The sequence below is a fragment of the Chenopodium album genome, chromosome 14 (assembly GCF_948465745.1).
Source record: "Chenopodium album chromosome 14, dcCheAlbu1.1, whole genome shotgun sequence".
Taxonomy (NCBI): Eukaryota; Viridiplantae; Streptophyta; class Magnoliopsida; order Caryophyllales; family Amaranthaceae; genus Chenopodium; species Chenopodium album.
The window spans coordinates 39,262,218-39,315,191 of NC_137847.1; the positions used below are offsets into that span (position 1 = coordinate 39,262,218).

General features: G+C 34.2%; 4 protein-coding genes and 1 pseudogene across 5 annotated transcripts; 1 reads left to right on the forward strand and 4 right to left on the reverse strand.

Moving 5' to 3' along the window:
• Positions 1 to 5,153: 5,153 nt before the first annotated feature.
• LOC145579225 (large ribosomal subunit protein uL29) lies at positions 5,154 to 6,995 on the forward strand. Its single transcript, XM_081636472.1, has 4 exons — positions 5,154 to 5,285; positions 5,404 to 5,539; positions 5,619 to 5,775; positions 6,745 to 6,995. Exons 1-4 carry the CDS (start codon positions 5,282 to 5,284, stop codon positions 6,817 to 6,819), a joined length of 372 nt encoding a protein of 123 aa, XP_081492598.1. The 5' UTR covers positions 5,154 to 5,281; the 3' UTR covers positions 6,820 to 6,995.
• A 7,430-nt stretch (positions 6,996 to 14,425) lies between these two features.
• On the reverse strand, positions 14,426 to 16,297 carry LOC145578036 (putative disease resistance protein RGA1). Its single transcript, XM_081635439.1, has one exon. It carries the CDS (start codon positions 16,295 to 16,297, stop codon positions 14,426 to 14,428), a length of 1,872 nt encoding a protein of 623 aa, XP_081491565.1.
• A 456-nt stretch (positions 16,298 to 16,753) lies between these two features.
• On the reverse strand, positions 16,754 to 17,638 carry LOC145578037 (putative disease resistance protein RGA4). The gene has a single exon (XM_081635440.1). The coding sequence runs from the start codon at positions 17,636 to 17,638 to the stop codon at positions 16,754 to 16,756; it is 885 nt and encodes a 294-aa protein (XP_081491566.1).
• Positions 17,639 to 19,849: 2,211 nt separating this feature from the next.
• On the reverse strand, positions 19,850 to 24,021 carry LOC145579226 (3-hydroxyacyl-[acyl-carrier-protein] dehydratase, mitochondrial-like). The gene is made up of 4 exons (XM_081636474.1): positions 23,874 to 24,021; positions 21,137 to 21,435; positions 20,382 to 20,497; positions 19,850 to 20,282 (listed from the first exon to the last, which is right to left on the reverse strand). Exons 2-4 carry the CDS (start codon positions 21,407 to 21,409, stop codon positions 20,174 to 20,176), a joined length of 498 nt encoding a protein of 165 aa, XP_081492600.1. The 5' UTR covers positions 21,410 to 21,435; positions 23,874 to 24,021; the 3' UTR covers positions 19,850 to 20,173.
• Positions 24,022 to 25,964: 1,943 nt separating this feature from the next.
• Positions 25,965 to 50,290, reverse strand: LOC145579227 (indole-3-acetaldehyde oxidase-like; annotated as a pseudogene). Its single transcript, XR_014099093.1, has 10 exons — positions 50,110 to 50,290; positions 36,635 to 38,267; positions 35,978 to 36,237; positions 35,661 to 35,868; positions 35,329 to 35,547; positions 27,919 to 28,888; positions 27,449 to 27,543; positions 27,145 to 27,243; positions 26,702 to 26,891; positions 25,965 to 26,359 (listed from the first exon to the last, which is right to left on the reverse strand). The product of XR_014099093.1 is annotated as an indole-3-acetaldehyde oxidase-like (transcript).
• Between the last annotated feature and the right edge of the window lie 2,684 nt (positions 50,291 to 52,974).

A 52,974-nucleotide genomic window follows, 5' to 3' on the forward strand; every position in this document is an offset into this window, starting at 1 on the left:
ATAAACATATCATAAACTTATGGAAACTAGCATGATTCGCTCTTCACTCATGCCCATCATGAATATGCTTCATAGCCTGAAAAGCTTCTTTCTACTTGTTTCCACTACTCTCCATTAAAAAATGGGTCATCATAGGGTCAAGGTAAAGACAAGGCCAACAAACACACAAACAACAAAGCTGAGTACATAAGCGTAATTAAACACACTAACATGCTTTCACTTAATCAACACAAAACTTACCTCGTTGCACTTGTTTACAAGCACACGACATACAATATGACTTCTCAATTAAGTAACTAAATGATTCATTTAGCATTGATTACGCATCAAACGGGATTCCCCCCTAACCTGCCCCAATAAAGGGGTACTAACACGGGAGCTAACCATACCAGTATAATATAACCACTCGTAAATAGCGGAATTCCTGAGTATAATAATAAAAGGAAAATACAGCATCTTGTACTCCCAGTATAAGTTATGGTTAAATATAAAACCCCATAACCCCCCCATATATTTATACTCAAGGTATATACGTTCTAAGAGTTTTGGTGCGTAATCTTTTTCACTTTACGTTATTTACATATTATTAAACTTGGTGAGGACACTCAAACCATAACACAATCAAACATTATAATTATCCAAAGAATTAAGCATTCCAATTCAATTGTTGAATAATTAATGACCACATAAAATTTAATGTTGAACCCTTTTTAAATCTACCTCAATATCAAAGACACCTTAAATGCGTAATGCGCCACAATTCCTATCCCTCGATGTTAGAAATACCTTAAGTGCACTAAGGCACCAACATAAAATTTATTCCTCGTGTACATAGACACTTACATAGCTCTTTTCTCATGCTTATAACATCAATAAAAATTATATGAATCATAATAAAATTTCTTTTAATATTCCAAACCAAATTAAACATTTAGTTCAATTAAACATGCTCTTTATCATGCCAAAAATAAAAGTGTGGTTCATATATAACATGCCAAAATAATTTTTTTCATTCAATAATCCATCACAAATAATCCATGCTTTATAATTCAATCACCAACACCGACCAAATAATAAATTCCAACCAAAACTATCACAACACTATTTGGAATCAATTATTCAAAGCTTAGCATGTTCCTATATCACCAAATAAATGTCAAGTACGCGAACGTACCTTGAATACGATTTTAAAATCGCCATGACTAACAGAAATCACTTACTTGGAAGTCTTCTACAATCCAAAATCATAATATGGCATTAAAATCTACTCCACACAAATTTCCAGAAATATATACTCTTATTAAACCACTCATAATTTAATTAAAACAAGTTGAAAATTAATTTAAAACCTCTTACTTTAATCCCAATTAATGGGTAGTCAAAATTCCTTCAAGAAACTTAATTTTTAGCTTACTAATAAAATTTCTAGCAATATTAATTTATGAAAACTTGCTGTAATTATACTTTAAAATCCTCAAATTAAAGGTTTAAACCACCCTAAATAATATTCCTTCAATAATCAATTATTTACAAATCTAGGGTTTTAAATTTGGGGCTTTTTAATTAAAATTAAAATCTGAAAATTAATTTGCACCATATTTAAAATCAATCATCATAAAATCATCACAAAACTCATAATCAATAATTAGATTTAGGATTAAACAAAAGAAATAAAAAAAAAAGAATAATTTTTTTTTCGAATGGTGCGACAGACAGCAGCCACGGCACCAGAGCCGGCTGCTACCGTGATGCTGGTGGCCCCGCCGCTGCTGCTGTTGGTGGTCGGCGGCCTACCGGTGGTGTGGTGGTGATTGGCGGTGGTGTGTGCAAAAAGGGGAAGGGGAAAAGAAAGAAAAAGAAATAAAGGAGAAGGGAGAGAAAATTTACCTTGGGTATTCTCCACTCTGGGCAAAGTTTAATTTGCTCAATTGTTGAATATTTATACCCCTTTCTCTAGAAACTCTTCTTACCTAAAATTTCCTTTTTTTATCTTTACTAATCCCTTTCCTAATAAAATTTAACTAAAATAAAACTTTCCTAAAATAAATCCCAACTTAATAAAATAATTAATTAAATAAAACTTTTCTTTTATAAAATATTTCCAAACTTGTTAAAATAAATAATTAAAATGCCATAAATAATTCATTTCAAATTATTTAAATATCTCACAAAATACTTATTTAAAATAAAATACGTATAAAAATATGGGGTATTACAGATAGGCCATAACTTGAAAGTGACATTAGTATACTTTAGAGAGTCTCGTCATTGGGAAATTAGACTTCACATGAGTTGTTAAATTGAGAAGTAGGTATAAAAAACAACTCATTTTGTATTTCAATATTCAAAATTGAGTAAAGTACCAATTTGATTTCAACCCGTACATGTCACGGCTGACAATATCAGTGACCTTCCTTGGAAATTCCTCAAACCACACCCTTTCACCCTTGTCAAGAAAAGAATAGGCATAAGAGGAGCTAAACAATCTTGAGCATACCCAGAATGGTGTAAAGCATAGAATTTAATGATACTCCCTCCGTTTCATAGTGTTAGTCTCATATGGAATCAATCACGTAAAATAAGAAAAGAAATATTTTAGAATCTAACATTAAAGTACAACATAATTCATAATTAGTTTACCTTATTTAACTTTTTTGATTTTTTATTAGGAAAGCACAAGTCATAATTGCATAATTTAAGATAAAGATTTCCTTACTTAGAGTCATGTCATCAATCCACAACCAATTCAATTCCAGAAAAATCAAGTTATAAATGAAATATATTCAATATGGGTAGATCTATTTGAAATGCCTAAAATAGTATATAGGACTAACATTATGAAATGGAGGAAGTAATATCTTTTCTTGAGCATACCCAGAATGGTGTAAAGCATAGAATTTTATGATAATATATTTTGGTGTAACTAGTTCTTTTATTATTATTATTATTATTATTATTATTATTATTATTATTATTATTATTATTATTAATTTTTTTTTTATTTATTTATTTATTTTTTTTGAGAGGGGGGTTAAGTTTTATGATAATATCTTTTGGTGTAACTAGTTCTTTAACTATTATTATTATTATTATTTATTTATTTATTTATTTATTTATTTATTTTTTGGGAGGGGGGTTAAGGGCGTGAACTGAACTGAACTTATTAGAGCTGAACTGAACTGAACTTATTAGAGTTGAACTGAACTGAACTGAAATGAATATTTTATAAAAGAAGGAAATTAGAAGCTGAAATGAACTGAACTGAATTGAACTGAACTTATTAGAGCTGAACTGAACTGAACTGAACTGAACTTATTAGAGTTGAACTGAACTGAACTTATTAGAGCCAACTGAATTGAACTGAAAATAATCATATGAGAACAGGCCCTAAGTCATTTGTTTTAAGCTGTAGATCGCTGTATTTTTTCCTAGGCCACTAGAATGCCTATTTATCGAAGGAAGTTTGGATATGATGGTTCCTATTTTTAATCTTGCCAATTTGTGATGCTATCTACACTTGTTGAAGTAAATTGTGAATTTCCTTCGTACATGTACGAGTTGGTAAACTTTATGATGAACAGATGACGTATCTTATTGCAGCCAGGAAATAGTCACATGAGTTTTGGTGGCATGATGAAATGTGCTATTGTACTATTGTAGATTACCTAATTTGATTTGAACTATAAAGTTCACTCTATTATATTGAGGATTTGAGGGCAGGGTAAAACATTACTATTACATAGTAGCTATTTACAATAAGTATATCGTATATGCATACCAAACCTTATTATTACGATATTAGTGATTTTCATCATGCAAAAAAGGTGAATGAGGGCTGAAAAATAGATTGAAAGAGGATAACAAAGCCGGGTTAAACCTATTGAATATATATAGGCCCATTTACAAGCCCCAACTTCTAACTTCAGTCCACATATATATTCATCAATTCAAGATTTGAATTCGTTCTACCCTAGAAGAAATTTACCCCATATAAAGAACCTTATTATACCAAGATCTTAATTTACCTGACCCGAACTACCCACAGCTCGATTAAACCCGACTCAAAACTTATTTATTAATTAGTTATTGACTTATTAATTATGTGGAGTCCAAAGAGGAGGGGGGTATTATTTTAATATAAATTATAGTTAATCGGAGTTATATTTAATTGCTATTAGAAGAGAGAAATTGTAAAATACCTGTGTAAGTGGGGTTTGTAGAACTAAACAATAATAAAAATACTTGTGTAGGTTAGAGCGTGGTAATAGGAGAGAGAATGAAAAATATATGGACATGTTGCAATTATTTCAGACAAATATTAAAGAAAAATGTGACGATTATTACGAAATAGAGGAGGTATAACTTTACTGACAATATCAATATTCAAACAAAATTATTTGATCGAACTAAAACGATTCGACCTAAACTTGAGTTAATAATTAAAATAATCCAACTCAAATTTTACATTTCAACTAAGATTAGATCTAACCGAATATGAAATGAACTAATCCAAAGTCGATTTAATCCATTTTGACCCAAATAAACTCGGTTATATCCGAATTTGATTTGACTTGAACTCGATTTGACTCGACCTGAGTTTGACTTGACTCAAATTCGATTTGTACCCGACCATACTCGAACCCAACTTCGACCTGAGTCTAACTAAGCTTGACCTGACTTAATTTGGCCTGTTAAGATAAAATTACTTGCCATTACCCGATCCTAACATCCCGACCTATGGGTCAATCCCAACTTCATACAGGTCGATTTGACACTAACATGTACCAAACCAAACTGAAATTTACTATTCACAATACAATTTGAAATCTGACTTGAACCCGAATTAACAAATTATTATATTTTACCAGAATTTAAAGTGACCTAACAAATCCGTTTAAACCCAAATAAGCACACTAATCTGACATGACCAAACCCATCCACAACCAATTGTCGTTGACTCGATTTGACAATTCTAGACAATTGAAAAGATTTTCCATAGGTATGAGTATACACCAGAAACTTATTTTGGTACTCTTCAATGCAAGAAGAACGTAAAAAAGTACCAAAATCATTTTCCGTATCGGCTACCAACCGAACCACAAAGCCCTCACATTACACTCCAAAATCAAATAAACCTAGGCCCATTTAATTTATAATTTATAAAACAGCCCGAATTTCTAGCTTCACTCCACTTATATATTCATCAAATCACCATAAACCCTAGATTAGCCATTCCTTTTTCCATACACGCCGTCGTTGCAGCAAACACCGGAGCACAGAAATGGGTAAATTCCGACGCTTTCTCTTTCTCTCTCCTCCATTTTTGATGAATTCAAGCTTTTTCAATGTCTTCAAACTGATTTTGTTGATTCAATTTTCTTTGTTGTGTGTGAATTTTTGCAGCAAGGATTAAACCGCATGAGTTGAGGCAAAAGCCTAAGGCTGATTTGCTGAATCAGCTTAAAGATCTCAAGGCTGAGCTCGCTCTTCTCCGTGTTGCTAAGGTTACCGGCGGTGCTCCTAACAAGCTGTCCAAGATGTATGTTTTGATTTCAATTTTCTAGGGTTTTTGTATGATTTGATTGAATTAATTAGGGTTTTTGTTTGGGATTTTGCAGTAAGGTGGTGAGATTAGGGATTGCTCAAGTATTGACAGTGATGTCGCAGAAGCAGAAGTCGGCATTGAGGGAAGCATACAAGAAGAAGAAGTTTTTGCCACTTGATCTTCGTCCCAAGAAGACCCGTGCCATCCGTCGTCGCCTCACTAAGCATCAGGTATTATTTGTTCATTTATAAATTAATTAATTTGTTTATTGTGTTGTTGTGGATAATATTGAGAGGTTTTAAATCTGCATTCATTATTGTGAATTGTATTTGGGTTTGATTGTATTTGTATGTCATTGAATGTTGAGTGAAATGGGTTTACTTCTATGTTATATAGATTATTGAATGAATTAAGGTTTTCATTGGCATTCTGATTTTGAGGTTTGAATGTTGAAGTACTATGTCATTTAATTGACTCTTTCTATATTAGTATTAAGAGTCTTGGTAATGGTTTAGTACGAGTGAAACGGCATTGCACGCCGGAAACTGTAAGGAGGTATTATTAAATTACAACTTTTTTGTTGGTTTTGAGAGAAGAACAGGCTGTGTTTTGAAATGCCGCTCTTTGAATGATTTTCATTTATATTCTCACGCCTTGAATAAGAAGTTGGATTAATTTTGATTTCAGCGTAGATTATTGAAATCAATGTGTTGTTTTGTAGATGGATTGTATATGTCTAGTCATTCCTCCAGCTTTTAAGCTAGATTTTATGCGTGCTCCAAATATAATGGACATGTCATACGGCTGTAATCATTTGAAATTGCATTGTTGGACATGTTATAATGGAGGGAGTTGTAGCAGTTGTGATAATCTTTACGAAATATTTTTTGTCATGAGAAAGTAGTGTCAGAGTTTGTAGGCATGATAGTTCTGATGTTAATTATCTTGCTTGCGCATAGCTGTTGATCTCTTTTGGAAGAAAGTATGTATTTTGCCACCTACCAAACTCCCAAGTGAATGATCCTTTGCATGTCAGTTAAGGGTTTAGAGGAGTGATGTAGTCATTTTCATAATATTTTTCTTCCCTTTTTTGGCTGTGTGGGATATTATGATAGATTTCTTTTCCAGGGTTATCTGGCATATATTTTGAAGGTTATGACTTGTGAGGTCTCTAATTATTATTATTTTTCTTTCTTCAGGCATCGTTGAAGACTGAAAGGGAGAAGAAGAGGGAGAGGTACTATCCCATGAGGAAGTATGCCATCAAGGTTTAGGCTAGGTATCTATAATCTTAGGGCGGTTTTTACATTTCATGGAAATTTTGTTCAAATGTTTGTTAAACTTCTATAAAGCGATGTTTCAGATTATGACATGAGCTAGTTATCTTCTACCTTGTGATTTTATGTTGCCTGCATTTTGTATTCTTGAATAGAATTGTGGTGGTTATGTTGATTTTTGACAGAAAGAGGTGGTATTTGCTTTCAGCGTCAGGATGTATTAGTAATTTAGTCTTGGTGATGCTACGCATGTTATCTTGGCCATGATTTCTATGATGCAGCACAGCATCAGCATGTTTATGGGTCCTGCATCATTTGGTTTGGGCTCATCAATTTTTGACCCGATCGGCAAACCTAACCCGAATTTGTTTTTCAACCATGTTTTTTTAACCCAAAACCAGAATTAATCTTAAACTCTTTAACCAGTAGACCTGCAGTTCAAATTTGACTTGAACCTGTTGTGGCAAACCTGTTTATTTTGGGGTTAATAATATTCGCCACTATCCCTCATTCTTGTCTCTTTAATTCCCACATATAAAGGTCCTGTTTGGTAGTAGCGTTTGAGGTAGCAGTTAGCGTTTTGACAAGTCAAAACACTATTGGGAAAAATTTGAGAGTGTTTGGCAAGGTAGCGATTAGCGATAAAAGTAGCATTTAGGTAGCTTTTCTCAAACGTTAAAAATAGTAGCGTTCAGAAGTAGCGGGCAGCGTTTGACAAATTTTTATTACTTTTTAAATAATATTTATATAAATTTTGATATATTTTAATATTGCAACTGCTACTTTTACCAAATACTTATACTATCAACCGTTACTTTGACATCTAACCTTTACCCACTACTAATTGACCGCTACTCGCTGCCTTAACAGCTACTCGCTACCTTAACAGCTACCCGCTACTTGACTGTTAAAAGATACCTGCTACCGCTACTTTTGCCAAACAGTACCAAAGTGGTGACCTACATCACTATTGTGCCACCGATCGCATAGTTGACGATAATAGTTAGTTACTAGAGTAGACCTAGCAACAGGTGATTTGGGGTTGGTCAATTTTGGGTTGGATCAATTCGGGTTCGGGTATGACTTGGGTTGGGTATCGGGTTGAGTCGAGTTTGGGTAAGACCATTTTCGGATTGGGTATGTTCACGTTAGACTAGGGGTGCTAGTCGGACGAGTTGAGCCTGAACTATGGTCGGCTCGTGTTCGTTTAAATCGCATAGTTGACGATAATAGTTAGTTGCTAGAGTAGACCTAACAACGGGTGATTTGGGGTTGGTCAATTTTGGGTTGGGTCAATTCGGGTTCGGGTATGACTTGGGTTGGGTATCAGGTTGAGTCGAGTTTGGGTAAGACCATTTTCGGGTTGGGTATGTTCACGTTAGACTAGGGGTGCTAGTCGGACGAGTCGAGCCTGAACTATGGTCGGCTCATGTTCGTTTAAATCGCATAGTTGACGATAATAGTTAGCTGCTAGAGTAGACCTAGCAATGGGTGATTTGGGGTTGGTCAATTTTGGGTTGGGTCAATTCTGGTTTGGGTATGACTTGGGTTGGGTATCGGGTTGAGTCGAGTTTGGGTAAGACCATTTTCGGGTTGGGTATGTTCACGTTAGACTAGGGTGCTAGTCGAACGAGTTGAGCCTGAACTATGGTCGGCTCGTGTTCGTTTAAATCGCATAGTTGACGATAATAGTTAGTTGCTAGAGTAGACCTAGCAACGGGTGATTTGGGGTTGGTCAATTTTGGGTTGGGTCAATTCGGGTTCGGGTATGACTTGGGTTGGGTATCGGGTTGAGTCGAGTTTGGGTAAGACCATTTTCGGATTGGGTATGTTCACGTTAGACTAGGGGTGCTAGTCGGACGAGTCGAGCCTTAACTATGGTCGGCTCGTGTTCATTTAAATCGCATAGTTGACGATAATTGTTAGTTGCTAGAGTAGACCTAGCAACAGGTGATTTGGGGTTGGTCAATTTTGGGTTGGGTCAATTCGGGTTCGGGTATGACTTGGGTTGGGTATCAGGTTGAGTCAAGTTTGGGTAAGACCATTTTCGGATTGGGTATGTTCATGTTAGACTAGGGGTGCTAGTCGGACGAGTCGAGCCTGAATTATGGTTGGCTCGTGTTCGTTTAAGTTTGTTCAAATTCGAGCCGAGCTCAAACTTTGAGTCGAGCTTTGATCGGGTGTTAACCAAGTCGAACACGAACTTGTTCATGAACAACCAGACTTATTATCCTAATTTACTTGTCTTCTTTATTGTTCATTATTAATAATTTTATTATTTTACGAGTTTATTTTTTTAATAGTGAAATACTAACTTATTATTGTTTAATATTTATGATAAATGTTTCCTCAAAAAAAATATTTATGATAAATATATTTATGTTTATATACATAATTTTTTATAATGAAAAAAATCTATCGAGCTTGTCTACGAACTTTTCGATCTGAGCTTGGCATAACTTAGCTCGACTCGTTAAAGTCTCGAGCTGAACTCAAACCTGAGCTGAGCCACCACGAATCTAGTTTTGACCGAACTTTGACCAACTCGAGCTCGAACTGTTCACGAATAGGCTCGACTCATCATCACCCCTAGATTAGACCATTTTCGGGTCGAGTGTGTTTAGGTCATATTCGGGTTAGGTCAGGTTAGGTCAAAACCGGGTCGAGTTATGTTAAGATTGTTTCATTTGTAGTTCAAGCTTAAATCGATAATATTATGTTTTGTTATTGTTATAATAAGAACTATCAATTAGATTTATGAGCTTAGGTAGTTTTAGTTCGGGACATTTTGGCTATCGGGTCTCCTCAGGTCAAATACTTTAGGTCAAATTCGGGTCAGGTAATTTGGGGTATTTGGTCCACTTTGAGTCGAGTCAATTCAGGTGTCGGGTCAAGATCACTTCAACTCCATTTTCGGGTCGAGTGTGGATCGGGTAGATTTGGGTTTTGGGTCAATGTTTTTGGGTCGATTTCGGGTCATGAGTCGGATCATCGGATTTGAGACAAGATTGCCAGATCTAATAATTACCGACTAATGTTAGATGGTGTTTAGTTTGAATTTTGTATTACGAAACTAGACTCTATATGACTATAATTGTTCCTATACGTTGAAAGAAATTTTGAAGATTTCCTCACAATTTTAAGTCAGAAGATTCCTTCTTCAAAAAAAATTTAGTCAAAATATTCTAAATGAGAATATCATGGTGAAACAGAGAAAGTGTCAATTTCATTAGAAAAATTTAACAAGAATAATCACACTTAATATCAAATTGCTGCATACAATTTGAAACGGAGGTAGTAGTTAAGAATCGCAAATTCTTGGCTACATTCTAATGTAGCCAAGATAGCTACATCAAGGCAAAACGCAACCTCCACTGAATGAAACACAAGCTCCATCTTCTTCTTCAAATTTCCTTTTTTTTTTATTATTCTCTTTCTTCACTTTCATAGTAATTATTTTGAGCTCAATTTTCTCTCTCCTCTCTCTCATCTTCCATTCGAAATTTTCTCTCTCTTCTTTTTTCTCTTTCATTTGACATTTTCTCTCTCCTCTGTTATTTGCATCACTATGGATTTGGTTGTTAATCCTAATGAGATTATTAATGAAGGTTAGTTTTTGTGTTGTTTATATATTGGTTTTAATTAAGTTAGACTTTGGATGAGTTTATAATTGTTTTTGAATTTATAATTTGATGAATTTCATTTGTCTCTTCTTAAATTGGTTTTCGATTTTATAATGTTAATTCATAGGTATGATTTTGATGTGGGTAGTAATTGAATTGCTTAATTTGTACTCATTTTCTTTCTCCTTTTTTTCTCTCTCTCTGATTTTATATGTTGGTAGTCTTTAGATTCCCAATCATGTTACAAATCAATAATTATTTTCTCTTTAATGAATCAAGATTAATTTGACTATATTTATTTTTTTTAGAGTTTGAATAATTACAATCGAACTCGAGTCTAATTTCTGTAAAAAAAAAAAAAAAAAAAAAAGAACACGTAGTAATTTAAAAATGAACATCTAGTACAAACTGAACAATTAGTACACTGAAAATGAACATTTAGTACATAAAAAATGAACATATATTTCAACAATTTATTATATCTTTATTTTTCGTTAATAATTATATACAACGAATTTGAACCTATATGAAAATCATGTTCATTTTTAATATCCTAAAATGGTGCATAACTTTTTGTTACATGTTCATTTTTTAATACTAAATTTTCATTTATTTTAAATTGTTCATATATTTTTATGAAATGTTCATTTTTATTAGGTTGAAAGTGAAATATAATACGTTGAAAATTAAATTATCTGAAAATTTAGTGTTGAAAATCTGAACCATTTATTATGAATAAATATGTTTCGTTATTTATTACGAACATATCTATTATTGATTATGAACATATATGACATATAGAGTGATAATTATTTATATTTTTAGCTACTGTATTGATGATTATATATTATGAACATTGAACATATGTTTTGATGATTATGAAAATTCTGATTATTTGTTGTTATTTGTTATATTTTAGTGAGTACAGATTAATTGTATTTGTGGAAGACAAAGAATCTGAATTAGTGAAGAAACAAGTAAGAAGTGATGAACTAGTATATGATATGTACAATGAATTTGCTTTTAAGTTGGAGAATTTCCGAAGTATATGATCTCAATTTTATAGTTGTATGATAAAGGTTCATTTCTAATATACTAAATGTTCATTTTGTTTGACATGTTCACTTTTTATTACTGAATGTTCATATTTTTACGTGTTCATTTTTTTATTACTGAATATCCTTTTTTTTTTTTTTTATGTGTTCATTTTTCTAACTAAATGTTCATTTTTAAGGTCGTGGTCTAGCAAATTTTGATGATATGATAATCATATTTATTTTTAATAAATAATCATTTTCTCATAACATGTTCACTTTTTAGTATTAAATGTTCATTTTTTTACGTTGTTCATTTTTTGTTATTAAATGTTCATTTTTTTTCATGTTCATAATTTTTAACTAAATGTTCATTTTATAGAGCGTGGTTTGGGCCGCGCATTTTGGGCCTCCCCTTGTTGTAGCTATCTTAGCTGTATTAGGATGCAGCTAAGACCTATTGGTTAAGAATTGAATTTGTTTTAGTGTCAATTAAACAATAATGGTTAAAATTAATATTGGTGAAACTATTCACTTAAAAAAATTGAAAAATAAATAACAAAGAAAGCTGAAACTTTAGAGATTTCTAAGAGTATTCTTTTAAATGGTTGCCTTACAGGTTTTTGAAATGCACTTACAATGCATACAATTTCATTCATTCGACAATTTGGCTTTGCCAACTCAAAAAGGGTAAGATTGCCGTAGCTTCACCATCAAGCACAATCAGACTGTCCTTTTTGAAGCACCTGGTGGTAAATTTTACACTGGCAAACCAAAATCAAACAAAGAATTGAAGTCATAAACTGAATTTCATACTTTTTTAACTGTGAAGATAATTCCAAAAGTCATGGTAAAGTTACTTACAGGTAGTTCTGTTTGAGCTACTCTAAAAAAAAAAAAGGTAGTTCTGTTTGAAATTTCTTATGTTTAATGCTTGCACCTCACCAACAATCTCATCTTCAACATACACAGGTTGTCTTGAACAAGTCGATCTTGAAATCCGGCAATTTTGAGCACACTCAGTATCAAAATGAAGAGGATTCATGTCTTTACTGACTTTAGAATATTCAACAACATCCTCAATTGTAAATATTCTCCTCTGCTGTAAAGTATTCCTACTTTCAATGTAGGCTCAACCTTAGAACAAAACTTGTTAGAGGAGAGAAAGTTTGATGCAATGCGATTGGACACCATCCTCATCATTATCCATTCATTAATATCATCAAGTTCTGAAAAGACACAATGTAAACCCAGCTAAAGGAATTTTAGGTGTGCAAGTATATATAGTTTCTTCATCTTTTGTCTGTTTAATTGTTTGTACGTACACAGGATACACTGTTGTAACACCCTCTGCTTTCTTCATCTTTCCAATATATTTATCATTAGATCATGGTATTAGAGTACATGTGCTAATTAATCACACGAAAGTAATCAGAATCATTCTTTCCTAGCTTGCAGAGCAATTCTGACTGTGGCTTAACAATTGGAAAATAACAATCTATAAACAGCTCCTACATCTTTTTGTTGATTGAGGCACTCAGATATAGAGCTTCAATCACAATGGTGGTGCTAAATGCCCGAAACATTAGGCAAGAGCGCTTTTAAGAACAATGTGAATCTCAAACTGATTTGGCCTACTAAATGTTTGAGACACTCAGATAAGGAGCTTTCCAAGCACCAATGATAAGGCATTGGAGGAGGTTTACTTGTTCTTGTGGTAATATGCGAACCCATTTGGTTCCGGAAGAAGAAGTCTGGTCACTTGATTTTCAGAGCCCAGAGTGCCTCTCTTGATAGTAGTGCATCAGACCTCAAAAATGGAAGCAAGTTCTTTGGCGTGCCACTTTCTCCTATACTCAACTTATTGTAGAGTGGAAATGGTGGCTTTGTTAATGACTCTCACAGTCTCACCTCTTATATTTTTCTGCGTCATTTTTTGTAAATGTTCTTTTGGTGTAACTATCCACACAACTGTATATAATATTATTTATTTTTTTTTAAAAAAAGAAATGTTGTTAGATACTTAGATATCTTCAAAATATCAACTTTCTAATCTCTTTTAACAATACATGGCTACTGATATTATTGATCAAACATGTGTTTTGAAGACCACTTAAAAGCAAATGATGCAAACAATAAATGATGGAGGGAGTAACTACAATTATTTCCAAGCAATGCATGTAATCAAATGCATTAAATGTTCGTCGCTTGTAATACACCAACAATTTCATCTCCAAGACTCCAATATAAACAAGGCTAAGTCTACAAGCACACAAAAAATCATATCAAGCTAAAATCTTTCCTCCATAAGAAGGGGTATACTCTTGTTTTTTTTAAAAAAAAGCAGGAAGAAGGGGTATACTCCTAAAGGCAGCTTATTATAAACTAAAAATCTCTGTAGAATGAAAAACTTCAAGCATCACCCATGTGCCAGGAAACCTAGTGTAGTTTTATTACCTGAAATAGTAAGGTATTATGTCAGATGTTCGGTCATTTACTCTGTTGCAAGAGAATTGACGAGCAGAAATTCTTAAAGAAAATACTTCGTATGTTTTATAGGTTTACATTTCCTTGCTTTGCTAAAAGATTAATGATTAATGGTAATTTACAAGTAATAAATATGATTAATGATATATAACTCATGCGCTTTTCGGCTGTACAGCAATTCCATCTCATGTCAGTTGTCCCCTTTGAAGCGCACCTATAATTATTTGCAGCCTGCTTGATCTCGGGCTATTCGGCTGTGCAAACATATAGTCGTACTCGTTGTCATACTCATTCTTGGATTTGGACTTGGACTCGGGCTCAGACTCAAACTAATGGGTCAAAAAAGGCGGTGGAGGTGGAGGCGGTGGAGGTGGAGGCAGAAACTCACAATCTTTGATCTCAAGTATTTCAAGGGAAGGAAGTTTTGATAGTGCTGCTTCAGGCAATGATTTAAAACCATTATCGCATTGATATATAAAGATATTTTACAGATGTTAAACGAGACACACACTCTGCCGAGAGTTCAAACATATGACATGCTTCAACACGGAGGGATTGAAGGGCTGCCAAGTGCTGGATTCCTTGAGGAAGATTCACAAGCTTCGGGAGATTTTGTAGTTCCAAGTCACGGAGTCTGGTAAGGAATTTCCAAGGTAGATGACTATGATTGCCATCCTCTAGCTCTTCTAGATCAGGAAGTCCCGACAAATGAAGAGTCTGCAGCGCTGTGAGATGCTCCAATCCTCCTCCACATAGGCTCTTTAAGTAGGGCCATCCCTTAATATGCAGGGAACAAAGGGAGGTGGACAGATGACTCTGAAATAGCTCTTCGACTATAGATAAGCTATTGAGACCTTCATAGTAGCAAAATTTTATTGTTAGCTCACCAGAACCAGTCAAGCAGCACGATCTCATCATAAATGATTCAGAATAGGGGGCATCAAGGGAAAGAATTAAACTTCTGACGCTTGAAGCGAGAGGAATGGGGGTCATGTAAGGGCATTTGCTGATGTTTAGATCAAAGAGACGAGGAAATGTATAATCAACTGGGCTACGACTATAATTTAAGCCCGTCACACCTGACTCTGAAGAGGATTTTTGCCATCTCTTCAATTTCGGCAAACCCACTAAATGGAGCTTTTCCAAGCGCGGAAAGAATGCTGACTGATCCTGTACAGGCACTGATAAGCTACCACCACAATTCTCTATGTCTTCCAGATTATCCAAATTAATGAGGTTAAGAGTTTTCAAATGATGAAGTTGGCTCAATAGAGGAAGATGCTGCAAGTTGGCGCAATCACTAAGGGAGAGTTCAACCAGCAGTGGAAGTGATGGCTTCAAGTCTTCAACTGACTCCCATTTTGGAAATGCCACACCACCATACCCAGATAGACTGAAATGTCTAAGATAACGATTGGGCTTAAGGCATTCTAGCAATAATGTCGAACCTGCATCATCGTTGAGGAGACAGCTTATCTCTATATGCATATCTTTGAGATGTATCATGCCACTGACATATTTAGCTCCTTCGGTGACCTGATACGTTGAAAATCCACGGACTCTTATCTTAAGACTGCCTCCGACATTTTTAAGTGGTTCCAAGTCTTGAAGCTCTCCTCTAATTGCCTGTCCCACTCGACTGTGGCTAGCAACAAACTGTGGTAACTTTTCAAGGCATGTTAAGTTACTCAACCTCGGAGGCATATGATCCAGCCTACAACCTTCAATATCCAAGTACCTCAGTTTCTCTAATTTGCTTAACTTCGTTGGCAACTCTTTTAAATTCAAGCACTCTTTTAGTATTAAGGTCTGCAAGTTATTCAGTTTGCATAGTGTTGCAGGGAGAAACTCTAACTCATAGTTATGAGACAGGTCAAGATATCTCAAATGAATTAGTTTATCTATTGCCCTCGGCAAGGTTTTGATCTCCGAAGTTAAACATAATACCCTCAAGTACGTTACTCTTTTAAGAAATTCTCTAATCTCCCTAGTTCTGGTTACAGAATAAGTACGCTGCAGCTTATATAGTGTGCGTATATTTTCTATCTCGCTGAAAGAGCTTGAACTATTTCGGAGATCCAATCTACTGAAGGATAAGTGTCTAATTTTTTCCTTTAACTCGCTCACATTATCTACCACCAATATGTCCCTGCCTACTACCTCTTGAGCAACATCATGCATCAGATCGTGAAGCTTGCATGCCACAATTTCACCATAGTCGTCCCTAAAAGCATCTTGAAAAAAACACCTTTGCAAAAGAATCATAAAGTATTCCTCTGCAGCATCTTTAACTCTTTGACCCTCTGAAGGTGATAAAAAACCGTGTGCCATCCATAGATTTACCAAGATCTCCTTCTCTATCCAATAATCCTTAGGAAATAAGGCACAATAACTGAAGCAATTCTTCAATTCCAAGGTAAGATGATGATAACTAAGCTTCAAAAATCAAAATTGGCAATATACCATCTTTATCATCCCTTTTCATCTTTATCAAATCTCGATTTTTGAATGACTGCCAAATGCTTTTAGTCTGGCCATAAAGAAGACTTCCAACAACCCTTATGGCAAGGGGAACATTGGCACACTTCTTAAGAACATGTTGTCCAATTTCGATGAGGTCGTCATCCATCCGCTCTATTTCATTTCTAAATGCCATTTTCTCAAACAAACTCCATGAATCTTTTGGAGAGAGGCCCTTTAATTCATAAGTTAGACCGTCTCCTACTATCGTAGCCACCATTTTTGAGCGTGAAGTGACCACAACCCTACTTCCCCTTACACCACCAATCAACAAGTTCTCAAGTTTAAGCCATTCATGTCGATCCTCATTCCACACATCATCCAAAACAAGCATCTTTCCCTATTAATCTTCTGCCTAACTCGGCGTTGGACCTCTTCAACTTCAAAGTGTTGATTTATGGTAGAATTAAGAAGTTTACAGAGAATATCTCTGATATTGAATTCATCAGAAACACAAACCCACATCCTCAATGGAAATTCAGTAACGATTCTATCGTCATTATACATATATTGAGCAAGGGTAGTTTTTCCTAAACCACCAATCCCTACTATTGTGACAAAATGAACAACATCTCTGACACTGGAATCCAGCAACATGTCTATAATTGCCTTCTTATCCGCGTCTCTTCCGATAACATCCTCAGCATACACAAAAGAATGACAGTCCTCCCTCCTCTTTGCCACTATTCTCCCCCCGCTACTAACACATGGCGGCCTAGAGTAATAGTCGCGATGATCCTTGGAAATGTCATCCAGCCTCTCCCTAATCATCTTGACCTCCCGAAATGCATTACGAGCAAAAGCCAACTGGTTAGAACGAGAGAAGAAAAGGAGAACCTCTTTTAGTGTATTACCTATTGACATGAGCCTCTTGCGTTGAGCTATGGAGGCAATCCTGTCAAACAGATCATCTGCTTCATAAACAACATCTCTGAGCTTTACAAGCCAATCGTGTTCCACGTTTCGTCTCAGAACTAGTTGCCTCTCCTGGTCTTCCGCATCAATCAACACAGCCTTGATAGTGGACATGGTGCATTTGAGTTTTTCAACTTCAGATCTGAACCTGCCAACAGACCCAAATTCCTTAACAAAGGAAGAATCTAAAACTTGAAATATGTTTTGTGCCAGAGTAAGAAGTGTTGCAGGATCCATCTCACTCTTTCTCTCTGTCTTTCCCTTTTTCTATGTGTTTTGGCCAAGCAAGTTTGGTGTGGAAAAACTGAAGAAGCACAACCAACCAATCTAAATCTATCCAATCCAAATGTTTTTCCGTAAATTGTTCATAATGTTGACTAATACATAATGAAAGATTAATCATCAAAATAACGAAAAGATAAAAACAATTACGGAGCACTAAGTCACTGCATATTATTGCTATAGACAGTTGACTGTGTATGACCTTACCAATAATTTACATGCTAATAATAGGCATAGCGATGTATAGTACATAGATCATTGTATTCAAATTTGGCGGCCTTCATGTTGAAGGATAAAATTTTTTAGATTTTTGAGATTTAATCAGTATATCTCAATCTTTGTTATACATTTATACGTATCGTTTCCTCACTCATTAAGTCGTTAGTGTTGACAAATGACAACTACATCAATTAAAAAGGTAAATACTCCACTATAAAATACTTGGTATACCACAACTAATATAATCTCTCTATTTTTTTTTTTTTTTTTTTTTATTGAGCCCCCAAGGTTCGTTTGGTATCATCGTGGTTTTCTATTTTTTAGTTTTTTGTTTTTCAAAATCATAAAGTATGATACATCAATCAATCAAAGCCTTAATCCCATAAGTGGGGTCGGCTAACATGAAATTTGATTATTCCGTGCAATCATCGACATAAATCTTCCTCCTCCATCCCTTTTGATCCAATGCTTCATGCTCATGCAAATCCATATATTTCATATCCTTGCTAACTCTTTCCAACCAAGTCATTTTCGGTCTCCCTCTCCCTCGTTTTACCCCCTCCATAGTCCGACTCTTCCACTCTTCGAACCAGTGCATCCTCGGGTCATATAATAAATTGGTAAAACTTATTAAAATCATGATAATTTTGAAAAGTGACATCAGAAAAGTGAAAATACATTTTTCCAGTTACTGAAAACAAAAAACGATGTCAGACAAGCTCAAATGAATTTTTTACATTGATTTTGTACACTATTCACATAAAACAAAATGATACAAGACTACGAGGTACTTCTTGTGGATCTAAATAAATACATTACTTTGATTGACATAATGTCATTACACAATTTTAACTATTAGATTCTTTACATAATAACATTTGGTTTTACGGAAGAGAAGATTTTGTGTGAGTCCGTTTCACGTGAGTTTGGTTTATAATGTATACTCCCATCTCCTACCCACCGTCACTGCCCAGCCCTTGTCGGCGGCCGCCGACTTTCTCCCTCCCAACCCCCGGTGCTGGTGACCCTCCCCCACCACCGACCCAAAAGAGCCCCAACAAACATGTTTAGGTGGACTGTTGCTAAAGGAAAATATAGCAACAATGGTTCTTGAGAGGTGGGAACCCCTGTGTCATGTTTTACTTCACTATTGCAAATCAGTCAATTTTTATGTTGGGTAAATTGAAATCTATATTCGTTGGCCTTTAAAGTTTCTAACTCCATAATCTTGACAACTTGCAGCCCTTTCTATGGACAGAGGCGTCCCATGCTTCAATATGGCTCAAAACTTCGTTGTGTAAGTGATGATGGGTTGTTGAGGAGAAAGAGAGAGAGAGAGGAAGGAGGGGTTTTAATAAATTTAATATCTGACCATTATAATCTAATTTCTGACTATTATTATCTAATTTTTGACCATTAAAAAAAAAAAAAAATTCCTAAAATTTTTTTGTTCTGTTTGTATGACCGGACTCACGTGAGTCCGTTCTACACAAAACTTTTACTTTACGGAATATATATTAGTAAATATAAAAAAATTTAAGTTACTATGTGAATAATTCAAAAGTCAAACTCATACACTCATTATTTAGATAATGGTCTAAACTATACATTCACCAAAAAAGAAATGTCTAGTCAAAGTGGATTAACTAAAACATGTTAATAAAAACAAAACATAAAAAAGTAGAACTAAAAAATCACATTGGTCTCTAGAATTGGATATAATAACAATAATAAATAGATAAATAATTAATCCAATTTTTTTTCCTTGGAAAATTAGTTCTAAATAATAATAGTACAAACTTGGCCTGATAAGCACAAAGTAAACCGAGTTATATGCTATAAAATATATTAATAAAGTTACCAAAAATAATGATATAGGACTTTCGTCACAAATTACATATTAATTCATTCAAATTGCCATCATATATCCTGTCACAAAAAAAAAAAAAAAAAAAAAAAAATTGCATCATATATTACTATCTACCAAAATGAGTCCTAAGAGTATGCTCAAGTTACATAACTTGAGGTCATTTATATTAAATTTACTACATATGCAATTTCGCTTGCCTACGAAAACATCACAACAAATGTCCCCATACAAGGCAATAGATTAAATAATCTCTATTCTATAAGCCAACTTTTGAGAAGTTTAGCATCCACCTAAACTTGAAATATGTATTCTTTTAAATGGTTGCCATACATGCTTTTGAAATTTTCCAAAGCATCAAATGCTAGTTTCAGGAAATGCACTTACAATGCATAAAATTTCATTCATTCGACAATTTGGCTTTGCCAACTCAAATAAGGTAAGATTGCCGTAGCTTCGCCATCAAGCACAATGAGACTGTCCTTTTTGAAGCACCTGGTGATAAACTTTACACTGGCAAACAAAATCAAACAGAGATTGAAGCCAAAAACTGAATTTCATACTTATTTAACCGGAAGATGATTCCGCAAAAGTCATGGTAAAGTTACTTACAGGTAGTTCTTCTTGAAATTTCTTATGCTTAATGCTTGCACCTCACCAACAATCTCATCTTCAACATACACAGGTTGTCTAAATTGCAAATTTTGCGAAACATAAACAGCACCAGGCTAGCATACAAAAAATATAGAGATTAGGCCCCACCATCCAGCCACATGCATGTTGTAATGCAAAAATTCCAAATGTTACATCATGCAATTGTGCAAAGCATGGCAGAACCTAGGACTAGTGTGATGTGCATATATAAATGTGGTTTTCTATGCAGCTGATCTTATGCAGGCCTACTGTGAATCAGTGACTTGCCTGTTTCTTTTGGTCTGCAAGCTAACATGGAGAAAGTCATAATTGAACAGATATTGCCATATTGGAGTATCTTAAGTTTGCTGAAGGGTTGTTTCCCTTCATATATCTTACAGTTCCCCATTAATCCAGAGCTTAATGGCAATAGAATGCAAGCCTTGCGTTGGAAAAGTAGTGGGTGACTGGCTGGGGTAGATAGGTTCAAGAACCCTAAAGTGCCCCTGTATAGGTGGTGTTGCATTTTCAAGCATTATAAACACATTACATAAGACCAAAATGTAAATAAAACCCCTCCAAATAAAAAAATATGTTTAAGTATTCAAATTAATTAAATACCCTAATACAGTAATACTAAAAGTAGAACACCAAAAACCCCATTTAGTAAGAGCCCCATTTAGTAAGAGCACAAACATTTAGATAGAAGGAAAGAATGAATATGACTGACTTACAAAATGAGAGGAGATAATGCGAGGAAATAAGGAAGCAACTAGCATCCCATGAACAAGTCGATCTTGAAATCCGGCAATTTGAGCACACTCAGTGTCCAAATGAAGAGGATTCATGTCTTTACTGACTTTAGAATATTCAACTACATCCTCAATTGTAAATTTTCTCCTCTGCTGTAAAATATCTCCTAATTTCAATGTAGGCTCTACCTTAGAACAAAACTTCTTGGAGGAGAGAAAGTTTGACGCAATGCAATTGGACACCATCCTCATCATTATCCTTTCATCAATATCATCAAGTTCTGAAAAGACACAATGCAAATCCTGCTAAAGTTAGGCATCTATTTCATATAAAGGAATTTTAGGCGTGCAAGTACATATAGTTTCTTCATCTTTTGTCTGTTTAATTTTTTGTTTAATTTTTTGTATATACACTGCTGTAACATTCCTTATTTCCTCGCATTATCTCCTCTCATTTTGTAAGTCAGTCATATTCATTCTTTCCTTCTATCTAAATGTTTGTGCTCTTACTAAATGGGGCTCTTACTAAATGGGGTTTTTGGTGTTCTACTTTTGTATTACTATATTAGGGTATTTAATTAATTTGAATACTTAAACATATTTTTTTATTTGGAGGGGTTTTTATTTCCTTCGGAGTGACTTAAATGGATAGCGTCCACGGGAGTATTATGTAACCGAAGCATTCCCTTACAGTTTAAGGGAAAATTCTACAGGACTGCCATAAGAACAGTGTTGCTTTATGGTACAAAATGTTGGGCTTCTAAGAAGGATCACATTAAAAAGATGGAGGTTACGGAAATGTGCATGTTAAGGTGGATGTGTGGGAACATTCTAAGATATAGAATTGAGGTTATTTGCAAGAAAGTAGGTGTGGCAGGCATTGCAGCCAAATTAAGGGAAAAACGCTTGCGTTGGTTTGGGCATGTAATACGGAGACCCGAGGGTGCACTTATTCGAAGAGTAGAAGAGAAGTAGAAGAGTGGGACCATGGAGGGGTTAAACGAGGTAGAGGGAGACTGAAAATAACTTGGTTGAAAGGAGCTAGGAAGGATATAAATATATGGATTTGCATGAGGATGAAGCATTGCATCGTAAGGGATGGAGGAGGAAGTTTTATATCGCTGACTACACGGAGTAATCAAATTTGGTTCATGTTAGCCGACCCCACTTATGGGATTAAGGCTTTGGTTGATTGATTGATACACTGCTGTAACAACCTCTACTTTCTTCATCTTTCCTATATATTTATCATTAGATCATGGTATAAGAGTACATGTGCTAATTAATCACATCAAAGTAATCAAAATCATTCTTCCCTAGCTTGACTGTGGCTTAACAGCAGTTTGGAGCTGGCAGAATGAAGTGTGATTATCACACATGGGAAATAACAATTTATAAACAGCTCCTACTTCTTTTTGTTGATTGAGGCACTCAAGTATAGAGCTTCAATCACAATGGTGGTGCTATATTCCCAAATCTTTGGGCAAGAGCGCTTAAGAACAATGTGAATCTCGATTGGTTTGGCCTACTTATTATTTGAGATAAGGAGCTTTCCAATCACACAAAATCTTTGGTAAAGAACTCTAAAGAAAAATCTAAAATCCAAATCCAAGTTGGGTTTCATTGAAGGCACCTTAAAGAGACCTCCAGCTGCCAATAATCTGAATATGCTAGTTGTAGTGCACTAGCATAGCATTTTAATTCACTGAAATCCAAATTTATCCTATAGTAGCCTATCAGGACAATGTAATAGAAGATATGTGGAAAAAGCTAAAGGATATGATCATAGAAGTGGACCAAAGGCCTTACAAGCTTGAAGTACAATTGATCGATCTAAGACAATAAGGTAGTCTATTACATAGCACAATTCTAATTTCCAAATTAAAAGAAAGTTGGGCTCCTAAGGTGCAATGAAAAGATCATGAATATATCAAATCAAGCTTGAAAAAGCACATAAAATCCTTCCCACTTAAGAAATATCAGTTAAGTGCACATAACAAAATTCTAGCAGCAAAGTTGCGCTTCATAAACATTGATCAATTCATTAATTATAGCTAGGAGTTCAGTTTAGAATTACCCTAATTCACTAATTGACTATACTGACAAATAATTAACGGTAGTGTGAAATTAAACCCTAGATTATGAAGTTGAAATTCGACGACTTAGCTAGGCTTTGTTTTCACTGAAAACAATTTCAATGAAAATTGGTTTTCCAAGGAAAACATATTCCGGAGAAATCTCAAATGTGGCTTAATTTTGCTTTGTTTCTATGGAAAGTCATTATAATGATCATCCGGAATACGAAAACAAAATGGCAGCATTTTGGTATTAATATTTGCAAATTATATTTCTCATGACATTATGATCGACACAAAAGATATAATTGCAAATACAATATCATTATAATCAAATAAAAGGAAATAAAATAAGATTAAGCCAAAATAGTCAATAAAACTCTATTAGGCATTTCAACAGACAGGTTGTATGCATTGCAATGTAGAAAAATATGCAACTAAATCTGTATAACCTCATCAGCACAAACTAATTTAATTGCAAAATTAACCCCAACTCACAACCAATCACACACAAAATCACATTATTTTTGGGATAAAAGACATCCATTTAATCAAATTACACGCAAAATCGTAAGTTAAATTCTAGTTAAACACAAACCAAACCATGAAATATTAGTTATCAAAAGAAAAGGAAAACCTCTTACCTCAGAAGCTGCTTCAATGGAGAACTCAAATTACACTTTAATGGAGAAGAGAGGGAAAGATGCAGCGTAAAAGGGAGAGCATTCAACTCAGATTGGAAGGGAGAAGAGAAAATGGAGTGCTGAGAGTTCAACTGTAATCGGAGACTCGGAGTAGTATTTGATCCGATGATTTGCTATCGGGTACGGTTATAAATTTACAACCATCCAAAAAACATTTTTTTTTTCGGTTGGACCATCCAATAAATATTTTATTCAACTTAAATTATTTTTATTGAAATTAAAATAAATTATTCTCATTACAAAAACTATTTTTGTAAGACTTATTTTTATTTATTCTCTAATATATTTATTATTTACATAAACTCATACTCATAATTTGTGAAAATTTGAAAAGTCCCACACGAAAAATAACAAGAAAATCCACTAGACTCAAGAAAGTATCAGATCATCGTAATCTTCTTGCGATGAAAAACAAGTTTTCATCCGATGACAAGTTGGTGGTGGTTATGGCGGAAGAGAGAGAAAGCTTGAGATTCTTGGATTTTTTGAAAAATGCCCAAAAATCGAATTGGAACTTTCTTATGTGATGTATAATTGTTAAAATTGATTGTCCCATATGATTATATGTTGAATTATGAGCATTTTGATAACATATGCATGAATTTTGGTTGAGAATGAGCAATTTATGTTATACCCATGACATTTAGTACGAGCACTTCAATGGAGGTTCCACCATTGTTATATATATATATTATCAAACAAAATATACATATCCTCAAACAAGTTATATCCTCCATTGGTTGGATGATATTCTATATTGGCGATATCATATCATGGTTGGATGATATCCTCTATTAGCTTAGCTATATGATATCATTTATGATTGTCTATAATATCCTTTATTGGCCGGATGATATCTTCTATTGGCTATATGATATCATGGTTGGATGATATCATAAGATATTATCATCCAGTCAATAGAAGATATTATCCAGTCAATAGAGGATATCATCTAGCTAGTAGAAATATCATCCAACCAATAAAAGAGATCATATAGCCAATAAAAGAGATCATATAGCCAATAAAGGATAGCATCCAGCCAATAGAGCATATTATTCACCCAATAGAGGATATCATATAGTCAATAAAAGATATCATCCAGTTAGTAAAGGATATCACCAAGCCAATAGAGGATATCATCCAATTAGTAGAGGATATCCTCAATTGGATATCAAAAATTTACATTTTGTCAGTCCGGACTAATACAATACCTTCTCTTTAAAAAAACACCCAAAACACAGGTCAAAATTTGGAGTACTAACGGCGAATGTAAAGTGTAATTCAATTAGTCTAGAACTAAAGGAAAGCAGCACCAAAAAAATGAGCAATAATTACCATCAATTTTTTGTATTTACCTCAAGATTTATGGTAAATTTGAAAATGTTAATATATGGTGAAATAAGTGAGAACTCATGGACATTTAGTGGAAGACCGTATAAATTACCAAGGAGACTCACTAGCGCCGCATTACAAGGCATGTGAGTTGAGCCACAATTGGGCTTTATTATGACATATTGCCATAAATAGTACTTTGTATACAACTTGAATTTTTCTTGGTGCATCCCATAGACAACACATGGGCTTACACAACTTGACTTGTACTCAATTCTAATTGCATGAAAATACACAATTTTACACCGGAATGTATATACAGAAGAAGCGCAATTTAGAATTAAGGAAACAAACTTAACTTGGCATTAAACACATTGTCCATCAAAGTCGAATTGCGATGTAGGGAGAGAAATAATAACACTTCACACTTCATTCGTTTTTTTAGTTGACACATTTTGACTTTTATATTATTCACATACTACACTTTGACTAGCTTTTGTGATTTACAGCTACGATAAAACATACTCTGTAGTCACGTGAGATCATGAGAAGTGTAACATAAATAACCTCAAACTACACAATTTTGTACATTACAATGGCAAGCTTTATTAGTAGTGTGCTGATCAATCAACCTCAGCAACACCTTCTCTTATCCTTCAATTTTTGATGTATTCCACCTTCTCGGCCTCTCATGAAACGCCATAGACGCCCCCCTTAATTTGCCTCTTAATTTATAATCAAATTGATAGTGTGCATTTTTCAGTAGAATCTGATGTGTAACATAATGGCTGTAGTTTTATACATGGTTTCATCTTTTAGTTACAGATGTATCACAACTGAAGGCTTAGGGTGCAAACCTGTACAAAGGCTATTGCTTATCAGTCACTTTGTTAGCAGGTGAACTACTCAGGTACCTCTCAACAATTTCAAGGCCCGCTCCTAGACCACAGGCATGGTGGCAGGGACAGGTAATTGGAAAAAAGAGGCATCAACATGGCCACCCCATGAAGCAAGCTGCCTCCTCGCTTCTTTGATGGCTGCTCTTGTTGCACAATGAACTGATGCTGCTAGCAGCAATGGCGGCTCTCCAGATGCTGCAAGAAAACCAAACAGAAGTAAAATGACAAGTTTTAGCGCGATCAAAGTAGAAAGATCACACCTTAATTAATTTATGTTCCCTTTTTAGTTCAAAAGAGCTTTATTTCTATCCTTTCCTAGAGAAATTACAAAGTACAATTTTGAGGCCTCTTATGCCCATTCTCTTAAATCTATCCTTTCCTAGAGCTTTTATTCTATTCCTAGAGAAGTTTTTTGTTTTTACAATAACCAATGGATTGTGCAAATTGGCATAAGGTGTGGTTTTAACCAATATCTCTCGCTCTTATGGGGAAAAGGAGGTGGGGATTTCAGAAAGGCACACTGTTGTATAATTATACCTTTAGATGATAGAACACGCTTCTGATGATGTCCGCTGTTCAAAATTTCAACATTTAATTGTTTTGGTACGGTATCAATTGTTGGAATCTTATACGTCCATGTGCTATCAGAAACCACCAAACCATCAGGATCAGTTAGGTACTCTTCTAGCATGAAAAAGCCGATACCTTGAACAAAAGCCCCTTCTATCTGTAAAAAAAAGCCACAAAGTGGATGTTTTAACTATCAACTAGAGGAAGGCGAGTCAAGTAAGATCACGACCAGTAAAGATGTAAGTCACCCCCAGGCCCCAATAGGAAAAAAAAACATTGTATCAGTGCACAAGTTTTAGGATAGATTAGTTTATACATGAATCTTGCACAAGAATTAAAAATGTATCAAAAGTCTTTATATCTTGAGCATATCGATAAGTAATACTGCAAGGAAGATAATTAAAATAAACCTGTCCCAGATCAACAGCAGGATTTAAACTTTGTCCACAGTCATATATGATGTCTGACCGCAAAATAGTAGTTTCTCCCGTGAGGAGATTCACTTCTACCTGTAGAAGGAAAGTATTATCATAAGAAAAAAATAGTCCTCGGAAAAAAGGATCAGGCAATCCTTGATTTTATTTCCTATTACTTCTTTCCAGGCAGAATGAAGCTTGCTCGAGGAAGGGCAATTGTATAATAAGTTAATCAATATGTAAAACTACTTTTGAATAAAGGGGATACTTATACAAGGCTGTTTTTAACAAATTTTACCTCACTAACAGCAGCTCCATAGTTCAGATATTGCATGAAGTCAAATCGGGTTTGTAAAGGGTGCCAGCCGACAAATTCAGTGATTGTAAGCCTGCCTGCAATTAACAAACTGTGAGGTTTGTATTCAACATCATATAAAAACTGACTTCACTTTTTATGCCTGGTTGATGATTCCATGTTGCTCAATATCTGATTATTGCAAAAAAATTATTTATTACTGATTAAGAAATTAGAAGTGTTTAATTATTGTTCATCAAACAAACTTCAATTTTATTTTGGCTGACAGTATACAGCAAAGAAACAAGCAGAAAGACTAACACGTTTGTGATGGAAAAAGTAACAATACAAAAGTTGTAGTGATTGATCATTTGGCCTTTTAAGTAAGATTTGCCTACTTGTAGTCAGCCAAAATTATAAAGAATATTTTGTGCGTCTGAGGATATCATTGGGGATCTTGAACAAGTACTTACCTGAAAAATAAGTGTCTCCCAGTTAATCGACCCCATTTTTTCCTGTAGACTTTCCTTGAGAGGGGTTAATCTTTCAACCAAAGTTTTGCAGCAGATTCTTACGGCTTCACAACTAGACTCGGAGGTAGTACTTCCTGAAGTAAACCCTCCTTGTACCACGCTTAATGTATCTGCTTGTATTACTCGTACCTTATCCAAAAGATCATCACTTCCAGCACAATTGATCAAACTCAGAGAAAATGCAGCCATTTGTTTTACTTTAGTCCATAGACCTTGACCAAGCTCAATCCCTCCTACTTCCACAGCAATTGACCCATCCCGGAGTATGCTGACTCTACCAGGGGTTGATCTTTGTGAAACACCATGCACAATGGGTAACCTGGAAATTCCCTTTTTACGCCAAATATTAGTGCTGTTAAATTGTTTTACCATCTCATTTCTATGGTTAAAGCTTGACGATGAAGCTATCTTATCCCAGATTATGGGTAAAGTATATTCACCCGGCTCTCCAGCAGCCTCCTGACGGAACAAAGTCAAGCTATCAAAGGTGTGGAAGTTTTGGTCTCTAACAACATCAACATCTATCGAAAGGGTAGAAGCTACATGTTCAATCACTGCTTCAGCAATAAATGCTCCTTGTAACTCACCAGGAGCTCGCATTGACGATTTACTTGTATGATTTGTCTTGCATAATTTAATATCGAGTGATAAAGCACCCCAATCATACTTCTTAAGTCCATTCACTATGTTTGCGGGCATTTCTGGGGTCATATCTTTTGATATACCAGCATTGACCAAAATCTCAAGATGTAAAGCTGTGATCTTCCCATTCAATTTGAATCCCACACTATAAGTGATTTTCATAGGATGTCTTCCTCCAGCCATTATCATATCAGTCAGTTTGGCGATTGAGATACATCCTCACAGGACGACGAAGCTTGTATGCTGCTAATGCACAAGCTGATGCAATCTATAAGATATTACCATATCGTGTTATAAATAAAAAAAAATGTGGAGGTGGAAAACTAGAAGTAAAATGCAGAGATATTTTCTTTAGTGAAAGGACAGGCTTTTTTCTGAGATGGATTAATAAAATCTGAGCCTTTCAGCATTTAATATCTTTCCAGCTACTGATAATCCAAGACATCATAATTGGGTATTTTATGAATTTTCCTATTTTTCAATTAGTATTATTTACGTGCAGTCGAGTCTAGGTTAGTATTTTTTGACCGCCTAATTGGCCATTAAATATTTATCAAAAGGACATTTTGACTTTTACCACCAAAAAATTTCATGAAATTGTTTTTTACCACCTACTATTTTCATTATTTTATTTTACCACCAAATAAAAAAATTAAAGTTGTTTTTTACCACCAATAGAGATCTCCGGTGACTGAAAACGGTGTGGGGCCCACTCTATTTCATTTCCCTCCAAATTAATTTCCACCCACCCCGATTTATTGCTTTTGTTTAAGAAACCCAACCAACCTCATTCAATTTCTCAGAATTTCTCACCTTCCTCTCATTTACCTCTCTGATTTTCACTCTCTTTCTCACTCATCTCTCCTCAAATAATTTTTTTTTTCATTTCAAAATTATTTTTGCTGTTTGAGTAGCGAAGAGGTGGCACCATAGAAACCTCACAACTCAGCTTCAGTTCGTCACTTTCAGCAAAGGGGGACCTAAAGCTTGCGACTTTTCCTGACAGAGATTCGAGAATCTGACAAAGCAAGGTACTTTAAGCATCTTTTCTGTAGTTAGCGTATGTGATTGGGGTTTAATTGTTGATTTTTTATGCTAATTTTGGGGATTTGTGGAATTTGTTTTGTTTAACCCTAAAATTGCGAATCTTTGACATGTTTGGATGCATTATGGTCTGATTACTCTTTAATTAAAAATTAGGGTTTTAAATTGTTGGTATGTGGAATTTGCATTGAGATAGTGGTCAAGCTTTGACCTGATTGTGCCTTTAACTTTAAAAAAACTTGTTACATTGAACACTGTGTAAAGTAAATCCATTACATTGGGACTAATTTGAGCTATGGTTTTTTTATGTACTGTGTGTGTAACAGAATGAACAAAGTGCAACTTAAACTGACATTGGGTGGTGGGTTTATACCTTCCTTAATTGGGAAAAAAAAGAAGAGGCTATTAAGCTGGGATGGGGGATGGGTATTCTGGAGGAAAAATGTGAAAGTGTCAAAGATTGATGTGCACTTTATAAGAGAGTCTGTTGTGCATGGATTTGTGTCTGCTAATGTGCATGTCCCTAGTCAGTTCAACTGCTGGTATAGACAAAAGGGGAGGACATTTACAACTGGTAAAAGAGAGTTGGTTAACAGTGATAAGATTAAAGGATTGTTGGAAACAGTGAATAAGGAAGGTGTTATTGAAGTGTTTGTCACAACTTGGGAACGTATCCAGGCCACTTCCCTTACCCCTTTTCATTTAGTGGATGGGAATAATTTGAGTGCAGAAGAAAGAAAAAAATACAAAAAAGAGCCACATGAACTCAAATTGAAGCCCAACCCACTTACCTCCAGCCCAACACTTAAGAACCCCATTGACCAACCAATGAGGAGAAGCCCTAGGTTATCTACCAAAGGTAAGGATAAGGTTGATGTTAGTGCTTCAAATCCTAAAAGATTTAGTCAAACAGATAAGGGCAAGGGGAAACTGGTTGAAGAGGATGAAGTGAGGGAGAAGAATACTGTGAGTAGAGAGTTGTTTAAGGATGGTGAAGAGGACTACAACCTTTCAGATCTGTCTGATAGTGAGCACAGTGATCCTGATGTAGATTGGAGTGAAGGGGAGGAAGAGTTCTATGATGATCTTGATGATGATGAGTGGGTAAGACAGAACACAGAGTTGGTGAACAGGGAAGTGATTGGGTGTTTTACTGAAGAGAAGGAGGATTTGCAACAGCACCAAGTTGCAGCAAGAGATGAAGTGCATAGGCATCTGAGGGAGCTTGATGTCAATTATCAGCAGGAAGAGGAACATGATTCTGATGATCTTAGGAGTGTTCATAGTGATTCTGATGTTGAGGAGTTGTCAAGTCAATGGTTTAATGGGGAGACTGATTTCAGCAAGCCTATTGAGCTTGTCCAAGGGCTTAGGTTCAGTAATGTGTATGTTCTCAGGAAAGCTTTGAGAGTGCATGCAATAGAAAATAGGTATGATTACTATTTTCTTCACAATGATAGCAAGAGGATCACTATTCATTGCAAGAGGAGGTGCAACTGTGTATACAACAAGAAAAGCTGCAGATTGCCTAAGTGTGAGTGCAGGAAGAGTGTGATTTGTCCATTCAAGGTGTATGCTGCTAGATTGGTGAAGTCAAAAACTTGGCAAATCAAGTCACTGAGATTGAAGCATCTTTGTATGAGAACAAAGATGAATAACAAAGTTACAGCTGAGTTCTTAGCAGATAGATATCTAGAAGAGTTTAGGAGCAATCCAAATTGCAGGATTAAACAAATACAAGAAAGAGCTCTAACTGACTTGGGAATCAAAGTGGGCTACTTCAAGGCTTGGTTGGCTAGGTGTAGGGCAAAGCTAATTATATTTGGTTCTGCTGCTGAGCAGTATGCAAAGGTCTGGGACTATGCAAAGGCATTAGTTGTGCACAACCCTGGGACAGGAGTTGTGGTTGTGGTTGAGGGGGTAAACAGGCCTGAACCCCCTCTATTTTTGAGGATGTTTGTCTGTCTTGCACCATTGAGAGATGGATTTGTAAGTGGATGCAGACCAATAATTGGAGTAGATGGCTGCCATCTCAAGGGTGCTTACCCTGGTCAAGTGTTAGTTGCTGTAGCCAAGGATGGTAACAACAACATATTTCCACTGGCATGGGCAACTGTGGAAATTGAGAACAAGGACTCATGGTCTTGGTTCCTTGAGACACTGGTGGAGAGCATTGGAGGTCAAGATGAAGGTGAAGGCTTGACATTTATGTCAGACAGGCAGAAAGTAAGCATACTAACAATGTTTGTTTGAATGTTTTGATTTCTTTGTTTGAGACTGCATACTAACAAAGTTTGTTTGAATGTAGGGCCTGCTAGAAGCTTTTGAGACTGTGGTGCCTAAGGCTGAGACAAGGTATTGTGTTAGACATATCTGGTCTAACTTCAAACAACAATTTCAAGGATCTCTATTTAAAGAGCTTTTTTGGAATGCAGCTAGGGCTTACACTCAGGTACTTTTTTACCACATTATGCAACATAATTAAAAGTGTTAAAAGTGTTCTCTATTTAGTTGTACATAAAATTGTTCTGTTTCTGGTTTTTCAATGTTTATGTTTCTGGTTTGAATGTTGGTGTTAATTGCATATGTACATACATGTGGTCAGACTGATTTTGAAGTGGCAATGGAATCTATAAACTTCTTGTCTGAAGAAGCATATGATTACCTTGCAAAAATCCCCCCCCAACATTGGTCCAGACATGCTATGTCCCCAACATGCAAATCAAACATGTTATTGAATAATTTGTGTGAGACTTTTAACGCTGTAATCAAGGATGCTAGGGATAAGCCAATCTTAACACAGATGGAATGGCTTAGAAGATACATGATGAAGAGGACCAATGACAAATGGATGGCTGCCTCTGAATGGGAAGGCTTGTGTGTTCCTTATGTGAAAAAGGTCTTTGGTGGTTTGGAAAAGTATGCAAGGACATGCATTGTTCAGTCAGGAAGGGATGAGCTGTATGAAGTGGAGTATAAGGAGGACACATGTGTGGTTAACCTTGAAGCAAGGTCATGTACTTGTTACAGATGGGATTTGACAGGATTGCCTTGTGTTCATGCTTTTGCTGCTATGCTGGACAAGAGGGTAGATCCAGAGCTTTATGTCCACCCATACTACTACAGAGTGACCTACTTGGCTGCCTATGAGACTCCCATTCAACCCATGCCTGGAGCCAAGCATTGGGATAAGGTGTCTATGAGAGAGCCTATGCCTCCAGCTTTCAAGGTCCAACCTGGAAGACCAAAAGCTAAAAAGAGGAAGTTAGAACAAGGGGAAGGGAGTTCTGCAGCAAATTCAGAGCCCAATAAAGTGAAGAGAAGGAATCAATGTAAGAATTGTGGGGGTTTTGGCCATTATGCCAAAACTTGTGCTCTAGAACCTGCACCTGCACCAGTTCAAGTTCAGAACTCAACACCATTAGGTGGAAGGCCATCACTGCACAACCCTTGGATGAAGGAACAGAGGAAGAAGAGTGAACTGAGAGCTATGAAAAAGGTAACATCTTTTAGACTACTATTGGCACTTATATGTTTATGTCTAATGTATGGTACCTTATTTGGTGATTATGAATGTATGGTGACAGAGTGAAGCACTAGGAGCTACTGCAGGACCCAATAGCATTGGAAACAAGAAGTTTCCTCAGGAAGTGGCAAAAGCTAAGGCAGCTCAGGCATCTAGTGCAGCTCAGCCAACTTCCCAAGTCCAACATTCTGCAGCAGAGGCTTCAGCAAGTCAGCCCATGATTAGGAGCAGGACAAAGCTGAGTGAAACTCCTAACACCTCAGCCTCTCAGCCTCTTCCCAGACAGCACAAAGAAAGGCAGAAGATACCAGCATCTAGGGGTTTACATCAGCACCAGTTCATGCACCATGATATGTAATTTAGGGCTTTATATTATGTATGCTGCAGACAAGTGTGTGTTTTTGAACAACTTAAGGTGGCAGGTCCATCATTTTGTAAACTTAACTGTTTGGAACATTATTAGGTAGGGCAGGAACCTTTATTTTGTGTAGTTAACTATAAGCTTAACTGTTTGGAACATATTTAAGTATGTTGATTTACTTGAAGATATGGGCAGGCCCTGTTTATAACATTTGCAGTAGTTGTCTAATTAACTTGTTTTCATTTCATTGCTTAAAAAAAGTTTGATTACATTGCATAACCACTACAACATTGAGAGAATTACATTACTGATGTCTTGCTAACCTTACTTCTTACTAAACATACCTAAGACTAAACCAACACAACAAATAACAACAACCACTAAAAACAGATTCATAGATGATGCCTTCCTCCCTTCAACCTCTTTTGTCATCTTTTTCCTGTCAGAGCTAAGGGCCTTGCATTTCATCTTCAAGCTGTCTATCTCATTCAGCAAGCATCTTCTTTGTCCACAAACATCATCAACTTCTCTCTTTAAGTCAGCAATCTCACCCTTCATCAACTTCTTATCCAACAGCAAGTTGTTAATGACCTCAGTTTGCCAAGATGTTCCATCTGGTTGATCAATCCACTCAAATGATTTACAGCCCCTTGTTTCAGTCACTGGATCATAGAATTTGCAAGCTCTGAACTTCCTCCCAGGATTTTCCCTAGTCCAAGAAGTTAACCTTCCAAACGGCACTCCGCATTGACAACTTCTCTCTTTTGATGGAGAAAAACTTAGGGACGACATTCCTTCTGCAAAATCACACTAGCAGTTCAAAATCCCCTAAATTACCCTTTCATACAGCTAATTTGTAAAAATCACATCAATAATTCAGGAAACCCCCAAATTCAAAATTCGTATGAACCCTAATTTTTAAATTACCGAATTTGGGGTTTAATTTATAACTTGTTTCAAGAAATAGTGGATTAAAGCCTCTATATGACAATAAACCCAAAAAAATCAATTCAATTAAAAGACCTAACACAAAATTTGACCATTACATACCTTAACTGCTTCAATTACCACTGCTCAGGGGAATTTGTAAACTTAACTTTGGGTTACTGATGAACTACAGCTGATTGCTTGATGTTTTCAGCATAAAATGAGAGATTTAGATGAATTAGGGAGAGAGAATTGGATGAAATCCAATTTTTTTAAACAACAAATGAAGAAGCAGGGGTTTAATAGAACGGAAAATCGTGTTCGTATAGGCTACTGTTCAGGGGAATTTGTAAACTTAACTTTGGGTTACTGATGAACTACAGCTGATTGCTTGATGTTTTCAGCATAAAATGAGAGATTTAGATGAATTAGGGAGAGAGAATTGGATGAAATCCAATTTTTTTTAAACAACAAATGAAGAAGTAGGGGTTTAATAGAACGGAAAATCGTGTTCATATAGGCTAAAAGTCAAAAAATAGCCGTTGGAGTGGGCCCCACACCGTTTTCAGTCATCGGAGATCTCTATTGGTGGTAAAAAACAACTTTAATTTTTTTATTTGGTGGTAAAATAAAATAATGAAAATAGTAGGTGGTAAAAAACAATTTCATGAAATTTTTTGGTGGTAAAAGTCAAAATTTCCTTATCAAAATACACCCCTACATCCAGGTTTGTCAAAGAAGCAAGATATTATCTACTCGAAACATATATTCAGATTTTCAGAGCACAAATGCTTTAATGAAACGGAAAGGAAATTTAATATAATCATGATTTTAAGACCAAAATACTCACAGGCATAGCTTTCACTGCCTTTCCGCCAAAACCGCCTCCAACCCGCCTTGTGAGGACACGAATATTGTTTTCAGGAACTCCAAGACAACTTGCAATCACAGAATGTGTAACTTCTGGAACTTGAACAGAACTATAAACTACCATGCAGTTATCTTCATCTGGAACAGCCAAGGCAGTTTGCGTCTCCATATAGAAATAGTACTGTGATGGGAGTATAATCTACACATATCACCAAAGTCAAGTCATGAAAATTAGATCTGCTGAAGTCAGTATACCATTGTTCTCATTCAGACAACATATTCACTTAAACAAATAAAATGCACAAGCAGTACCTCAGCTGAAAGAATTTTCTGATCGGCTTCAGCCATTCCCTTTGCAAAGTCACCGACTGATTTAGGACATAAAAGTTGGGATGTCAAAAAAGCTACTCCTCTCAACTGCTTCTTCAACTGTCCGAATTGGTGGCTCTAAATTTTCCAAGTCATAGTCAACAACTGCTTTAGTAGCTGCAATGTCTGCATGCCTCTGAGTATCTGCAACCTATAATGCTCTCAGAACTGAGTATGCCTCGAAATTTCAACTCAAAGATAAAGCAAGACCGTGAGCAAAAAGACACCTAAAAAAGGCTTTAAGAGGAAAATCGACTTACAACTAGTGCAATTCGTTCACCAGCATATCTTGTGAGATCATCAGCAAATAATAAATCATTCCCATATTTTGTTTGGGCTCCTACATTCTTCCCACCATGTGGGATATCTTTATAAGAAACAACGGTGACAACTCAATCTGGAAATGATTCAGACTCATATCTCACACAATTGACCCTTGCCAATGACTTTGTGCTATACACAAATGCTCCATAAAGACAGTCTTTTGGAGAAGGAATATCATCAACATATGTTGCCTCGCCTGCAAAAAGTAACTCAAAACGTTAAAGAGTATAGCAAAATGCTGTTGGAATATTTATATATTATTCAATTAAAAGAAAGGGCAACACTTGATGGCTTTACTAACACAGCATTGTGATTATCATTCAAAAAAGTGATAGAGAGAACACGCTTATTGAAGCTGAGCAACATGGTTAATTCAAGACTATCCTTATTTTACTGCATGTACTTCATTTTTAATTGACTCATAAATTTAATCAATGAAATCAATACATCCACAGAACTCTCTATACGAATCCTGCAAACTAGATAAAGCATCAAGAACCAAGAGAAAAATAACATAATGTGGATCTCTTTGTACATGAAAGCAAATCGTAAACTAAACTTTAAAGCAGCTAGTACACTAATGGAAAACAAACCAGATGCCTGAAGAGCAGCTCCGACTTTGCCAATGGGCTTCCCGACAGGGTGATACTCCATGCTAGGTACAATTACCTGCTTTCCAGGTAATAGCAGAGGTTGCTTACTGTACTGGTTCACACCACAGTTTGTTGTAGACTGAGAACCAATGTTTTGATCAAAGCCTAAACTTGAAAATCCAATTTTAGCTTCAACCAAACTATAAATGCCTCGGCTAAGCTTATCCTGTAGGAAGGATGTGAAATGCCATCTTCAGGCACTACAGTAGCCCGAATTAAATTCATTGTTTTGCGGAAAGCTTCATGGTTAATATCTCTGCCAGCTAAAAACTCTTCAGCTTTTCTAACCCGCACTGCATGGCTAGTCCCATAAGCACCAAAAGCCAAGTGAATCTTGTTCACCATGAAGCCATCAGAAGATTTGTTGGAGAAACTTCAGCAAGGAAAGCAGCATTGAGATATGCTAATGCACTTCCCAGAGGGCGAGGTGCTGCTCTATAGGTATCAAACATAACTTTACAATTTGATTTTGAGGAAGATTCCCAAATCGGAATCTTGACACTCACGATTATACTTTTTGAATCTAAAGGTGGCCTTACCAAGAATTCCTCCAAAGTTATGGTCTCCCTTTTTGAGCTTCTTATTATCTATACACTACAATCTACAGCTAGGAGAACAGTAGCAATGTCAGAAGGAAATCCAAACCTCTGCGCCAAAACTAAATTTCCACCTATACTTGCTGAGTTTCTGATTGTCCCAGAAGCAATTTTCTCAAAATGGGCAGCAATTTTCTTAAGCATAGCTATACTGCCCCCACTCAATCTATCTTTACCACCTTCTTCCAGTGTAACAATAGCCTTAGAGATCGACACAGCTGCCCCAATTTGGATGCTTTCAAAATCTCTTGTAATCATAGAGAGCTCAGAAATGTACCTTAAGTCTATGTATGTGTCATAGCCTTCGAGTTCTTTATAATAGCCTGTACCTGTATTACTAACAACTAATTTGACACGATTTAAGTAGTTCGTCTCACTCAATTCCAGCTTATTTTGGGGTATACACCAAGAATATTTTCCCGAATCCAATTGCATTCTAAGGTTTATTTCACTCTTCAAAAAATCAGGAAATGTTGATATCTGACAACTGCTATCATAAACAGGTAACTTACTAAACTTAAGTTCCTTGTCCTCCTCCTTTTGCCAAAAAGTGTTGAATCCTAGATCTTCAATATCCAAATCTGCAGCAAAGCTTTTGCAAGCATCAGCAATAGGTCGATAACCAGTACACCTACAGTGGTTTCCAGAAATGGCTTTCTCTGCCTCAGTAACCTTAAGCTTTGAAAACCCAGGTGAGGATTCTTCCCTGTCACTCTTCTCAGCATTGACAAGAGCCGAGAAAAGAGAAACACACATTCCAGGCGTACAGAAGCCACACTGAGAGGCATGGAATCCAGCAAATCTTTGGTGTATTGAATGAAATCCTTCCTTTTGACTTCCAAGGCCTTCAGTTGTGGTAATGGAACAACCATGTATACTGCAAAGCAGTGTAAGGCATGAATTAACTGTATAATCCTCCACCTTATCATGTACAGGATCATATTTGGATAGCAGAACAACACAAGCCCCACAACCACCTGCAGTTATTGACATTTAACAATCATGTCACTAACAAATTTTAACCCCAATATATCATTGTAACCTAAGCTAAATGACAACACAACTTTTCACAAAGATTCAAAAGATGCACTAAAAACAATTACACAACCAAATTCTAGAATTGGTAAAAACGAGCACCACTTGTATACATTTATAACCTGTTTAAAAATCCATTTGACAATTGCTTCAAATCAGCTACCAACAATCCATTACTTTTAAACATATGCAAATCATTGCTTTCCCCTCCATCCCACTAGATTGCTCGGATTGACCCGAGAAAATGGTCAAATGGGGAAATTTTAGTAAGACGGAGGTTGTATCTTTTCGATCGAAATTATGTTCCTTTAGAACAACAAATGAAGTCATATATAACGAAATTGATACAAAAATTATTTCTCAATTACACAAAGCAAAATTTCTATATAACGAAAATGATACAAAATAAATTCTCTATTACACTTACACGAAAATGATACAAAAAAATTTCAATCGTTGTACGGAGTGAACATAATTAAATTTTCAACTATGCCTTGAGCTGGTAGACCTTTTCGAAATTCAGGCATATGAACTCTATTATCAAAATCTTCGATCGGACTCAAATTTTTAACGGTGTTGGATATTCCCATTATCTCAAGGTTAAATATATGCATTTATGGTCATTTTCAATATAGTTGTCCATCCATTGTTGTTGGTCATGTTTATTTGTTTGTGCATGTCGTTTTATTTGTAATTTATGTAGAAGAATTTAAGATTATTATATACATGCATTTGTTTGACCATTATATAATAATAATAACAAAAACAATAATAATATGTTATTGTTAAAAAAAAATTAAAAAAAAGTAAGTTTTGTTATGAAAATATTGTGTGGATATCCATTATCCTTATATCATTTCGGAACATTATAGATGTAGGGTTTATTGTTATCTAAGTAAATCCTGGTTATTGTATTCTATATATATATATATTAGGAATATACACACATTAATTTTGAACGATTTGCCCATTTGGTGTTAAAAAATAAATAAATTACTAAAATAGTGTTCTCTTAAAAATATTTCTCAAAATAGTGTCCATGTAGGTTCGGAAATTACAAGGCTAGGAATTAAAAATTAATGGCTAATACAATCCAAATATATATATATATATATATATATATATATATATATATATATATACACCATCAAATTCTTTATTTTTAATGCTTACGGTATCTTGACCAGAGTATGGATTATGAATATAAAGTAATATAAATGTTTTTAAATTTCTAGCATTTTTGTTATGGATATAACCTTGTCAAAAAATGTATATGTAACATGATACATAATGCACTATTTAGTCGGATTTAAATTATCAAAGAGCACTCAATCACCATTCTTGAAACCAACTGCTAGTTCTACAATGCAATATCAATTTGGAGATGGTATTATTTTATTACAAAATAACTCAAAACATGTCATACTAGCTAAATAAAAAACTCAATTTAGCACCATTTTTTATGAATTTGGAGATGTTGATCGAACAACCTTCAAGGTACAGATGTGTGCTCATGCTTCAAATGAAAATTTGAAGAGTCATGTTGGCCAAGAAGTAGAGTTGGAAGCTTCATTTGATCTGTTAAAAAGTAGACATACAACATTGTTAGTAAGAAAAGTAATTCCGTTTGAACTACTATATATACATATAAGAAATAAAATTATCTTAAAAAATTAGCTAACCTTGATGAACAAGTTTTTTTTATTGTGTCCCTTTTGTCAACAAACACTACATGTCACCTTTGCTGGATTACCTTCATCCATCTCATTTTGTAATCTTTGGGAAGGAGGTCGTCCGGGACTATGCTTGAGACTAGCATCGGCAACAACTTTTGGTCAATTATAATGTGTCCAATAGTCTTTGTCAGGGATAGGGTGAAAAGTTGCTCTATATGTTCCCATATATGAGTATAATCGGACGATACTCACGAATAATTTTTCATAATTAGGTTAAATTTTACCAATTTACATTGTTTCGTTAAAGTTTAATCTAATTGTTGTGTAAGCCCATAGAAATTTCAGAATTTTAATTAGAAAAGAAGGAAAACATACCTGATTATAGTGATGCCAAAGATTGACTATGCTTCCTTCCCGATCGCATGTACCATCAACGTCTATAACAATAGTGAAGTAAAACCTAAGAGAACTAGTGTTGCCTGTCAAAGAAAAAAAGAGAACTAGTTTTGAGATTCTAATTTTTAATTTAGATTTTAAAACGAAGCAATATTAACTTCTAGCTTTGTAATTTCCAAACCTACTTGAACACTACTTTGAGAAATATTTTTAAGTGAACACTATTTTAATAATTTATTTATTTATTAACACCAATTTGACAAATCGTTCCATTAATTTTCTCTCAATCTTATCTCCTATTCCCTTTATTTTATAACACGTAATCAACATCACGCTCTAGCCAAACCGATTGAACGGAATACTCCAATGTTAGTATTCTTATAATTTCTTCCTAGTATAATCTAAGTAACTTAATAATAATCTAAGTAATTTAAAGGTTAGTATTCTTATAATTTCTTTGTCTCGATCTTAAATTATTCATAATTGAGAGTTTAAATTATTTGACGATGACGGATTGTAATCTTCTCGTATATTAATTGATTGGTAAATTAATGGGTTTGATAACCTGATTGTTCATGATATAATAAATTTATTAAATTCAACCTCTTCAATCTTCCTATAATGACAGTGGATTATTTTGTTTTAAGTGCATGATTAGGATGAAACTGATAACCTTGATCCAACATGTTTACATAGAGTTGACATGCATTGTGATGACCTGTTTTTTTTTAGTGAATTCTTATCCTTCGTTCTCTTTTATGGTACCGAGCTTATGTGAGTAATGATGGTTATGTATAATTATCGTTTAATTTCCGGTTTGAAGTATGTGTTTGTTGTTTATGTGGGCTGCTTGGCGTTTACCTTCATCAAATTTTCTTGTAATCCATATGAGTATATAGTATTTCATGCGAGCATATAGTATATTGAGTACTCCGTATAAAACTAATTAGATAATCTAGAATTTAATGATTATAACGATTAAAATTTATTAGCTAGATAATATTTCACATAACGTCACTTTGTCGCGATTAATGAATTTTGGGGTATAATATAGCCGTGTAACCATTTAATACTTTGTTTGTTGATGTGCCAATTTGATGTCGATAAATCATGACGAATTTCATGATAATTATCTTGTACGAGTACATATATGTGATTGATTAAATAACTTTTTTTTTTTGTACATATAATTTCATGATTATAATACTTGAATATTTCTACTATATTATATCAATGCTTAATTAGTAATTATCATTGATACTCTTTTATAATAAATTATTACATAAGCATTATGATGCTAATTGATATATTGTTCAAGGATTTAATGTCTCGGTATTTTTTTTAAAAAGCGTTAGTCGACGATGTTATAATAAGTAATTCAATAGATTAATACTTCAATTACCACCGATTTTGTATTGTGATGAATTAGGATCCTACTAATACTTCTTCAGTGATATTTTATGAATTGCTGCAATATCTAGTTCAATTGTTTTCTAGATTTCTAGTATTGTTAAATTGCTAATCAAATAATTTTACCTTAGCCATATGCCCATATCCTTTTAAATATCTTGTATGTAGAGAAATAGACGAGGGTGTGTCAATTTGTCAGTATGCTATATTTTCATCATATATATTTAATATTTTAAGAATAGGATTAATGAAGAAATGTCGTCTCAGATGAGCAATGTTGTTTCTAATTGTCATGTATATTAAAAAATGATTTCATGAGTAAATTGGTTGATTAGCTCCGTTTAATTAGCTAGCTTATCAACTTAGTAGTATTTATCATTTGTGAGTATTTATCTTTAGTAAGTTAGCTGATTAGTTGAAAAATTAGCTGAGTATTTATCATAAAGTTGATATTTCTCCCTAGAAATAATATCTATGAGTATGTTTTGGTCCTTGATAAGACATAGCTAGCATTGCTTTTAATCACTCTTATGAGGGAGATATGATATATGCATGATGTCATAGACTAAATTGCCTAGATTCACATTTTCTAAATAACCTCAAATTATATTAATCACAATCCATCTAGCTTAGTTTTCACATACAATATTGAGTTGATTAATAAATTATAGTTTGTGACAACAATAATAATGACTATTACATGATGAGATACATATGTTTTTTTTATTTATTTATGAAATAAAGAAAACAAGTAGTGAACTACTAGTAACTTGCAAGTCAATACTCTACAATTGCATACTCTTTTAAATCTATTTGACTAAAAGTTCTAGATATTATTAGTTAAGTTTATATTTTATGAAGCATATATTAAATACAGATTGTGTGATTTCAGTTTATTAAATGTGATTTTATAAACACAAAGTTATGAGATTGATTATACAAAAGTTTTAGAATAGTATTCTAGATATCGAACTTTGGGTCAAAATTGATGATACATAAATTACTAGAATTACTCAATCCCAAAAGTGAACAAGTCTTGTATGATTTGAAAGAAGCATGTTTGCACGATATTTTTGTTATTAAAAATCATTGAAAAGTTCAATTAGAATTGCAAATTAAACATGATTATAAATATATCATCTATTTGACCTAGAAATAATGTGTTCCTATATACACAATGTCATGTGAAAATATAAAGAATTTGTATAGTATATATTATTGTCTTTTGTTTGGATATCCAAGATACCAAACTCTAGCTGAATATTGATAAATAACTAGATTATATTCATTCCCAGAAGTGAATGAGAAATTGCATACTCAATAGAGATAAGCATGCTTGTATGATGTTTTTTTTTATTATATATAATTCATGGAAAAGTTCATAAGATAGAATTGCAAACATGAGTACATATTATCTTTATGAGCAAGAGATTGAACATGCATGACATTGTGAGCAACTCACTTGATAAATATATTTATTATGCCCAAACTTATGAGATATTCCAAATTAAAATGAATGCAAGAGAACACTTGACTTGATACATGACATTGCCAAAATAATTTCTGGCTTAAAAGACGCAATAGAATTAATTAAAGGTTGTTGGACGATTAATTTTATGCCCCCATATGCAAGGATTAGGGGGAGATATTATTCATTCCGTTAAATTATGTAATCCTTGCACATAAACAATAAAATACATTGATGGTCAGCTTGATACATACATTAGCTTAAATATTAACATTTATTCGATAGAGGTGGCCACACGATAATTAAATCTTTAGTATGATACCATCCTGGAGATAGATATGAATAATTGTACTGTCATTGACTATATACTAGTTGTAAATGCTCCCATTAAAATTTATGTCCCAAAAGGACAATATAAATTGTTAATCAACCAAGGAGACGCCTGAAGCATGGTAGATTAATGGATACTATAGATAATATGAATTTTCGAAAAAGAAAGGAGCAACTGTTGAAAATGACAGATTTGATGAAGTGATAAACTTCATTAGATCACTAGAAGCATCATGTTTAGTAAAATTGAAATTTACCATATTTATACAAAAGACTCTAGAAGAGTATAAAATGTCCAACAAGATTAGCATGTATCAAGATTATACATAATACTCTAGCAGAGCATAATTAAGTAATTGTTATTGATCAAGTATTAGTTGATTATCTTGCCAAGTGAAGAAAGATATGCATATTAGTGCTCTTATATCACATTATATTCATGGCCATGCATAAAATACATTTAATAAGGTAATCACAGAATTGGAAAGCTGACCATATATAGTTTAAATAGGCCATCCGGGTTTAACAAATACTCGTTATGAGAACCTGAAGTTTCATTTGATATGAAAAAATAATGTGTTGACACTCTCTTAATGTTAGATATATGAAATGAATTGAATGGCAAGACATAACATTGAGATTGAGATACATTTGAATTGTGATTTTAATAGTTTGTTTTGACGAAAATTTTCAAGAGATTGTACATATATATTAGTTTCGAACATTTGTATGGGCATATGTAATGGATGGCCAGAAGTTCACCAGGATAGTTTATAATTTGATCAATTTTAGGTGAGTAGAAGCTCACCGTATTAGGTGGCTGAAAGCTCACTAAGGCCACTTGTATGTTAAATTTTTGAGTAACTAATGTGTCATTATTAAAATCTTTTGATGGTCTAGAAGATCACTGTCTAGTGAATTACATACGAGTGACTTATATTTATATAACAATCTCTTAATTATTGGGGCTATTATCAGTCAGCACAAGAATAAAGATAAGAAATGATGAACAACTGCACAATATACTCTTCCCCATGGATTATATTCTCCAGAAGAGATAAATTTTATTGAATATGATCTTCCTAATGAAATGAATTATTTTACAAATTTATATTCTAAGTTGGTCAAGAATTATAATTTTATGCCCCTATATATGAGTTATTTTACCAACTTAGGGGGAGAAGAGTTAGCATAAGTTGGCAAAATTAAAAAACTTGATGATCCCTGTAATGTAAGTTTGAAAAGTTATATGCCAACTATTGTCTACATATTATCAAGATATGTTGCACATAAATGATTTAATTTATATTTAGTTATGACTCATGTTGCATAGCGTTGAAGATACATTTTGGTCATATTAATCATGTGTATACATTGAGATAAAGCTTGCCAATTATATATACTTGAATCACTACACCTGAAGTGTAGATTGTATAATCGGTTCCAAAATAAAGATGTGATACATGGCAAGATGGTGCAGTTGACGCTTTTAATATTGTAATAGTATATTAATACCAGGTGTATGAAATACCTTTGAAGTTGTATAGATATCTGAATTATTACAATAGATGGCCTATGATGTAAGAAAAATTAAGATGGTACCAATGAAAAATGTATTCAGATATCATTGTCAAAATAGCATGCAAATTAAAATTTTACCTTGAGGAATAATATGATGATACCGGTAAATGATGGAACCGAAAAACGATGCATATGCATGATATAATAGACTAGCGAATAAGAGATCTAGAATATATGTTCATTTTGATGTCGACATAATGATGATCATCATAAATTTATCAAGGACCAGAAGTCCAATGATATATGGATTTTTAAAATCCACACTGTATAGTGTCTTGCATTAGTTCGAGTCCTATGTATGTTCATATGCATGTGTGAGTCATAGGTTACTAGATCATTCATTGCATATGTTCGAAGTTGTTAGATTTATTATTCATTGTATATTTTGTTTAATATGTTATCATGATTTCTATATCTCATATTGCATGCACTAATTTCTATATAATTATTATGGTATGTGTGTATGTTCGTCGAAAATATAGTATGGCGTATTTACAACATTGATGTGAACTTTCAAAGAGATATTTATATTTGAGTGAGCTTACAGTTGTGATGAAATTGTTGATGACATTGATTTAATATCATGTAAGAAAAATTCCCGAAGAACTTATATGCAACGTATTTATAGCCCTACAAATTTTATATTCTGAATATTGTAATTATTATCAAACTTAGTCTATGTGACTACATCATTGACATCTCAACCTGAAGATTGAGCATATAAAAGTTAGTGAGAATTACTATTTGTATTTGCAAGAGAACTATCATGTCAATTATGAAATGTCTAAGGAATATTAATGGAATACTTATGCTAGAGGATGTTTCTTATGGTCTAGAAGAACCATGATCAATGAATATAATTACATGTGTTATATTATAATTCATATGAGATTGAAGAACGACATTAGTAATATCAAGTTTTGTCATCAAAATATTAATAATCATCAATTTCTATTATTATTCACGACTTCCAGAAGAAGTTGTAACCGCATAAGTTTAACTTTTAAATCAACTATTAAACAGTGAATTGAAATAATGATATTTAGAGAAAAACTCATGTATGGTGAAATGAAGACACTTCACATGTTCACATGAAGACTTGAAGATGCAATTTCAGTTTGGGAGGATCAAAGATCAACGAATGTTATTTTACTACACATGAGAAGATATTCGACTATATTGGATTCATTGAGGCGGGACTAGAAGATCTCAAATTATGTTACTTATGTATTCATCATTGGGAGAAACGCGCTGCACTCTTTTTCCCTTGACCAAGGTTTTGTCCCACATTGGGTTTTCCTGGTAAGGTTTTTAATGAGGCAGCATCTTGAGCGTATTACGAAGAATGATGTACTCTTTTCCCTTAATTAGGTTTTTATCCCATAGGGTTTTTCCTATTAAGGTTTTAACGAGGCACAATCTTCGATAATGGACATCCAAGGGGGAGTGTTATGAAAATATTGTGTGGATATCTATTATCCTTATATCATTCCGGAACATTCTAGATATAAGGTTTATTCTTATCTAAGCAAACCCCAGTTATTGTATTCTATGTATATATACCCCTAATATATGAAATAATATACACAGATTAATTTTCTCTCAATCTTCTCTCCTATTCCCTTTATTTTATAACAAGTTTAGATTATATCAGATCAGTCAGCCAAAATAAGGACTAAACAAGGCCTAAGTGAGATAAAATTGTGACATAAACATAAAACTTCAACTCATTTTCTTTTTAAATTAGAATTCATTTCACATAATATCATACAAAAAAATTATGGAAATTCTCTTTCGTAACACTGTATTTTTTTATTTTCTCAGTGATAAATTGTAAAAATTCTTATTATCCTTGATAAACTTTAATTAGCTATAATTTTCCAATGGTAACCTTAATTAAATAAATTAGTGAATGCTTAACCATGGTTAATATTTTTTTAAGATAAAACAAAACTGAAATTCTTAAAATAGCCCCACTTAATGCACTCAACTAGAGCTGTCAAAAGCTTACCCGACTCGAAATACCGACCCAAACCCGATTATTAACCGACCCGTCTGAACTTGAAAAAATGGTGACCCAAACCCGATTTGACCCAACCTGAAACCAACCCTAGACCCGAGTTGACCCAAGTATTTGAGACTCGAACCCGAATATGAACCGACTTGGAGATGACCCGACCCAAATGTAACCCGTAAATTATTGACCTGAACCGAACCCGACCTGAACCGAAATTGACCCAAACCCATTTTAACCCGTTAAAACCCGAATATAACCCGACCTGAATTCAACCCGACCTGTTCCCAACCCGACCCGAATTTAACCCGATCTGTTACTAACTCGACTCGAAATTCAACCCGACCTGTTACAAACCCGACCCTAATTCAACCCGACTTGTTATTGACCTGGCCCGAATTTTACCCGACCTATTACTAACCCGACCCAAAATTCAACCCGATCTGTTATTAACCCGATCCGAAATCAACACGACTTGTCACTGACCCAACCTAAATTCACCCAAATTGTTCTTGACCCGATTTCACATCACCTTAAATTCAATTTAGACCACCTTAATATTATTGATCAAAGCATTTTGTCTAGGGAGACCAAGTCGGTTTAGGCCAGTAAAAGAAAGAAGCATCATCCCCAAATTTAAGAGTTAAATATAGTATATATTTGTTATATGGTCAAAAAAGATAATTATCTTCCTAAATTATAGGCTATAGTTCCCTAGTATATCGCCATATATATTGTTATATAGTCAAAGGAAATAATTAGCTTGATAAAAATGATAATTATCTATTTATAACTAGTGAGTTTAGCCTATAATGATTGACAAAGGAATATATTTTTAATGATAAGGAAGGAAAATACTACTATGTAAATTTAGTAATTACGATTTACGAATACTACTACTTTTTAGGTGCAAGTTCATTCTATATTTCAATTAAGCAATTACATTTTACGAATACTACTACTTTGTAGATGCATGTGCATTCTAAATGTAGTCAATTGCGATTTGCGAATACTATTGGACCTTAGGCTTGTTTGTTTTATCTTATATTGTATTAAAATATACCTATATGATTTCAGATAAAAAAATTAAAAAAAAAATAATTTCGGATAATGATTGAATTGAACGTGATAATGATTGAATGCAAGCATGAGTATATGACAATGACCAGTTTCTCAACCCGATCATGACTTGACTTGTTTGGACTCGAGAAAGTGGTGACCCGAACTAGAGCTATTAAAAGGCTTTTATTGGACTTTTATTTTTCTTATTATTCATTTGTCTATTTAATCTTATTTAAACATTTTAAATAATGCCATTTAAATGTTTCAAAAAAAAAATGCCGTTAAAAAAAACATGAACTTATATATGAACTTATTAAAATAAATAAGTTTAGATAATTTCAAACAAAATAAGTTTTGAAAAGAAAAAAAAAAAAAAGTTATTATATTTTAACTTATCTAAACCAAACCTATTTTAACCGAATTAATATGAACTTATTGTATTTTATCTAAACTTATTTGAACATGTCATCTTGAATATAAACTTATCCGAAATTGTTATCCCTAAAATGAGTGGAATCAATGTGAATAGATTAGAATAGGGTTTGAACTTATCTTCTAAAAATCTAAACTAAACCTATCTTACTAGAATTAATATATGAACTTATTATGTAGATCTTATCTAAACTTATTAGCTCGAATTTTACTTATTTGAAATTATTTATCTTACAATAAATGAAGTAATTGATAATGATTAAATGTGAACGTCATTACATGAACTGTTAACAAACCGACCCAAAAAATGTACCCGAACCCAAGATGACTCGACCCGAAATTAACCCAATATTTGAAACCCAAATTAACCCAATATTTGAGACCCGAACCTAAACATGACCCTACTTGGAAATGACCTGACCTAATCATTGCCTACAAACTATTGACTTGAACCAAAACCGACTTCAACCCAAACATGACCCGATTTGGAAATGACCAGACTGATTGTAACCCGCAAATTATTGATTTGAACTGAACCCGACCTGAACCCGAGAATGACATGACTTGAAAATGATCCGACCTGATTATAACCTGCAAATTATTGACTTGAATCGAACCCGAGAATGACCCGACTTAGAAATGACTCGACCTCATTATAACCCGCAAATTATTTACTTGGACCGAACCCGACTCAAACTCGAAAATGACCCGACCTGATTCTAACCCGCAAATTATTGACTTGAACCGAACTCAACTCGAACCCGAGAATTACCCTAACCCGTTTTAACCGTTAAAACCCGAATTAAACCCGACTTATTATTTACCCGACCCGAATGTTACCCGACCCAAACCCGATAAGATGTATGATCCGACGTGACCCGACTCAAGCATGACCTAACCCGAACCCGACCCACATAGGTTACGGCAATAACCCGAATTGACCCGACCCACTCTTACCCGAGACAAATCCAAACCGCTTACCCAAAATGACAGCTCTACACTCTCAACCAATTAAAATGTTTTTTTGTTAAATTTTAACTATAATTTAATTTTATAAGTAATGATAAAAAAAATAATAATAAAAAAAAAAAAAAAAAAAACAACAACAACCAACCTCCTATCTCCACCAACCCTGACACCCCCTCCCCCTCCATTTCGGCGCCTAGCACATACTCAAACCATATTTGATTCCTACGTAAACCCAATAAAAATTTCATAACATACAAGTCTCAAATTCCATGCAAATAGCATCTACCATAGTAACATAAATGATATGAAATAGTAATTCACACCCAATATTAACATACAATTTTGATGAATCTCACGCATATGAATAGCAAACCCGTTGACTAAATCTGTTGGGCTTGTATATAAATAAAATTAAAAGGACATAAAAGAGAATAAGTAAAGCTAACCTTCTCCACACCCAAGCTTAACACTTTTTAAACGAGTTTGAGTTCTCAGAAACTCAAGCAAAGTAGTAGATGGATGAACACTAGTGGGTATCTCAAATCTTTCAACATTAATAGCAAACAACAAATTCCCTCTTTCAATTTTCTTCTCCATTTTTTTTTTCTTTTTTAAATTTGTGCAGCAAACTAAGTTGAGAATTGAGATGTCACTCACTTAATCAAGTACACCTGCTCCCTACTACATGTACTAAATAAATGACATGTTTGGCTTACGTAACAAGATCTACAAACATTAATACAAAATTAGAAAATAAATACATTACATTAACCCACCATTTAGTAAGTGTCATAATCATTGAAATTTATGCAAAACATTTAAAAGGGAGTTAGTATTTGAACATTCAAGAAAACAAAAAACATCTTTTTATATGTTCGTGGCATTCTTCCCACCATGTGGGATATCTAAAAGAGGATACAATTGTGGGGACATAGATTAATCAATGTTAAGTAATCGTGTAACACTACTAGTGTAGTGTACAATGAACATGGAGAAAAGAAAAACAACAATCAAGAATGATTAACAATTCAAACTCATTCACATTTTTCTCTGAATTAAAGCTTATTTACGGATTTGCCGACCACCTAGATTCGGATAAGCGGTTTTACCCTGTTTACTCCTTGTAATTCTACTGTGCCAAATCAATAAAACCAGTGATAATTGAACACCAAAGTTGTGATGATTTCATAGTCATTAAATTAAACAAACAAACTTGTATACAAGTATCTAACACACAGTCTGACAGCACAATTGCAATGAATTTCTAAGTTTAATTCACCTTCTCAATTGAATAACTAGACTAATCTACACAATTTCAACTAACAAGTTAATTAATTATATTCAGCATAATAGAAAATAAAAAACACAATTAGAGTTTAATACCTTAATTCGGAAATTGCAAGACATGGGTTGAACGGTGGCCGGAAGAACTTCGATGACGGCGACCAACAGCTGCATCGGCCGGCTAATTTCAATAGTCGCTCGCTGGTTTTTTGCTTTTTTCTTTGTGTATGTTCCTTTTTTAAGAGAGGGGGGGAAAAGTGTAAGTGAAACCGTTATCTTTTGGCATCATTTTTTAGTTTTTACTTTTCTAATTTTTTATAATTAAAAACAAGAAAACGAAAAAGAAAAAAAAAATAATAATCACTAGTATTATCCCCAAAGAACACGTGTCGCGTTTATAATAAAAAAAAATTCCCGCCAAAAACCCTTTTTCCCTTTTTTAATTTTTAAAAAAAATAGCTGATAATATTAAAAATAGAACATTAATATAACAACTTAAATAAGTAGAATATTTTTTAATCCGTTAATCTATAAAATGTATATTTCCTTGAATCTTTAATCGTTAATAAATAAATTTTATTGTTCGTTTTCTACTTAAAAAAAAAAAGAATTTTTATTCATAACATGTCAGCAAACTTAAGGGCCTTTTCTCTTCAGCTTATTTTCAGTTCAGTTCAGCTCCAATAAGTTCAATTTAGTTCTTATCTTAATTTCCTTCTCTCATAAAATATTCAGTTCACTTCAGTTGAGTTCAGCTCAGTTTAGTCAATTAGAACAGGCCCTAAGTACTCTACATTATCGTATCTAATATATAATAATTTGATAAAATAAATAAATTTCGTACAAACTTATAGTAATTTATAAAAAAAAAAAAAAAATTCTTGTGAATATCCGAGCGTTGTTCGGGCAAAGAATTAGTGATTTTAATAAGTTTGACCAATTTTTGATTCATTATGTGATTATAACACCTACGTGGACGACAATTATTTAAGCCATTACGAGCAACGATTAGTCGATTGTGAAAGTTTTTTTTGTTTGTTTTCAATGATGAAATGTTTGGATGTCAATTACGTTAAGTAGTTAGAATATTTTTGAAGAAAGAGGTAGGCTTATTTGTTATTAGGAAAATTTGTCAAAAATAAGCAAACGTTTTGATTAACCCAGAGTAAATTGACCTTTATAATTTCTTTAAATAAGTCAGATGACCTACAATCTACCAAATAGGTCACTTTTTTCCTAATTCTAATTATTTTTTTTAATTTTGTAATTGATAATTAATTAAATTGTATTTTTTTTTTAAAAAAAAAAAAAAAAAACCCACCACATACCAACGCTCCACCCCCATCCCCGCCAACCACCAAACAAACCACCTCCCCCTCCGGCCTCCTCGGGTCCCTAACCCCTTTTTTCCTCTCCTTGAGTGTGCGGCGACCCATCCTATCCCGCGTAGAAAGCCAGAAACCCACCTGAACCACCCCACTTCAAAACTCCATTTTACAGAACCCCTTCCGAAAACCACCACATACCTCGATTCCCCACCCTAACCACCAGAATATTACCATATCGACCTTGAAACCCAACCAAACCCACCTCGATATCTAACACCCACCTCGTTGTTGTTGTTATGCAGATTTACGACTTTGATTGTGGGGATGTGATGCGATTTTGGTGGTGGGGAAGGCAAGAGATAGTGGATTCAGTAAGGATTTTGAGGGTGAGGTAGGAGGGATGGTGATATCGGTGGTGGGGTATTTCGATTTATATCTTAAAAAAGTGTTTCTTTTTAAATTATTTTTTTTACAAAATTTCAAAATTAATTAAAATATGGCCAACCACACAATGACATGTGGCATAAGCAACCAAAACAATCGGTTACACTTAAAACAAACCGATCATTACTTATTTTGAGAATATACCCCATAAAGGTCAACTTACTCTGGGTTAATAAAAATTTTTGCTTATTTTGGGAAGACCGAGCAAAGGTTTGCTTATTCTCGACAAATTTTCCTATTTATTAAGAAGAATAA

What these genes read in the sequence shown, in the direction of transcription:
- LOC145579225 (XM_081636472.1), top strand. An exon ending in CCTAACAAGCTGTCCAAGAT is followed by an intron (nt 5,540 to 5,618) that starts GTATGTTTTGAT and finishes GGGATTTTGCAG; the next exon opens with TAAGGTGGTGAGATTAGGGA. An exon ending in GTCGCCTCACTAAGCATCAG is followed by an intron (nt 5,776 to 6,744) that starts GTATTATTTGTT and finishes TTCTTTCTTCAG; the next exon opens with GCATCGTTGAAGACTGAAAG.
- LOC145578036 (XM_081635439.1), bottom strand. Translation starts at nt 16,297, where the DNA reads ATGGCACACGGTTTTTTATCACCTTCAGAGGGTCAAAGAGTTAAAGAT.
- LOC145578037 (XM_081635440.1), bottom strand. Translation starts at nt 17,638, where the DNA reads ATGGATCCTGCAACACTTCTTACTCTGGCACAAAACATATTTCAAGTT.
- LOC145579226 (XM_081636474.1), bottom strand. Translation starts at nt 21,409, where the DNA reads ATGATGAGGATGGTGTCCAATTGCATTGCGTCAAACTTTCTCTCCTCC. An exon ending in GCATTATCTCCTCTCATTTT is followed by an intron (nt 20,498 to 21,136) that starts GTAAGTCAGTCA and finishes TTTGTATGCTAG; the next exon opens with CCTGGTGCTGTTTATGTTTC. An exon ending in AATTTCAAGAAGAACTACCT is followed by an intron (nt 20,283 to 20,381) that starts GTAAGTAACTTT and finishes TTTGTTTGCCAG; the next exon opens with TGTAAAGTTTATCACCAGGT.